At 42.1% G+C, this 70,702-nt stretch overlaps 5 protein-coding genes across 9 annotated transcripts; 1 reads left to right on the top strand and 4 right to left on the bottom strand.

Moving 5' to 3' along the window:
- Window positions 1-781: 781 nt before the first annotated feature.
- Window positions 782-3,203, bottom strand: LOC104927094 (homeobox protein Hox-D4b). Its single transcript, XM_010741097.3, has 2 exons — window positions 2,395-3,203; window positions 782-1,870 (listed from the first exon to the last, which is right to left on the bottom strand). The coding sequence occupies exons 1-2, from the start codon at window positions 2,852-2,854 to the stop codon at window positions 1,575-1,577; spliced, it is 756 nt and encodes a 251-aa protein (XP_010739399.2). The 5' UTR covers window positions 2,855-3,203; the 3' UTR covers window positions 782-1,574.
- Window positions 3,204-21,651: 18,448 nt separating this feature from the next.
- On the bottom strand, window positions 21,652-25,387 carry LOC104927093 (homeobox protein Hox-D9b). The gene is made up of 2 exons (XM_010741096.3): window positions 23,348-25,387; window positions 21,652-21,924 (listed from the first exon to the last, which is right to left on the bottom strand). The coding sequence occupies exons 1-2, from the start codon at window positions 24,039-24,041 to the stop codon at window positions 21,680-21,682; spliced, it is 939 nt and encodes a 312-aa protein (XP_010739398.2). The 5' UTR covers window positions 24,042-25,387; the 3' UTR covers window positions 21,652-21,679.
- A 2,487-nt stretch (window positions 25,388-27,874) lies between these two features.
- LOC104927104 (homeobox protein Hox-D11b) lies at window positions 27,875-36,427 on the bottom strand (the record flags this gene model as incomplete). Its single annotated transcript, XM_019268538.2, has 4 exons — window positions 27,875-28,964; window positions 29,888-30,026; window positions 30,419-31,000; window positions 36,274-36,427. Coding segments are annotated over 4 exons (969 nt in total), but the record flags the coding sequence as incomplete, so codon positions are not given.
- Window positions 36,428-38,528: 2,101 nt separating this feature from the next.
- Window positions 38,529-47,188, top strand: lnpk (lunapark, ER junction formation factor). Of its 3 annotated transcripts, none has more exons than XM_010741092.3 (16): window positions 38,529-38,683; window positions 40,792-40,856; window positions 41,546-41,587; window positions 41,688-41,738; window positions 41,830-41,966; window positions 42,057-42,115; window positions 42,269-42,309; window positions 42,391-42,474; window positions 42,565-42,616; window positions 42,698-42,811; window positions 43,464-43,574; window positions 43,660-43,765; window positions 43,857-43,927; window positions 43,998-44,168; window positions 44,630-44,722; window positions 45,487-47,188. In XM_010741092.3, the coding sequence occupies exons 2-16, from the start codon at window positions 40,830-40,832 to the stop codon at window positions 45,702-45,704; spliced, it is 1,377 nt and encodes a 458-aa protein (XP_010739394.3). In that variant the 5' UTR covers window positions 38,529-38,683; window positions 40,792-40,829; the 3' UTR covers window positions 45,705-47,188. The 3 variants fall into 3 exon arrangements, with proteins under 3 accessions (XP_010739394.3, XP_010739396.3, XP_027131919.1); XM_010741094.3 differs by having other exon boundaries at window positions 43,482-43,574; XM_027276118.1 differs by lacking the exon at window positions 44,630-44,722.
- Window positions 47,189-48,369: 1,181 nt separating this feature from the next.
- On the bottom strand, window positions 48,370-57,657 carry chrna1 (cholinergic receptor, nicotinic, alpha 1 (muscle)). 3 transcript variants are annotated; one of them, XM_010741112.3, is made up of 10 exons: window positions 57,497-57,655; window positions 53,098-53,240; window positions 51,232-51,276; window positions 50,890-50,999; window positions 50,612-50,807; window positions 50,292-50,529; window positions 49,590-49,813; window positions 49,396-49,510; window positions 49,199-49,323; window positions 48,987-49,115 (listed from the first exon to the last, which is right to left on the bottom strand). In XM_010741112.3, the coding sequence occupies exons 1-10, from the start codon at window positions 57,549-57,551 to the stop codon at window positions 48,987-48,989; spliced, it is 1,380 nt and encodes a 459-aa protein (XP_010739414.2). In that variant the 5' UTR covers window positions 57,552-57,655. The 3 variants fall into 3 exon arrangements, with proteins under 3 accessions (XP_027131915.1, XP_027131916.1, XP_010739414.2); XM_027276114.1 differs by having other exon boundaries at window positions 48,370-49,115; window positions 49,199-49,510; window positions 57,497-57,657; XM_027276115.1 differs by lacking the exon at window positions 57,497-57,655 and adding an exon at window positions 53,336-53,369 and having other exon boundaries at window positions 48,370-49,115; window positions 49,199-49,510.
- Window positions 57,658-70,702: the final 13,045 nt, after the last annotated feature.

Raw genomic sequence — 70,702 nt, forward strand, 5'->3', positions numbered from 1 at the left:
TTCCCTCACATCCCCACCACAAACACACAAATACACACACGGAAAGACACACGCACACACACACACACAGGGTGTCCCTGCATGCGCTGTGCGTAAACAATGCGTAAAACTCCACACGGCTCTCTGTTTTTCTTTTAGCCACATACCCGATGTGTAACCCAAACCTTATATCTGCCGTGTGTGCGCAGGAAATATCAAACTAACTGTCCCATCTGAGCTCTGCCTCGAACACCGAGTCTTTCGGGCTCTTTGTCTCGGAGTAAGACGGCAGCAGACTGTCACCGGCCGTGATTAAACGTCCGGGATGATCGTTCATGCGGCGGAATAATTTTAAATCCTCCCACGGGGAGAACATTTTGGAAGAAGCTGCTGAGTTGAGACATCACGGAGGGAGATTTGTCTTGGCTCGGCTCGAGAGCTTTGACGCTCCGTTAAATTGGACAAAGATCCGCTCTGTTATTAGATAACACGTTGGAGAAACGTTGTTTCTACGTTTGATTTATTGACTGAGAGAGGAGCGCGAAGTGATTCTCTTTGTTTGAGCCAAATCTGATAATTATGAATTCATCTTTCATCCATAAAGCATGTTCAGAGGCATTTCCCTCACCACCAACAACAAAAAGACATCTATCCTCCGTGTGTGTGTGTGTGTGTGTGTGTGTGTGAGAGAGACAGAGATGGGAAAACATTTCTTTAATTTTTTTTATTTTATCAAAACATTTGAACGTATAAAAGAGTTTTTCTCTTTTTGTTCCACATACAAAAGAAAAAGTCGCTACAAAGAATAAAATATGCTTCTAGATAATACAAATAAAAATAAGTACTGGCTATAATAACAACAACAACAATAATAATAATAAGAGATCAATAGCATATTAAACTGGAGAACTTTGAGGATGCAAAAGCTGAGAATCTTTTCTGTGCTGAAGGAAACAAACAAACCCTGTAACCCTGAGAACATCTGTCCGCGCCGTGCGTCACAAACCTCTTTACTGGAAACTTTGGAGATTAAAAAAATTATCTGCGCGATATGGCTACTCATCCTACAACATCTGCATGTTTTTATTTTTCATTTTCTGGGGGGATCTATGTACAAAATAATAATAAAAAACCGTCGTGCAGCTGAGCCGCGCTGCTTCTCTTCTTCTGTTTCTGCGTCTTTAAGCGCCAGTTTGTGGAAAACAACATTTTGGTAATGTGCATATTCATAAGTTATTTAATCTTTTTTTATTTTTTTTATTTAGGTAGCTATTTAAAAAAAGAACCCTGTATTATTTCTTCATGTTTTTACCCTGTAGAAATCAAACCCTGTTTTCTCCACACACAAACAAAGACACTCTCTCTCTCTCCTCGCGATGCGTAAAAGTTTGACGAGGCGCGTAAAAATCTGAACCTAAATTCCCAAATATGAGATCTGGAACCTCCGAGTTCACACGAGGACTCGGGAACATTCATTAATTCATTAAATATCACAACAACAACAAAATCAGGAACAACGACCAGACTTCAAAATAAAAGCTGGAAGAAGCCTCGTGGATTTGGAGAGTGAAGGTGCTGACACGGCTGCTGCCTGCTCACACGGTGATCACCGTCTTCACGTTGCTGTCGCCGTTGTTGTTGTTGTCCTTCTTGTTTTTGCTCCTTCCTTTGGTGTTCGGCAGCTTGTTGTCTTTCTTCCAGCGCATGCGCCGGTTCTGGAACCACACCTTCACCTGCCGCTCGGTGAGACAGAGCGCGTGGGCCACCTCGACGCGTCGGCGGCGCGTGAGGTAACGGCTGAAGTGGAACTCCTTCTCGAGCTCCAGAACCTGCTGGCGCGTGTAGGCCGTCCGTAGACGCTTTGGTTCCGGACCCACGTGGTTCGGATTAACTGTAGGACACAAAGAAAGGGACGGAGAGTTAAACAGAATGTTTGTTTTGAATTTTAATTAATTAAATTAACATTTGGAGACTTTTATAATTTTAATAAAATCAGATTAAAATAGTTTTAAATTGCAGTTATTATTATCAGGTGATTTTTAGTGTTTGTGGTCGCAGAAGTCCAAATCTGTATTTATTTATTTTTGCTCTTGACTTGCAGGTTTTTGTTCAGCCGCAGCATTACACACACACACACACACACACACACACACACACACACACACACACACACACACACACACACAGACGCGCTGTGGCAGGGCCATAAAACTTTATAGGGGTTGTAATTCTCCCTGACTCTCACTAAGATCATAAATAACTCGACAACACACACACACACACACACACACACACAAAACGGTGCTCACAAATGGACAAAAACACCAGAGAGAGAGAGAGTGAGAGAGAGAAGAAAGCAGAAACATAAAGATGGAAAAGCTTCACACACACACAGAAGATGAAACTCCATCTCACCATGCGCGATGTGCACCTTCTTCATCCACGGGTAGACAACAATAGGCGGCTTGTCCTTCCCCTGGCAGGCCGCTTTCCTCTGCACCTGAGCGGGCTTTGCACAGGTCATCCAGGCCTGGCACTGCAGGTCACCCACGCTGAACCTCTCCTTACCGGGCACATCTGTCTCTCTGTAGCCGGGGAAAGGCGCACCTTGGTGGGGCTGCTGCTGCTGCTGCTGCACTGCGCGGTGGTCCTCTCCATCCTCCCGGTGGTGCCCCTGCAAAGAGTGTTGATAGCCGGTTTGTTGTGGTGTGTATGGAGGCGGAGGGGGCTGCACGGGCTGATAGCCTCCTCCATAACTACCACTGTCCTGGGGGTTGTTGTAATACCCCCCTTGGTCACTAAAATTACTGTAATCTTCTTCACAAGGCGGGAACTGCGGCTCAGCATATTTACAGCTCACCACGTAGGACTCCATGATTGATTTATAGCGAGGCTGGTAGGAGAATACTAATTTTTCTTTCTCTCCCCTCTCTCTGTCTCTTTCTCCCCCTCTGGCATCAAGCCATCCTGCGGCTGTCAAATAGACGGACGGCCGCGCGGGCCACGTGACCCTGCGGCCAGCCAATGGGAGGCCTCACTTTTGGGGTTGTTTATGTCAGACGTAATGGGATAATTTGGTTGGGGGGAAAAAATGTTCATTATAGGGCTAATGAAGCTTTAGTGGCGGGGAGAAATGGTTTAGAATAGACGCTGAGAAAACATTTTAAATGATCATAAATAATGTTAATGATCTATCTATCTATCTATCTATCTATCTATCTATCTATCTATCTATCTATCTATCTATCTATCTAATGTCTTTATCCACCTCTCCCCACCCCCCTCCCGCGCACAGCTCCTATAGAAAACTGTAGATTTATGACTTTTGGCTGAATGACTTGAACCCCCACACAGATGGCCGGAGCTGAAAAATTAATCTGGCCCATATTGAGGCTCGGTCTCGGGCCATATTTGGCCTTGTGGCCGAGTCAAAGGATGGACAACAAAACACGGCTCGGTCAGAAAGGCCGAAAAAGAAAGAAAGCAGATAAAAGGCTCCCAGACAGTGACTAGTAGTTGGCTTTGTTAGGGGCCGGGGTCAGCCCGAGGTGTCCCGTTCACCACCACCACCGAGTCGGCTTTTTAAAGGAGGAGGAGAGGGTGGGGGTGGAGGGGTGTGCGCGCTTGTCCTAAAAAATGATGCTAAAGCAAGCTGCACGAGAGATAAATGCAGACAGGGCTGAGAAATGAAGGAGAAGCATGTGAGAATATGTTGACGTGACGCCCCCACACGGAGATAAAGTCGCATAATGAGCGTGCAGGAATAGATAAATGCATCCTGCAGGATTTCTTCTCTGCAGCCTCTTTGATTCACTATTACTCCTGTAATAACAGTCCAATAAAGAGCAGAGGGAGCAAATGTTTTCGCTTGGCTGAGGCATTAAAGCAGCTCCTGCTCATGCAGGGTGTAATGAGTTTGAAGATTTTGGCGTGGCTGACAGAGTGCGAGTGAACTCAGAGCTTAATCTATCTGATCTAATGAGTCATTTGTCCAGAATGGATCATAGTAAACGACTGAAAACGGCCGATAAGCTACCAGGTCTGTAATAAAGTGGCAAAATCTCACTTATCTACTCGATTCTAATGATTTCCTCTCGGTTTCATTTGGTACACTCAGAAAAACTGGTTCTTCATAAGGACCTTTTTATCCGTAAGCCTTTTTACTGCTGTTGAATGCAAAAAATAAATAAATAGTTCTTTAAATTAATTACATTAATCAGTTAATTCAAATTATATATTGTAACTTCAGTGAACTCTGGGACAAATAATGTTTACAGTCAAACTCTTTGTTTTTAAGGGTGGTTCTCTGGAGAACCTTTTATCTTTGAGAAACCTTTTTTTCTGTTTATGGTTCTTTAGGGGACTGGATGCAAAAAATCCAATGTTGCATTGAAAATTAAATGCATAAATATATTGATTCATCAGTCAACTCTGGGATAGATATTACTGACACTGAATTCTGGGAAGAACTTGAATAAATGGTTCTTTAAAGAACCAAACCATAAAAGGTTCCTTACAGAACGGAAAAGGTTCCCCTATGGCATCAGCATGAAGAACCACCTTAGGTTCAAACTTATTATTTTTAAGGGTGGTTCTTGATTACTGCTCTGGAGAACCTTTTATTCTTAAGAACCATTTTTGCTGTTTTGGGTTCTTTGGGGAAAAAAAAAGAGTTCTTTACCCAGTGTTGCAGTGAAAATATTTTTTTTTATTGCACCTTGAAGAACCACTTTAGGTTCAAACTCTTTTTTTTTTTTTTGAAGAGTGGTTCCTAACTGCTCTGGAGTTCTCTGGAGAACCTTTTTTTTAATCTTTAAGAACCCTGTTTTTGCTGTTTTGCGTTCGTTGGGGAACTGGATGCAAAAAGAGTTCTTTACCCAGTGTTGCAGTGAAAATGAAATACATAAATCAATGAATTCAAATTATTTTTATTGCACCTTGAAGAACCACTTTAGGTTCTAACTCCTTATAACTGCTCTGGAGTTCTCTGGAGAACCTTTTTTTTTATCTTTAAGAACCCTGTTTTTGCTGTTTTGGGTTCTTTAAGTCGCAGCACTTTCGGTGCTTTGAAGAACCTTTTTATGTTTAACAATCTTTTTTCCTTTTAAAATGTTCTTCCTTATACTGAATACTGGTTCTTTAAGGCGGCCTTGCAGCATCTTGTTCTTTGAAGAACCAATAGCTAAAAGGTTCCTCGCAGAACTGGAAAAAAAAGTTCTCCTATGGCATCACCAACTTGAACTTTTATTTTTAGTGTGTAACATAGCAAAGCACTTAAAGGGTCAGTGAGTAGGATTTAATTTAGTTTAGCTGTGCAGTTGCAGACTGCAACCCCCTACACTCTACACTCTACAACCTCCTACACGGTGGCCAGGTCTCATTTTAGAACCAAAGACATAAATATTCTTATTTTCAGATGAGTCTACACAAATGAAAACAGAGTTATGAATCTTATATTATATATATTTCATGTATTCCCACACACTGGACCACAAAATGTTATTTTACACCGTTATATTCTTTAAAAAAAAAAGCAACTTCTTAGTGTTTTTTTTCCCCCACAGGAGGATTTACAGCAACTTTATTTAAAACTTAAATTTAACATCATATTTCTAGGTGAACAAATGATTTAAAACATTTCTTCAAAGTCTGAAAGCAGAACAAGCTCCGTGTTTGAACCACATTTTAACCCAGCTGAGCAGACCGTAATGTTTCCTCTGTTTTCTCATGATAACGAGTTCATTTAATTCGTTTTCTCGAGTTATTGAAGTCATGTTGAAATAACAAATGTTGCTATCCCGAGATGACTTTATCGAGATAATGCCATAATTAATTAAAGATCTTCAGAAAACAACAGAAGAATATTAAATCAGTGCAACTGCAACCGTGTCCAGCTCCTGCTTTTATCGTCTCAGGATCTCCAATTAATTATGGCATTATCTCGGAAACGACAATGTTTAGTTACGCTGAGATCTTGAGAAAATTATCTCGGTATGACAACATTTATTATTTCAACATGACTGATCAGGTCTGGATCCCTCAAAGAACTTCCCGCAGAGGAAAGTGTGTGAACGAGAGTAAGATCACAAAATCAAAGCGCTGTTGACAGTCTTCGCTTTTTCATTCCCTCTCCTGGATTTTGATAGATGGTTAGTCATCGCCCATAGACTCCCCCAGAACCCAATCTGTGACTGCGGCAGCTCCACACACATTCGGTTCTACAGGGTATATACAGGCGAAGGTTCACTTTGCTTCACGGCTGGCTGCTGATGACTCCTTCTTTGCTGTTGACAGTGATTTACACTCACGCGTTCTCCTTCTGCTGCGTCTCAAAGTACAGTAAAAGGCTGTAGTGTTTTTAAAGAGATGTGCATGATACTTTTGTTGAACATATCTGTGATTTATTGACACTATTAAGGCCACTTTGACATCAATAACTCATCAAGGAACACAGCATTAATTCTAATGAGCAACAGCAGGCTTCGGGCTTGGAATCAGTTCTTCCTCTGGGGCTAAAAGTTTGTCACAGTGGCTCCCGGTGTAACAGGTGAAGGAGTTTCTGATGCAGCAGCAGGAGGTTTGTACTCTCTGCACAGTAGGAGCATTTCTAATGACGTGACCTTGATGCTGCTCTCTGCAGGGCTGGAAACTCATGCACAGTCATGCAGCTCCCCGAAGGCCTCGTTGTGGCTCAACAAACCTTTTTTTTGTATATTTAACATTCTAACACCCAAATTACAATCTGGTTTGCAGCAGTTTGCTGAATGCACACCCTGTTCTCCACCTCTCTCAGGATAATGACGGCTGGTCACCTGCCAAAGCAGCCGGTAAACAAGCAAAGCAGCTTGTTTACAAGCCAGCAGCCGCAGTGCAAACGTGAGCAGCATGGTCGAGGCGAGGCCGGCACTGCTGAACTTGGCCCCAGACGTCAGATTGGAGCGAGATTACAAAGTTGGAGTTAGAGTTTGATGGCATTGGAGCTCTGTTAAATCATTTTATCCCACTCTGCTGGTGTTTTCCCATCCCCACACTGCTCTTCAATCACGCATTATTAAGATTATTGCTGACATTTACTGCAGGGATACTACAGGAGGTGTTTAGAGTGTGTGTGTGTGTTGCCTGGGGTCATTTTCCTGCATGGCTCTGGCTCTGGCTCTGGCATGAGCTCATTTCTGCTGTTTGCCTTCCCTGAATTCCCATGGCTGCTTGAATGAGGGGCAACGAAACCAAAAAAAAAAAGAAAAAAAAAAAAGCAGCTTGCATGTTTTTTTGTGTTTTTTTTCACGGGAAACACAAAAGAGTCGACTCAGACTTTGAATAATGAAACACCTTTCTGCAGATCTATTCACTTTGGGACGATTAATCCAAAGACTTTGACCTAAAACTTTCATTTTTCACCTAAACTCTGCAGCTCAAAGGGCCGTTTGAGACCTGGAATCATTAGCTTGCAGCTTTTCAAAGAGGACCTGAACCAGATTTGAACCAGAGGCAACAACAACAACAACAACAGGACTGATGTTTCTCTTTTTGAAAGAGCATTCTTCTTTTAAGAATGTAGCCTAGCTGCCGTCAGGTCGCAGGAGGGTCAATCAGAAGCGTTGACCGCTGGTTCACCGTTTCATTAGTCCTTAGCGCTGGACAGGGCCACGCAGGGGCTCGAGCATGCGGGGTGGAGGGTGGAGGGTGGAGGGGGGGTGACCATGCATGCAGAGTTCACGCGGCCTGCGGGAGTCGCGGGGCCATTGTTTGGCTGGAGATGGATTATTGTTGTGCAAAGGCTGCTCTGGAATTAAAGAGTTAACGTGAGAAAGTCCAGAGATCGAATATAGATCAGATTTTTTTTTTTAAATTGGCTCAGCAGTAATGGATTTCTCTTCATGCTCCTGCAGCTGTTTGATCATCCTTCATGTCCCTTTTCAGTTATTGGTAGAGTATCGATTATGGTCAGGACTGATCACCTCTCTGCTCACACACTGAATCTTTCATTTTATATTAATTTGAAGCTTCTTTTTTTTTCATACAGCCTCTTCTCATGCAGAGCTCAGCTCTGTCGTATAAAGCCATTCAGATGTGGCTTTTCTTTCGGAGGTCGTTTCACTTTTTCATCTTAGACAGGCTGACCGCCGGCTCACCCCTCCGCCCCCGGCCCTCTGCCGGGTCAAAGCCGAGCTGAGAGCAGCTTTAACCCGGTTTAGACATTAACTGAACTGCGACCTCCAACCCTGAATGCATGAGAAACCCCGCGCACCGTCTCGGGACTGACCAGCACCGAGAAAGCAAAAAAATCAGACTGTAAATTTAAATTGAACACAAACACAGTTAGTGTGTAGAGTTATTGCGCATGTGTGCGGCACTGCAGTCTGCGGGAATCACCGCCAAAACACCGCAAACCGTGGGCTGAAATAAAGATTCAAACTAAAATAAAATAAATAAGAAGTTAATAATTATTCAGGCTGTGATTTTATTTTATTTATTGAGCAACTTTCCAAAATATTTTAAAAAGAATGAATTGAGGTGAAAGAGTTTCTTTCTGTGAGTCTGCAGCTGCAGAATATGAAGTTTGAAATGAAGAATGAAATATAATTCAACATCTCCCTCCGCCGCTCTGCAGAACGTTTACATTAAATAGTCCCTGCTCCGGTGTGACGGTGATGTGGCTGCGGTGGTTTCACAGATTAATGTCGCTGCTGTTCGCGTGTTTTGGTGGTTCGGGGACCCGCTGAGCCTCTAATCCAAATGTTCCCCCTGTCATAAACTGCTGGTGTACAGTTCTCTACCGCCGCTACTGTTTATGGCCCTGCAGAGGAGTGTGTGTGTGTGTGTGTGTGTGTGTGTGTGTGTGTGTGTGTTTGTGCCTGACAGAATTTTAAATGCAACTTTGGGTAATAAAAAAGTTCTTAATATAAACGATCACATCACTAATCGCTCTGTATAAAAAAGTACTTGTAGAATTTGAACCTTTATAATTAGAATTATAATAAATAAATAATATTTAAAGAGTGTGTGCTTCAGGTTCATGAAGAAAAAGTTCCTTTGTTATCAGAACCAGGTTACGTGGCTGCAGACGGAGACTTGAACTGAACATTTAATGCCGAATGAAAAGGTTATTAAATATGAAAAAGTGAGATAGTTCTTTGGTTCTTATGGATAAAAAAAATACTTCAAAGCTCAAGAACCTTAAACACAGACAGACAGGCAGGTTATATTTCTGAAGTTAAAGGCTGAGATTCATTCATTTATTATTTACTGAGCAACTTTCTAAAATATTTTCGACTCCAAATTAAAAAATAATTCAAATTAAAACAGAAAATCTGAAGAAATGTAACAAATGTTCGATGATTGACGTGATTTTAAAGAGAGTTTATGACGTCAAAACCTTAAGACCTGATAATCCTTAAACATATGGAGTGAGAGCACACACACACACACACACACACACACACACACACACACACACACACACGCTATGAAACATGTTCCGTTCGCTCAAAGATCCAAACAGAAACATGTCGAACTGATATTTGATCTGTGACAGCAAAGCTCAGCCTGTGATCCTGAACAGAACTCCTTAGAAGAAGAAAAAAAAGAAGAAGGCCTTGAAAGTCCTTGAATATTTTTGTTTAAACACGAGTAAGTTTGGATATTTTTCAAGCTGAAAATATGGAAACAATCCCGGATGAGTTTGATTTAAAATCTGCAGACCAAAACAAAAATCAGGTCACACAGCCTTGAATTTCAACCAATTCAAGGCCTTGAAAGTCATTGAATTTGTTCGTTAATTAGATTATATTTCACTGACTACAGGTGGATCTCTGCTGGACAGAAAGGCCCCCAGAACCACAGCTTTAACACCCCCACCCCTCCACACACACACACACACCTCAGCCGCTCTACCTGCCACTCATAACTTCATATCTGTGCCAAATATGAACGCGCACTTACTTCTTCTTCTTCTGTCTGATCTCGCGGTAAAACACGAAAGTAGCCTCGCGGTAGAATCCGAGCTGATTATTGATATTAGAAATCAGGACAGCTCTCCGGTGTGTTGCTCTCGTGCAGCCGCACAAAGAGCATTCTGTTGATTTCGGACAAATATCTGCCACCGATCCCATCTGGCCGCCTGTCGGCTATTCTCTCTGAGTTATATTTTGGGGCTTGTCAAAGCGCCGGCAATAAAACACACTTTATTACCGTCACGTGCTCAGTTCCTCTTTTTTTTTTTTTTTTCTTCTCACTGCTCCCCACGCGGGTTCATAAATTATTAGACCTGCTGCAACCCACAGACACTTTATTCGATAATGGCGCCAAAGGAAGAAAAGCGTTCATCTGTGAGCTGCTGCAGATTAAAACAAAGAATATATTTCAGATTTTTAAACTTTTTAATTAAAAAACATGACAAAAAGATTTTTCTTTGACTTTTAATGGAATTATTTGTGTTTTTATTTATGAAGCACAGCACACAGTCATTAGAGGAAGTGTGCTGGCGCGTAAATCCGTGCGTAAAACCGTCGTTCAGCGTGCGTAAAACTTATATTTCGTGCGTAAAAACACATAATCTACATGCCCGTCGCCCTGTTGTGGATGAATGTGTGTCTCTGTGTGTCTGAGTGTCTGTGTGTGTGTGTGTGTGTGTGTGTTTTCATTGCAGTTCCTTTCCTCCAAAACAAGCAGAGACTAAAAAAAAAACGCCACTCTGCATTTCTCCGGATGTTTCTGGAATGCTGTTTGGAACATTTGTTTCCTGCTTTGATTTCCGTAAATGGGGAGCAATAAAACCATAAAAGTGTCTCTGTGAAAACAGAGTGTGTGTGTGGCTGAGTGTGTGTGTGTGTGTGTGTGTGTGTGTGTGTGTGTGTGTGTGTGTGTGTGTGTGTGTGTGTGTGTGTGTATGTGAGAGAGAGCTCTGCGGCTGCTGAGGACATTCAAGTGTCCAAACAGTGAATTAAACCAAAACATTAACCCGTTTAAATCTAAAAATCTTTAGAAATGCGTCATCGGCGATGATTTTAATAATAATGAGGACAAACAGTTCGAGGTGGGACACTTTCATTCAGCCATCTGTCTCATTTTAAAATATATTTTGTCTTTTTGAGCGTTTTTCTTTTTTTATTTCTTGTTTTCTGTGCGCGCGCAGCAGCTGATTGGCTCATGAATAACGCGCAGGATGAGACCGGATGGAGCTTCACGTTCTTCTTCATCCCCTCTTTAAATTCCCAAAGTGTCACCGCGGGTTTTATTATTTTTTTTTGGACCCACTTGACTCCGTGATTTATCGCGCCTGGTGTTGGCGCGCGGCCTGATAACGCCTCGCAGCTGCTGTGACGTCACATCACAGACAGGAGCGCGTGAAGCCGCCATGTTCGCGCGGTGGTGCATTCAAGGTAACCGTGGAGAGGAGGGAATTCTCACGACCTCTAAGTGTGTGTGTGTGTAAAGATCTGCTCAGGTCTGTTTACTGATGCTGAGTCTGTAGCGCCATCTAGTGTTCAACACACAACAGCAGCGCCAGATGTGGCGGCTTGTGTGGAGGTGATGCAGGATGCACGTGAGTCTGAGGAGCACATTTGATTTAGAAGTTTCAGTTTGTCCCTCAATGTTCAGAGCCGGCTCTCGGCTTTTGGTGGCCCTAAACAAGATTCTGTTTGTGAGTCTGTAATTTAATGGACAGATGTGTCATGTCCAGCTGTTGGTAGTGTTGTAGAGGAGGTCCTCTCTGAAGAGCTGGAGGTCTTCAGGAGGTTTGTGAAGGTAGAGAGGGACGCCCCTGATCTGTAGGAACTGGTAGGATGTTCCACCAACGGGGAACAACAAGTTTGGATCGTCCTGAGCGTACAGGTGGCAGAGCCAGGTGCAGGTAACATGTGTCTGTGTGAGGACCTTCAGGTATCTGAGACATGTTGAAGACCAGGATCACTCTGACTGTTTGCACCACCCTGTGGCTCATTGTAGCGACTGCACTCTTGGCATTTAAAAAGGAAATTTAAATATTCATCAATATTTTAACCAGTTTAGTTTCTGAGCCACAAAATCCACATCATGCTCACGTGAGCATATAAGATCTGATCCGTTCTGTTTGTCATAATCAATGTATTCAGATTTCTTTGTTGTGTTACCTGTCATACGATCACAGCTTCCCGTCAGATGAACTGCTCCGACCGTGGACTTCTGAAACACAGACACATAAATACATTTTAGTCTGACGTGAGGGTGAAAGCTGAACTCATCCCAACCAATAAGAATTCAGATTTAGTCTAACATTCTGCAGCCCGGCTGTTAAAATCTTTCAAATCTGCTTATTTTGTTACATCTATCTCTCGTGCAACGTACAACAGAGTCAGATCTTTGACGTGTAATCAGTGAAATATGAAATATGAAAGACTCTGTCACACTATCGGCTATCGGTCAGTAAAGAAATAAGTGTCAGGACGAACCTGCAGGTTGTTTTTGGTCCATGCAGGGACAGACAGAGAGACAGACTGTCTGTCTCAGGCTTTAATTTAATGTTTGTCTCACTCTCTGCGTCACTGTCTTCCCTATCGCCTTTTGTCTCTTTTGTTTCCCTCTCACACACACACATTGACACATAAACGTGCACACACACACACACACACACACACACACAGATCTGCTGCATTGCAGTAGGTTGTAAATACTGAGTGCCAGCTGAGCTTGACTGAGCAGCTCCTCCAGTGAAATACTGTCTTTGTTTCCTCTCTATCTGCTCTCACACCACGCCTTCTGTCCTCACCACACAAATGTAAGAATCAGAAAAGGGGAGAGATATACTGTCTGTGTGTGTCTGTGTGTGTGTGTGTGTGTGTCTGCGTCTTTGTCTGTCTGACACTCGTAAAAAAACACGTCAATGAAAACAAAAAAACACGGAGGAGAGGATTCCTTCTGTCTCAATCTGTCCAGATGTCCGAGAGCGTTTTATGGACGAGGCCCCCGAAAGATGATCAGACAAAGAGGAGAGAGATAAAATGTGAGAGGAGGACGGCGTCCAATCATCTGACCGTGTGTGAGAGAGGAAACCTCTTTTAAATTCCCATTTTTTAAAAATCTTTTCCTGAAGTTTCCCTTTTTGTTTCCCCTCTGAAGGACTCACACGGAGCCACTCTGTGATCAAACATAATCAGACAAACTAACGAGCACGCTGAGGGCAGAAACCGTCCACATAATCAGAAATATGCCCGGCCTCATTGTGTGATGCTGTTTAAGCCTCATAACTCATAACAGGAGTAGTTTCCTGTTTTTATAGATATGCAGCGTGTGAATGAAATGTTGCTGCTGAATGTTTAGGTATTAAAAATTCAGATATTCTGCAGCTGCTTCACGAGTTCAACTTATCTATTATGCAACATGCAATTAAATCCCATTGATCCATGGACATTAATAACAACACACACACACACACACACACACACACACACACACACAGCTCTGTGTTTGTACCTGATGCTCTTCAGTCTGCAGGATTTCTTTCTCCTCTGCAGCATCCTGAGATCAACAAACAGAAACATGAAGTCAGACAAACAGACAAGTTTAAAAAAAACAAACATGCATCTTTAATTTATCTGCACGCTCAAACATTACAACAACATTTAACGAACGAGTCAAACAAACCTGGAGTTTCTTGTTTCCTGGTGTGAATATTTCAGAAAAATAAACAGAGGAAAAAACCGTCCATGGAGGCGCGCGGGTACCGACGAGCTGCTCTGGGTCTCTACGAGAGCGCGCGAGGAGAGGCTGCCGGTGAGAGGAGGGGGCGGCTCTGCGCGCGCACACATGACCGTGTAGAGCCGGCCAATGACAGGCCAGCTTTCTGTCGTAAAAAACGTTTTTATGACCCGAGTGTGTGTGTGTGAGTGTGTGTAAATCACGCAGACAGAAAAGGGAATTTGTGGCAGCTGCACTCAAGAGAAAGCTGCATTTCCAAATAAACAAACACTCACACACACACACACACACACACACACACACACACACACACGCATATACTGAAACACACACACACACACACACACATTTCTTCTTCTTTTTTGCCGTTCTGCAGTTTCTGTTTTATTTTGAGTTGGAAATGTGTTTGAGGCCTACAAATTAAATATCGTGTCACTTGATATATTTTAATAATAATAACAATAATACATTTTTGTTCAGTGGCATCTTTCATGGCACACGAGGTCGACGCACAAGATAAAAAACAATGTCTGAAAAAGATAAAATAATAAAATACATTTTATTGACCCACACGAGGGAAATTCACTTTTTACAGCAGCTCACGGGACAAAAGGTGGATCAGAAAAATACTCCTAAAAATAAAAGATATGCTAGAAATAGAAAAAAAACAAAACAACAAAGAGTTACATAAACGATTGATGATCACTTCACAGAAATAAGTTCACATGTTACTGAACACACATGATGTGTAGCAATAAAATTTGTTCATAAACGAAAGTGTTTAAATTAGTGTTTATCAGGAAATATTGGCATGAAAAGAGGTGTGCAAAGAATACAGCAGCAATGTGTTATTATAGTATAACAGCACAGCACAAATAAATAAAATAACAGCACAGCACAAATAAATAAAATAACAGCACAGCACAAATAAATAAAATAACAGGACAGTGCAAATAAATTAATATAACAGCACAGTGTACATAAATAAATATAACAGCAGAGTGTACATACATAAATATAACAGCACAGCGTACATAAGTAAATATAACAGCAGAGCATACATAAGTAAATATAACAGCAGAGTGTACATAAATAAATATAACAGCACAGCGTACATAAGTAAATATAACAGCAGAGCATACATAAGTAAATATAACAGCAGAGTGTACATAAATAAATATAACAGCAGAGTGTACATAAATAAATATAACAGCACAATGTACATAAATAAATATAACAGCACAATGTACATAAATAAATATAACAGCAGAGCGTACATAAGTAAATATAACAGCACAGCGTACATAAATAAGTATAACTGTACAGTGTAAAATATCAGTGAGGCGTAAATGAGTTTCTTCACGGAGTTTAAAACTCGAAGAACACTTGAATTTATTGTTACTAATACGTTTGGGTTTGTGGGCTCCGTCCATTTTTTATAGTGTAAAGGAAAACCAAAACATTACTGCAACACTAACTTTCAGACTTTACAGCAGTTTTAATTAACGCCTCATAAAATAAGCTTTTAGCAGACTCACTGTTTAAATGATCACGTGTGACTATAAAACATAAATAATACAAATAAACAGATTTCTGTGACATGCATGGATTGTATATTTTAGTAAGTAAAATACAAAAGAATTGAAAGTGTTGTATGGATCATAAACGAGGACAATAGATAGATAGAATTAAAGTTGTTTGAAAATATTATAATAGATAAACTAGTATTTTATATAAATACAAAAACACAGTATTCTCACTGATATTTATTTAAACCTGCAATAACTACAAAACATGTTGACCACTTGAGGGCAGCAGAAACCAGATGTAAACATTCAATCACCTTTTATTTGTGTTAACAACACTTCCTTATTTACACACTGAGCAACATTATTGTTCATTTACAGTCGTGTTTGAGTCGTCTGATGAATTTAAGTCCAGTTTTGTCTCTTTTAGCTCCATTTTTGGTCCCCACCAAGCCCTGAGGGGAATATCTTTTACTTCAGCTGCTGAATGCTGCTCTCTGTTCACCAGCTCGTCCAGAACTGAGTCTGTCTGTTATTATTTTTCTTTTATAGCTGCTTTAAACTGCATTTAAGAACCAGCTGAACCGACAGTCCATTGCAACAAAATCCTGCTTTTGTTTGAGGATAGGTGGAAGTATGAACTGCAAAATAACTCTAGATTTTTACAGTAGTTTTCTGTTTTACATACAAAACTGTAAAAATAATAAAGATATTAACTGTTTCTTTTAAGTTTCATGCCAATAATGACAAATTACAGTTACAGTTTCTTATTTTTGTACAACAAATTACAGTCAAATAACAGCGTTTCTCTGTAAAACGATTGTCACTTCATCGAAGGTGTTCGGTTGTAAGTATTCAGAGAAAATCTGTAAAATAACAGTGCTTCTCTGTAAAAGTGTTACAGTTTTTGACATTTATTTGACGTGTGATATTTTACTTTAATTTACCGGTCATTTGACCTTTTTTTTAAAAGCGTTTTTTCTGTGGAGAGGTGGCTTTCTCCTGATAATCCCATCATATATGTAGCTCAATATTTTCCAAAACATGAGCTGAATATCCATTTTCATGACCTCGACTTCAAACTGTGGTTTTAAGCAATAAATACAAATGGTGCATGGTGCATGTGTGATGTTTATGTCGTAGTCCTTTAATAATAAAAGCTGTTATTATTATTATTCAGATACATAAAGCTGCCGCCTTTGGTCTTCATGCCACAGAGGTTAAATCTTCCTTCATCTTCCAGTGCTAAAAATATGAATGTTGTCTGTCTCACCTTTTTAGCTCAAGGTCTTAATAGTAATTTTGATTTAATCTAAATTTAAATTAATTGTACAAATCTTCCGAGTCTATCAGAGCATGCTCAGAGAATCAGTCGTCTTGACCATTGTCCAATTAAAGTAATCTTTCATTTTCAGGTTATTTTATACTTTAAACTTGTGTGTGTGTGTTTCAGTCTTCCTTCTTCAAATGAACGTAGAGCTGCCGTAAAACAATCATGACAATGGCTGCCGTCTTTTTTTAGGTGTTTGAATCCCGTCTGTGCACTTCTACCACTTTAGTTTAAGAAAAACACAGAAATATAAAACATCTTGTATTCTGTATCCTTCATTTGTCGCCTTAAATACAGATATACAAAGATTGTTACAACAAAAACAAAAACAATCTACTCATTCTGTTCATAATGGGTATTATCCACCCACCTCATGTACATAAACCTGCAAGTGTTCCTGTTTCTTATATAGATCTACATATTTATATATAAATATATGTTTGTATCTGTACTGTATGTGTTCACATACATGACCAATAAAACTGATTCTGATTCTGAATATCGTTCAAATAACAACCTGAAATAAATCCTAACTTTCGCATCAGTGAACGTGAGTTTTAATCACAAGTCATTTTTTTTTACAGTGTAGTCTTAATACAGGTTCTTCAGGTTCTACTGAGATTTGACACCTTTAAATTTAAGCTCCTCTTCCTGTTTACATCAAACTCAAAGTCAACGCTTCCTCCCTCCGATTTTCTGTCTTTCAGCGTTTGTTTCGGCTTCTTGTTGTAAATATTTTATTTCCATTTCAAATAAAAACTCTGCGGCTCCGTTTCCGTGTTTATATGTGTTGATTTTAAATGATCCACATCTCTGCCGGAGCTCCACACACCAAACATACAACATAAAATAATAATATCTGCACATTTACTGCGAGTCTTTGCACATTATGTGACAAAAACTTGCACATTTCTGCACAAACTGTACGGCTCTTTTCATTTTGAAACATATTGTGTGTGTGTGTGTGTGTGTGTGTGTGTGTGTGTGTATATATATATTATATATATTATACATTATTTATATTATTTAATTTTTACTTACTGTTTGTTTGTTTTCAGGACAGAATCCTGATTCTGTTTCTGATGAACATAAACATGATGTCAAAGCCGACGTTTGTATCAAATCAAAGCCAAACAAACATGCAGAAACATTTGAAATGTAAAAATAATAATAAAATCTGTATAAATATAAAATATAAATGTTTTATTCTCTGACCCGCCTGATGCAGAGACCTTTTCTTCATGAGTGTCACAGCTCGGCTTTAGTTTCACTGCAGCTCGACGCTGCCGCCCAGCGGACAGAGGCGGTAACTGCCCCTGCAGACAGCGTGCTGGTTCTTTAAAAGAAACACAATAAAATAAACTTTGAGGGAACAAACCGAGCTCAGATTTTCACTGATAAAACAGATGATTTGTTGCAGCCTTGCTCCTGATCAGGCTGCAGATTTACAGGCCTTAAAAACAAGCAGCAATCCTCTTTGCTCTCAATAATCGGACTCACCTCTCCTCGTGGAGCCTCTCGCGGCCCCGCTGTGATTTCATCTCCAGCTTATTTTTGTTTTGGGAACAACATTTAATCTGCAGCAGATAATTTGAACATTACTCGACGTCCAATTTAATTTCTGCATCGCAGTAAGTGTTCCCCTCTGCTCGGTTTATTTATGAACCTCTTGGTTTGGTTTGTTGGGTTTTTAAAATATATTTTATCATTTAGAAATGAAGCTTTCTTCACTCTCATTAATTTATTCTTAATCCCGTGAGTCAGTATTTGGGAATAACTCACCGCGTGCGTAAAAGCGCGCTGATGTTTTGATTTATAAAAATAAAACCAGACCTTTTTCTTCTTCTTCTTCTTCAGGGCAGAAAATCAGAACAGAGTCATTTAACCCGGATCAGTCTGGCCTCGTGTTGCTGCTTTGAAGCTCTTAAATTGAAGAAAATCCGGATTTGAAACACTCACAAACGCAATTCACGCACAGACGCTTTTGTCTGGTGAGAGTTCCTGTGTTTTGTGGTCTCGTGGTCTGTCGTGGGCTCATCTGCAGACAATGACTTTAACATTTAGAAGGACAGTTGAGGCTCCAAGGCAGGAAAGGGTGTCCAATAAAACCATATAGTCACGATGACTGTCTGGGCTAAATGACTTTACAGCCCCTCTCTGTCTCTTTCAGTGTGTGTGTGTGTGTGTGTGTGTGTGTGTGTGGAGGGAAAGTCACGTTTATTCTCCAAATGCATGCTGTTGCTTTATGACCCTGCAGTAGGATGAGCGGATTATATGGCCGCAATAAACGAGGGAAGCTACGAGGCGCTGCGCTGACTTTGACAAAACAAGGAGGCCCAAATGTGTCTCTGCGGACCCGAACCAGCCCCGCACACCTGAGACACACCTGAGAGCAGCCCGACACCTTGACGTTGGAGTGATATAATCCGGATTAAAACCACGAAAACAAATTTATTATTACAATTATTAGAGATCATTTTAATGTCGCACTGCAGTGCTTTGTGCGTGTTTCTTTATTTCACACAAACGATACTAATCCCACTACATTAAAATTATATATATATATATTATATATAGTTTGGCGTTATTTGATTGTCAAATAATTCATTTAAACGTTATAAAACCGAATTTATGCGACCAATACACAACTACTACAAGTGTAAAGATTTAAAAAATAAAAGCCTAAAACGACGTCCCAATCACAAACAAACCGATTAAACCTTTAAATAAAGTGGTTCTTCACGATGCTTTTTTCATTTTTTTTTCTCGGTTCTGCTCCCCGAATGTGTGTAAATACTTTTTATTTATTTATTTAAGGTGGAAAAATCTAAATTTCTTTATATTATATTATATTATATTATATTTCATTTAAATGCAATTATGGATCAATCATTTTAAAATGTAATTTATTAAAGTAAATGTTCTGACACATCTTGTGTTTCTGTGAGCTGCTGTAACAATTAGTCTTATCTCATCTTATATAAAGTTGATGTGTTATTATAATATTCACCTTTACAATTAGAAATGTCACCACAACAATCATTTGCACACACACACACACACACACACACACACGTTAGTCAAGCTGTAGCCATGATGTGTCTTAAAACTCTTTGTTGTTGTTGTTGTTGTTGTTTTATTAAAATCAGGTCACAGAGTTTCTCATCACCAGGTGTGTGTAGACCTGCTCTGTGTCAAAGTGTCCTGAGCCTGTTTGTGTATTTATTATAATAAATAACCTTAAAAATCATTCAACATTTTTTTAAAAAAAGTGCCTTTTGCAGCTTTAACAGCAGGAAATGAATCTTCAGGATGAAAAACAGGAAATAAAAACGACAGAGAAGCTCAGAATTAATTAACACAGGAAATAAAAACGACAGAGAAGCTCAGAATTAATTAACAATAATGTAATCCATCTTTTATTTCATTCATTTAAAAAAATCCCCAAACGAGCGAGCAGCATCTTCAGCTTTCACCTAAACGAGCAGACGAAGGCCTTGTTCCATCACACCATCATGACTCCAGCACAGAGACGTGTGTGTGTGTGTGTGTGTGTGTGTGTGTGTGTGTGTGTGTGTGTGTGTCTTTTTTAACATTCCTCTGACGTGAAGGTTGTGTTGTGCGTTTGTGTTTTATTCTTGGAGGTAACCATCAGACTGCTGTCATACCATAGCTTAGCCATGACTGGTGTGTGTGTGTGTGTGTGTGTGTGTGTGTGTGTGTGTGTGTGTGTGTGTGTGTGTGTATCTGCACATTAGACCCACAGTAACAACAGTTATACACAGTAACAACAACGACGACGATGAACAACAAATGCCCGTCAGGCTGCATGCACAGTTTATAAAAAGTCCCTTCATGAACATCGACACTGTTTCAGGAGAGGATCGAACCCAGAGTGTTCTCCACCTCTGTGTTTGTGGAGGATTTAGTGGCATCCGTCGCTGATTGCAACCCCCTCGTTTTCACCCCATCCCTCTTAAATTAGCTGCAAAACCTACAAAAAAAACAAAAAACAAACCCCATTTGGAGCCAGTTTAGTTTGTCCGCTCTGGGCTCCTGTAGAAACCTGGTGGACTCTGTGGAAGAGGACCAGCTTCACATAGACTGGACTTCAGATTTCTGCATTTCAAACCATCAAATTCAACATAACAGACGAGTTATTAGTACGCAAAACTGCTCATGTCGATGTAAAAGTCTCATTTTAAGGAAACAGAAACATAAAAAATTCATATTTTCAAGTGATTAAATGTGAATTCAAACATATTACTGAACATTTCTGTCCTCTGAAGTTTACATACTGGACTTTTTAATAAGTTGCTTCTGTTCAAATCTAACCTGATAATCTATAACACATATTTCAGCATGTCATGACCCACATATATAATATTTTTTAATCCGTAACTTCTCACAGGTCCTCTGAGGTCGTTTAAACAAAGTATTGTAACATCCACCCTCATCAATAACTCTTTTCTGTCTGTGTGATGAAACATATTTCACAAATAAAAACAGAGATTCACATTTAGGCACATGTGATGATCCACATACATGTTACATGTTAGAAAAACAACAGCTCTCAGCTTTGGTGTCTTTCAGCGCTTGTTTCGGCTCAAAGTATTTTAGTGGGATTTCTCAGCTGATCGTCTCGGCAGCGTGTTGTTGTATTTTTTATTGTTTTTTTATGAGGACAACAGTTTTTTTAAGCATTAAATCATAAAACACAAATTGCATTTTGGCGGCGAGAGCGCAGACGATTTATGTGAAGTCGAGTATGTGTCAAGTAGTTTCAGTTTTGGACGTGTGAGATATACAACCTTATCAAAAACAGATGTGTCTTAAAATGAGCAAAGTCTTTGATATTATCTGCTGCGCTTTGTTTTGTTTTCTTTCATTCAATTTATGGATCTCCCCCGTGAAATGTTCCCATTCGATTCTCAGCTTTTATTTACAACCGTCGCAGGTTACAGGTCGACTGTCTTCATTTGGCAACATGCAGCTGGAAGAGTTCTGCAGCAGAGTTCAGGGGAGTGAACGTGATGCTCCGGCACGTCCTGCAGACTTCCAGAGCAGCAGTCCGTTGCTTAGTGACAGCTGATCAGCAGCACTACAACCTCACACCTCCTCCCAAACTTCACCCCCACCCCTCCAACGTGAGAAGAAGAAAAGTCCATCATTCATTCACATTCCTCCTCTCCCGGGTCATCAGCTTCTTCATCTTCATGCGTCTGTTCTGGAACCAGATCTTGACCTGTCTCTCTGTCAGATTTAAGAGTCCCGCCACCTCCAGGCGCCGGTCTCTGGTCAGGTACATGTTGTAGAGGAACTCCTTCTCCAGCTCCAGGGTTTGGTGTTTGGTGTACGGGCACCTTTTCTTCCTGGTGGACTTGGCGTGGATCCAACTGGCTGAGGGGTTTTCTGCAGGAGGAAAGAGGGAGGAGAGGGTGGCAGAGATTTTTAGTTTAAGCACACTCACACCACTTCCTGTCCTCTGTGTGTGTGTGTGTGTGTGTGTGTGTGTGTGTGTGTGTGCGCTGTGGGGAGTTCAAAGACTGACATAAAAATCAAAGAAAATATTCTCAGGAAGGTTTTATGAGCCTGCGACTTTTGGCTCATTAGAAAAAGAAACAGCAGCACAAGTTGGAGACTCGGATCCATAAATAAAAAAAGAGGCTGATCGACTCTTTCTCTCTCTCTCTCTCTTTTTTTTTTTACAAACTATTTTTCTCCTTTTTGCTAAAAGCCAAAACAGTTCCTGAGTTTTATTGGCATTAGGCTTGTTTATGAACTCATTTTACACTTCTCTCATTTCAATAATTTAACATAATGTGACACCGTGTGGAATTATGTCTGTGGTTTGCGATGTAGCTGTAGACCTTTAAAAAGATGAAAATGTTTTTTTGGGGAGGACAGAGAGAGCTCGTAAATACAGCCCAGCGTCCCCCAATAAAAAAGCTTAAATCTCTGCCTGAGTGAGAGGCGGCGGCGGCGTTGACCAAGAGCCAGACTCATTTTTTTTAGAAATATTAAACTGCAGTTGGACAGAGAGAGAGAGAGAGAGAGAGATCTGAACCTTTGACTGAGATGAAAAATGTTTTATTGGCTACTTTAAAAGAAAGTATCCAGAGAGTGAAATCACAGTCAGACAGCTCAGAGAGAGAGAGAGCAACAAGTATTTTGGCTTTGGTGATCACACACACACACACACACACACACACACACACACACACACACACACACACACACACACACACCATCAATCACAGCTGTTTGGAATGTTTGAATCTGTGACACAGAAAAAAGTTTTTTAACAATGAAGAAATCACCAAAATTTATGAAGTGAAAACTAATTATTAATTATTAACAGGATTAGTTGTCTTTTAATTTGTAATTTTTTTTTAAAAAGCACTTTTTTGGTGGAACTATTTAATTGTAAAGTATGTTTGTGCACGCACAGTAAACAGATTTATGATTTATGATTTATGGAGCTGTTTTTTAAAACTATTTTTTGGTCAAATAATCCTGAAGAAAATGTTCGTTCATTTCCCTCCTGACCAGAGAGATGCACACACACACACACACACACACACACTCTACCTGTGTCGTGACAAATTGTTGAATAACAGCAATAGCACCTTAATTATTTTAATGGACAATAAAGTTTTATATTTTACCGTTTACAAGACATTTATAGGGCTATAAAAGTCACACACACTTACTTACTTATAGGCCTTTTCTCCCTCTGTCACACACACACACACACACACACACACACACACACACACACACCTGTGTATGCACAAGCTAATAAACATTCCTGAGTTTGGTTTGTCTTCTTTACCCGGGTCCAGCTGCTGCTGCTGTGGTTTTCTCTCCTCGTCTTCTTTTTTGGGCTCCGCTTTCCTCCCCAGCTCCTCCACGGTGCCAAGCCGCTCCAGGACCACCTCGGTCGGGCTGGCGAAGCTGGAATCCACGGGGCTGTCGTGTGACGGAGGAGGGGAATTCTCGGGTTTAACCGCCTCAAACCTCGCGCTCGGATTGGAGAGGTCACCCTGAGCGGGGAGACACCCCGCGGGAAAGCCGGCGGACGCATGTGACAGAGAGGTCTCCGAGGTGGGAGTCGCCCCCTCCCAGCAGCGGACGAATCTACTCTCGGTGGCGGCCGAAGACGCGAGGTGCTCGGTGTGCGTCTGCGTCTGCGGGCCGTAGTACGGGTGGTGGTGGCTCAGGAGGTGGTGTGGGTGAAAAAGGCCGGGGATGGAGGCGCCTGGGGTGGACTGTAGCTGCGGAGAGGAGGATGAAGAGGACGTGGAGGTGTTTGTCCACGGAGAGAAGCCGTTTAAACTCGTTTGTTTGTTGGAAAAATGTGAAAAATCCGGAATGTGTGAGCCGGGGGTCCCCTCCTCTTCCTCCGCGCCACGGGCTGGCTTTGCGCAGCCGGCCGTCGAACCCTGCAAGCCTCCCGGGATGAAATGTGCACCGTACGGCTCCTCGGTCTGGAGCCCCATCATGGAATAATAATTCGTTAGCGACATGTTTATTTTATTATTTCAATAAAAAGACACTTAAGTGCGACTGTAAAACGTTAGATGGGCTGGTATAGTGGCTTACATCCTCCCCTAAAATGGTAGTAATTTTTTTTTCCTGCCCTTACCTTCTTCTCGGCTGCCCATTGGTTACACCGAGGATCACATGGTTGGACTGTATTTACCCAGTAATAGGGAATAAATCAAAGAATTCTTTGTGCTCAGAAATGTGATAGTAGGCCGACTATCCTGCTGCCAGGCGGGCCTGGATGTAGCACATCGCTTTTTAAAAGTCTGCACTTGAAACATGCTTTTACAAGCTGAATAAAGAGGAGCGGGGAGTCCTTTTACAAGCCTGTGTGAAGTGTGTGTGTGTGTGTGTGTGTGTGTGTGTGTGTGTGTGTGTGTGTGTGTGTGTGTGTTGCCAGAGGAGAGATGGGCTTTGGCTCTTTGTCTTTGGACAAGTGATTTTTGAGCTTTTCAGGGAACATTTTGTGCGTTTTATTGAGAAAACTCTCCACTCGTGAGCGCCCAAAAAATACAAAAATATTGTGTTCAGCTGGATTTGTGTGAGTGGACTCAGGTCTTTGTTTTTATTTTGTTACACACTCTGTAGCCAATTTATTAACCAAGCATGGAAAGAGGGTTTAACATGTAAAATCCGCGTAATTACGCACGGATCCGTGCGTAATTACGCGGATTTTACATTTTTAAACCCTCTTTGCATGTTCTGATGTTGAGATCTGCTCTGTCCAATTAAAAAACAGTTCTGGTGAGTGTGGACTTAAGGATTAATTATCTAAATGAACATTTTAAATCCTAATTTGGTTGGATAAGTTTAAAAAAAAAAGGCGAATCCATTTGTCTAAATTCAGAATATCACAAATATTTGTTAATTAATTCAAAGACTTCCATCAGCCGTCATCGTGTCGATGTTGTGAACGTGAAATCTCATTGGCCAGAGGAGAGGATGACGTGCAGCATAGGGGGCGTGGCTTAAAGCCCGTGTTCTAACATAGACCTTGATCGCTGCTTTTTTTTTTTGTTTTGTTGTGGGTTTTCCTGCGCACCCTTAGCGCCACCTGCTGGCCACAAACTTATATATAGTATATATAGCATATAGTGCATTTTATCATGAGCTGTAATAAATCCATCAATAAAAATAGACACACCTGAGCTCTGCAGGCACCTCATCTTTCTTTCTTTCTTTTATTATTATTATTATTTGATTATTGGCGATCAGCTTATCACAGTTATCAATACAAGGTATAGAGTTATTTTTATGGAGAACAACAAACCAGAAAAACAACTTCTCCCAAAACTAATGAGGGAGAGAGGAGAAAAATAAAGAAATAAAATGAAAATAAATAATAACAATGATATATAAATAATTTTAATAAAGTAAGAAAATAAGAATACATATGAGAAAATGTATTGAATGGTGAGGAAGAAGGAAATAAATTAATAACAGACTAAAATAAATAATATAACATATAAAGGGAGGTAGAGGAGAAAGAATATTACTAATATTAAGGACAATAATAAGTAAATAAAGGATGCTCAGTGTCTACAATATGAAATTAAATAATAAAAACACTAATAAGTAAATAGATAAATAAAAATTGGATGCGTCAAATCAGTTCCGTGAGGATCCAGAGAGGACTGTGAAGTTTCTCCAAACTCATGAATCAGCACTTCTACTTTGATTCAGCTGGAGCCCGGAGGGTTCAGGACAGATGGAGTGTTGCTGCGGAGGTGGGTGGGGTGGTCAAGCTCAACCTGCACATGTAACTATAAAGAAACTGACATTCCTCATCATGTGTCACTAAACTGGTGAAAATCTGCATTATTGTTGCTGTTATGAGCTCTGCTTGAACATTTACAGCCGCTTATTAAACATTTATAACAGATATATAAACACTTGAAGTGTTTATTAATGTTTCATATTTGCCCGCAGTGCTCTAAACTTTTCCAATGTGCTGTTTATGGAAGAGGCCTGCAGAATCTTCTTCCAGCCACATTCTCATGTTTCACAAAGCGTTTATTAAATATTTACATGCTGCTCTTAAAGACTTCTTTCTGTTTATTGCAAATACAACAGCTGCTAATTACTGCTGCTGTCACCGACGTTACCACTGCTGCAAATCTTCATACAGCAGCTACAAATACTGCAACGTACTATTACTGCTGAAATATTTGTGACACATTTTAACAATAAACCAACCGAGTGAACTTACAGAAAGTTATAAAGTAATGCCGGAAAAGAAACATATTTAATAACAGCCAATAAAAAGTATCATTATTATTACTATAAGCAGAGTCATGTTCCTTTTTGTGGATCTTAAATTAAAGATATATTTAATTATAAAGTTGATTTGTGGCTGCTGCGTTATGGAGTTAAACAGCAAAGAGCCCATGATTTACGGGAGTGTTTTTGAATATTTGAAGTATTTCTGATCAAATAAACTTCAAACAGTAATCACATGAAGAATAACTCGTGTTTTTTCTCCTCTCGTGACAACCGTTTCTGCAAATACTGCAGCTGAGTTACTGCCGAGTACTGCAGTACACTCTGCTGCAGCTCTTACAGATACTCGAGCTCTCGTAGCAGGACTCTCCTCCTGGACTCAGGTGTCCACTTTGTTGCACATGCGAACACACCGACCTCTGGACCGTGTGTCTTTATTGTCCTGTACTCATCTGTATCACACCTGATTTACAACAACTGTCAATTATATGTTTACATATGTCAACTACTTTTAGCCCTAATACTTTAACTACTCCTGCTATTACTGTTTGCACTGCAGTAACTACAGCAACAGTAAAAGGCCGTAAAACATGAAATATAACAAAATAAATGTGTTTTTATTGTACACACTAAAACACAAAGCCTTTATTTATATACATGCATTTTGAGTAGTAGTATTTTATATGAGAGACTGCTAATTTTACAGGAAAACAGCCTTCATACTGTGTTTTCATTTTGGATATGGAATAAAACAGCAACCATGAAATCTACAGTACTAAATGTCTTATTACCGTAATATTAGGAAAAAGTTATTACAGTTTTTTAACATCTTTTTACCTTAAAACAACATCTTCTTTCTTTCTTTATTTTTTTTTACAGTGTACTTGTTTTGTTATGAAATTAAAGCGGCTCAGCCTTCAAAATAAAAGCATATAAATAAATCAGTTTAAAATGTTCCTGTGTGTTGGTCTCAGCTCAGTCTTGTGGTCAACTTTATTGTAGGTCGTCAGGTTAAATGCCTTTAGTTCCAACCAGAAACACAATCTCTCCTTTCATCTCCTGCTTTTTATGTCACACACACACACACACACACACACACACACACACACACACACACACACACACACACACTGAGACAAAGAGACAGCAGACTGTCTGTATTGCCCCAATAAAAGCCTTTAGGTTGAGGAAACGGTGTTTGTGGCGGTGTGCTGTGTGTTGCGGTTCAAGGTTCATCTGCAGCCTTGGACTCACTCTGTGCTTCTGCTGTCTGGACCCGTGTTGTTGTTCAAAGTCTGGGTCAGAACTCCAGATTGAAGTGAAGCCAGGCGAGCTGTGGTTCGTTCTCTTTCATAGTTTGTCTCCTCGTCTCTTACAAACGTTACACTTCATGGCCTTTGTTAGTGAAACCTGAGGCTGATCTTTAGTCAGGGTGGCTGTTTACAATTCAGGCATCATCCATCTGAAATGTGAGCCTATTAAAATGTGCTGCTGGGTATATTTTTGTGATCGCACATGACGTTCATTTCATTTTATTACTACATGAAAACACCCTGAGACGATGCTTCAACAAAGCAACGTTTTATTTCTGCAGTTTGTGTGAATATTTTTATATTTTCTAAACATGTGGAAACATAATTTCACATTCAGATTAAACATAAAGGTTTACAGGTGACATATAAATACATTTCAAATATGAAAATGTATAATTCATCAAATCTAAGGAATAAATTCCATCCGAACAAACCACAAACACCTCGTCTTGCAGAGATATCGTTTAAGGTTGATACATATTTTAATATCAAAGTGATTTGAAGTACAATACATGAAAATATTCAAATCCAAATTGAGGATTATTGCAATGAATTCAAAGACACAGAAGCAGAAGATAGTCGTGAAATAACAGACTCATTAATAAAGGCATGTCATCAAATATTTAAATACATGAATACAGTTTTAATATGTATTATTTTTTATGATACAGATATAAAAAGTCAGAAATATCAGAATAACTCAAGTCGATTGTCTTTAAATGATGATATTTATGTGCTAACTAGACGGTTACAGTCGATCTTATGAGGCGTAAATATATTATATTATTATTAAGATGCATCAATTATAAACAAATTCACATGAACCACGATTTAAAATTCAGCAAATCAGCTCTGTCCGTTATAAAAGACACACACACACACACACACACACACACACACACACACCATTAGATTGTCATGTCAACAGTTCATGTTTCCCTGGATTCATTAGTTTTGTTCGTCAGATGAAAAGGTCGACGTCCGTCCTCATTTCTTGGTTTTTATGGGACGTGAAGGCCCGAGGCCGAGCGGCCGGTTTGTTTCTTCACAGCAGGCCTCATGACTTCAGCTTCTCTGGATGTTTTCCTGATGACAGGCTGAATATTAAACAGAGATGTCGCTGTTGTTTTGAATTGTTGAACACAGCGGGGGCCCGGACATGAGCCTTGGGGCCTCTCCTTCAGGCCTGCAGGGACACGGAGCTGAGATGTGATTTCTGTCGGTTTGTTTGCTCCTCGGTGGCTTCCTGAGAGTTCTGGACTGGACTCGTCCGTGCATCAGAACAGGTGGTATCTGGTGTAGTACTGCACTCTCTCTTTTCTCAGCTTCTTCTCTTTCATCCGTCTGTTCTGGAACCAGATTTTCACCTGTCTGCATCCACAAACAAGCAAACACAAACAAGTCTTTTTATTTTTGGATTTCTTTGTGCCGTTAGATGAATGTGAGAAGAGAAACATCACCCAACAATCATTTCCATTAGTCAATTCATCTGCCTGCTTAATCAATTAATTAATTAACAAACACGCAGCCTTAAAAATATTCTGCACAAGCGTACAACTCTTTTCATCTTACAACATTTTGCACATAATTCACTGTTCCTCTTTTTATTCATACTCATACACAGATTAAGAGACGATACACTTCATCTATCAGGAGGTACAAATATTTAATACAACAGTGTATTTATATCGTTTATATCAGGCATGTCCACAGTCGTTTTTATATTATCTGATTTATGTGACTGAAAGATTTGTCTTTTTTTGTTCGACATAACGAAGCATCTGAACCTTTAAGGGCAGAACTGCTGCTGTCTGTAAATATAGTTCACACACTGACTGTTATTATTACTCATAATGTTTAAAATGATTCATACAGTTTATTCTTCTGACTCCAGATGTTTGTTTTGTTGGTTTAGATTTGGTGACATTAGCATTTTTAAAAAAAATCATAATTGTGACAATGAAAATAAACAGAATCTGTATTAAACTTGTATGTTTGATTTATATTTTTTAATACTTGATATTTAATGTTTGTTTTGCAGCAATAACAGATGAATTCCTTCTAAGTCTACTTTAATAATAAACCTCTTTCTGCTTCTGAAACAGGCCCGAGCTGTCACATCAAAATAAAAACTATTCAAATTTTCTGCAGATCAACAAAATATTGACTCTGACTCTCTGATCATCATGCACATGTTTAAATATTCATGCTGATCATGCAGCAGTGTGTGAACTATTTAATCAGCTCTTTAATGTTGAACTTTAATATTTCATCTGTTTTGCAGAGACACTCACCGGTCTGTGAGGAGCAGCAGGCGGGACAGCTGCATGCGTCGCTCCTTGTTGATGTAAATGTTGAAGAGGAACTCTCTCTCCAGCTCCCTGATCTGCTGCTTGGAGTAAGGACAGCGCTTCTTCCTCCGCACGCAGGGCTCTGCGGGACAGAGAATAAAGGAATATTAGTAATCATTCAAAAAGACGCAGATCCAGACGGATATGATTTTAATTGAAGGTGAGTGTAACCGAGACATCATCTAATTAAAGCACTGTGAGCTTTAGAACAACCACAGGAGAATTATTAATGTGGAAAGTTTCAAAATAAAACATTTTTGTTTTGTTTCTATGCTTTATTTTGAAAAAAGAAAAGACAGAGAAGCAGATTAAATATAATAATTAAATAAAGATTGAAGTGTTTGGATCAGTTTGATCTGGAGATACAGACTGTGTGTTCAGTTTATGTTTTATTTTGGTGGAGCTTTAAATGTTATATATTATTATGTATTAAATATGATTTTTATTATTAGAAATTAAACTGAAATAACATACTTGGCTTGCTCCCGGTGTGCCTGTAGTCTCCTCCACAGCCGCTGGATAACGGCGCGTCCTCCTCGTCCTCCTTCCCGGCCTGCGGTGAGTCTGACCCCGCCCTCACCTCGCTGCTCTCCCCGCTATGACAGCTCGTCCACTCGGCTCGATTCGCCGCTCTGTCCCGCTGTGTGATCTCCACCACTTCTCCTCCACCACCTCCACCTCCTTCTTCTTGTGCATACTCGATGAACTGGTCGAAAACCGGCGGCAGGATTCTGCTCCGGCCTGCGGGGAAGAGGAGCCGCGAGCCCGGCTTGAACGCCGCGTATCTGTCGGGGAAGCTCCGCGGGTCTCCGTGCACACGTGGAGCGGGGGCTCCGTACAGAAAGCAGTCCTTACCGGTGCTGCTGAATATGGACTCGGACTGGGAGCCACGGTACTCGTGGTATGACTGTGGAGAGGCGATGGCCCGGTTCGCCTGGTAGAGGGTCCATTTCCACGGAGGAGGAGGAGGGCACTGCTGCCGGGGCTCGTAGCAGCTGTAGTCCGACAGTCTCCTGGCTGAGGCCGCGCTGTAGTCCAGCAGAGGAGAGATGGAGCCTGACGGGGACGGATAGGTGCAGCTCGGTGGTAAATACATGTTCAGATTCAAACAGTTAGGTCTGCATCCTGACCTGAGCCCCTAAACCTCCAGCAGAAGAAGACCCGTGAGGTCTCCTCATCACCCCCAGACCTCAGAGAAGCTTCTCTCTCTGCAAAGTGAAGGAAACACTTTGACCTTGAGCCTGCGTCTGCTGAGTGCAATCAACTTAACCTGCAGCACAGGCTGGGCTGCAGTCAGGCCCTGTCAGATCCGAGCTGGGCCAGCCCTAAACACACACACACACACACACACACACACACACACACACACTCAAAACACTCCCAATAGTACTGTAGTTCAGCCTTTATGGCATTCATTATAAACATTCAATTCCCAGAAGGTGAAACTGAAGTTTAAACCTCACAGTGAGCGTGATGTCCCTGATAAAAATGTGTGTGTGTGTGTGTGTGTGTGTGTGTGTGTGTGTGTGTGTGTGTGTGTGTGTGTGTGTGTGCAGCTCATAAGACTTGTTGTACTTGTACTGTAAAACCACAGCAGCAGATGTTTAAAGCACGTTTCTCGGGAGTCTTCATGGGAGAGAGAAGGAGCACAAACAAGGCGTGCAGGAGGGTTAGGCTTAGTTTTTACGAGGATGGCTTCATGGTTAAAAACTTTAAATCTGTTTTGTCCTAATTAAGCCCAATTAACGAAGGAATGTCTCAGCAGTTGAGCTGAGATGGAGACTGGAAGCAGCGTGGTGTCTAGTTGTTTACTTGCTGAAATATTGACTCATGTTATGATTTAAGGCAGCAAACGACCCCGAGTTTAATTAATCGAATGCGCTCATGTATTCTGCAAATACTTTGGTGACCCTCAGATCAGCGTGCAGGGTCAGATTTGTGTAAAACATGAAGGGAAAATGATTCTTATTGTGATTTTTCGCTGTGTTTTGTGACATTCCAGACCAAAAACTGCAGAATTTTTATCTTCAGTATTGTGAAATATTCAAAGTTGCTCTCTTAGTTTATTGTTAATCTTCCACTGAATGTGGTGCAGTAGCAGCATCCTCAGGTTACCTCTCAGTCATGTATGTACAGTATATATATCCGGTGTGGGGACCTTGTGGTTTAAAGGGGACTTCCCCATCCATTGCTGAGCAAACAGTCACATGTCTTATCAAAGGACATTTCCTCTTTCATGAGGACATCTCGCTGGAACACATCAGCTTTGTTCTGATCTGAGGCTCGGCCTTTGTTTCTGAATATCGACGTGAAATTCGATGTTTCACTCAGGTTCGTTAGTTAAACTTTGTGTTTTTGTCCCGTCTGTCCTCCAGCATCTGTTCCACAAGGTCATGTTTGCAGGATTGTAACTGCTGATTGCTGTTTGCTGGGTTCGAGCACATGCAGCCTCTGAGATTTACAAAGATTGCTAAGTAGTGAACCAGTAACTGTCATTAGCTCAGTGAGCTGTGCAGCTAACCGAACTCTTGCCCGGGAGCCAAACCTGGCAGGAAAACCACCTCAGTAGGCTGCCAGACTGGCCAGCGCTGGTTTGAGAGCTTACACTAACCCTATGGTTCATCGTGCTATCTGCGATGCATAGCGGTGGGGGTTTAACGCACACAGGTCGCTCAGTATCTACCTGTTTTTACAGGAAACACGTACAAATAAGGAAGTAAACAGCAGCTCTGCTTCTTGTTTCATACACTGTGATGTTCTGTGTTTGTGCCCAGTAAAGTAATGTAAACCATTTCACAGTAGTATACTGTGTACGCAGTCAAAAACTACAGTAATTACTGTAGAAAATTACAGTAACCAATGACGTACTGTAGAGTTACCTGTCAACAGCTGCCATTTAGTTACAGTGATTGCATTTACAGTAAGTTACTTGTCAGCAGCTGCCATTTAGTTACAGTGATTGCATTTACAGTAAGTTCCTTGTCAGCAGCTGCCATTTAGTTACAGTGATTGCATTTACGGTAAGTTACTTGTCAACAGCTGCCAGTTAGTTACAGTGACTGCATTTACAGTAAGTTACTTGTCAACAGCTGCCATTTAGTTAAAGTGATTGCATTTACAGTAAGTTACTTGTCAACAGCTGCCATTTAGTTACAGTGATTGTATTTACGGTAAGTTACTTGTCAACAGCTGCCATTTAGTTACAGTGATTGCATTTACAGTAAGTTACTTGTCAACAGCTGCCATTTAGTTACAGTGATTGCATTTACAGTAAGTTACTTGTCAACAGCTGCCATTTAGTTACAGTGATTGCATTTACAGTAAGTTACTTGTCAACAGCTGCCATTTAGTTACAGTGATTGCATTTACAGTAAGTTACTTGTCAACAGCTGCCATTTAGTTACAGTGATTGCATTTACAGTAAGTTACTTGTCAACAGCTGCCATTTAGTTACAGTGATTGCATTTACAGTAAGTTACTTGTCAACAGCTGCCATTTAGTTACAGTGATTGCATTTACAGTAAGTTACTTGTCAACAGCTGCCATTTAGTTACAGTGATTGCATTTACAGTAAGTTACTTGTCAACAGCTGCCATTTAGTTACAGTGATTGCATTTACAGTAAGTTACTTGTCAACAGCTGCCATTTAGTTACAGTGATTGCATTTACAGTAAGTTACTTGTCAACAGCTGCCATTTAGTTACAGTGATTGCATTTACAGTAAGTTACTTGTCAACAGCTGCCATTTAGTTACAGTGATTGCATTTACAGTAAGTTACTTGTCAACAGCTGCCATTTAGTTACAGTGATTGCATTTACAGTAAGTTACTTGTCAACAGCTGCCATTTAGTTACAGTGATTGCATTTACAGTAAGTTACTTGTCAACAGCTGCCATTTAGTTACAGTGATTGCATTTACAGTAAGTTACTTGTCAGCAGCTGCCAGTTAGTTACAGTGATTGCATTTACAGTAAGTTACTTGTCAGCAGCTGCCATTTAGTTACAGTGATTGCATTTACAGTAAGTTACTTGTCAGCAGCTGCCATTTAGTTACAGTGATTGCATTTACGGTAAGTTACTTGTCAACAGCTGCCAGTTAGTTACAGTGATTGCATTTACAGTAAGTTACTTGTCAACAGCTGCCAGTTAGTTACAGTGAATTACACAGTAACCAGTTTACAGTGTAGGAACTTGAACCCTTTTCAACACGTGTTCTCATGTAAAGACCAAAATATGTCTGAGGAACTTTACTGCAATTTAATATTTTATTAACAAATAAGATATGAAGTTATAATCCAGGGTAAATTCAGAGCTACAACAACCTGCAAACAAAGTCGACCAAATAAAATCACAGTGATGAGTATGAAGTGTAACGTGGTGCTGGAGGGGAGCTGGGTGTCCTGTGGGGCAGAGACAACAGGCAGGGAGGGAAAGCCACCTTTCAGCAGGAGAGGCCTCCTGTACGGAAATCTAAATCATGACCCGAAGTGGCTTCTCACTGTAACAGAACCAGTGCACACATCCTTTATCATGAAACATAATGCTTATTGTCAGCATGTATGTTAGTTCTGCACGATCCGGTGTAAGTAGCTGATGTTCTGAGGACATTTTGACATGTCACAGTGGGGGAAGCACAGGTGTAAATAATAAAATGGTGGCTGAATTTCATCCAGCTGCTTCAGTTTCAGGATCCTGCTCGTGTTCGTGTCACTTAAGAACGGAGCCGTCGTTAACACCTGAACACCGGCGTTTCTCCTGCCAGGAAAAGTCTGCTGGTTGTTGGTTTGTTGGCGCCTCAGCAGGTGCCTGGTGGGCGAGACATCTTTGGACATTGTTATGAATATGTTTCTCTCACTGCACACATGTTCACGGCTGCCTCTCACACCAACACAGTGACTTCTTCAGATCCTGTCAGGCTCTCGGTGGGTTTGATTCTCTGACTTATAACTCAGAGAAACACGGAGCCGTCTGCAGCCAGCGTGAACTCAACGAACAAACCAGATGTAGACCCAAAATGTGCGTTGTGTGGTTATATTTAGGTCTTCACATATCATGGGCAGATGGAAGTGTTTAAAGGAGCTGCAGCAGAAAGCCCTGCAGGCCTGAGTGCCGTACGGGGATTTCCCCATTTATTGCATAATAAATATTTATGTCAAATTACTTTGACTTTGGCCATCTAATGCTCAGCACCAGGATATATCCTGATTTAATACATCACCGTATACTCATGCAATGATGGGAGCACATCACTGTTGTTTAATGTTGAACACCTCAGAGCGCACACGTGATGCATGAAAAATACAAAGTAATGAACTAATATTCAATATTCTGACGTTTGCTCTGTGCTTCTGTGTTTACGGCAGCTGTGAAGGGCCAAGTTTGAAGTCACATCACGTGAGCTCTTTGCTGCACTGCTATTGGATTTCAAGTGTTGGGGCTAAATCGATATGATGTGTTAAATGTTTTCACTGCAGGCTGATCTGAAGTATTAATAATCAGGAAAGAACGAGCTCTGTGGAGGGAACATATAAGAGATCATATGAATAAAATAAATAATAATAAATAAAAAGGCCTGAAGCATCCTGAGCAGGAAACAGGCCAAAATGACACGTTATTATTATTATTATTATTAATATAAATAGAAGTTTGAAAGAGAGCATTGGTGTTATTTAAGTCCTGAAATTCATCGTTTCCATTTCAAATATTAAAAGCCATATTATTTATTTATTAACATGCATTAACCTCCGTCACTGCGTGCTACCGTGCAGATAAATACTCTAATAAATACGTACATATAATGAACGACACTGCAATAAATCATTTTATTTATGTGATCAGGAAAAGGCCTCAACATGGAAACTGTTTATTCCTTGTTACATTTTATATATTATTTTTTTTTTCTTCTTTTAATTCTTGTTTGTAATTTAACAATAATTAAAACAATTTTAATAGTTTTTAATCCACATTTTTTTTATTGGTTCATTCAAAGTGAATAAATCCTTTTCTGGGTTATGAGACATTTTGTGCGTTAAAATAGTGTGTGGTACAGCAGCAGCAGCAGTGGTAGTAGTAGTAGTAGTAGTAGAAGAAGTAGTAGTAGTAGTAGTAGTAGTAGTAGTAGTATACATTTAGTGAATCACAGGTCAGACAGAATTATTTGAATCAGCTGAATTAAAAGTTTACGCGCGTCGACACGAGGCACATTTGTCGGTGGAAGTTTGGCTGAAAGAAGAAGAAACAAACTAAAGAGAGCAAATGAAGACAAGAAGAGAAACTTAAAAAAGATCACATGTATTTTAAAAACACTGAGCACAATCACGGAGGCTTACCGTGTCCGCAGGATAAAAAAGGCCGCACAGACTGCGAGCGGATCCGGCTTCGGGCGCCGTGCGTCGGCGTGGCCGTGCAGGTGTCCACACTGACTGCCAAGTCCAATAAACTGCTCCAAGACCTCAAACTAAAGTGTCTTTGAACCGTGTGCCGTCCACCCGAAATGTAAAGTCAATAAAAAGAGACACAGACAGCAAATGGAGGCTCGCAGGAGGCCTTTCATCCCAGTGTGCCACAGCGGCTCTCAGCATAGAAATGCATGTTAGAAAAAGTCAGATACCATTTTCACTTTTCATCTGATTGATTTTCTGAGAGTTTTACCGGATCAGCTTTTTGCTTTTTGCCACAAAATCAGCCTAAAATATTTTTGCACGTGTAAAATGCGAATAATCAAAAATAAAATCTGAAGTTATGTGATGAAGGCAAAAATATGAAATGAAGTTAATAAAGATGAAAACACACAAACAGTCTGAAAACAGGAGAAATTTAAGTGTCAGACGCTGCGCGTTCACAAGACGGTGACGACTTTCCATTTGTCCCACTACACACTGTGTGTGTGTGTGTGTGTGTGTGTGTGTGTGTGTGTTTTTTATTGTTTAATTTATTAAGGGTTAATGAAACGGGAATAACATCAGCATCAGGATTATTCATCAGCTTTAATACACATCAACAGCATATCTGGTGTGTGTGTGTGTGTGTGTGTGTGTGTGTGTGTGTGTGTGTGTGTGTGTGTGTGTGAGAGAGAGAGAGAGAGAGGGAGAAAGAGGGGGAATGAGAGAGAGAGAGTTTTATTAGGCCCATAACTCTTGAGACTCCAGAGGAAGCTGTAAGCATTAAAGCTGAAGGCCAAATCTCTGCACACTGCAGCCTAATCTGAAACAGCTCAGCTGGGAGTGAGGAGGAGGCTGCTGATTATCACAGCTGTGTGAGTGTGTGTGTGTGTGTGTGTGTGTGTGTGTGTGTGTGTGTGTGTGTGTGTGTGTGTGTGGCATTGAGCCCTCGTGATTAATGCAAACTATGAAATGATATTTCAAGTGTTGATCTCAGCTTCTACCTGCAGGCAGCATCCTGTCTCAGAAATCTGCAGATCGCCTCAGCAGCTGTTCTTACCCGCAGAGAGGAAGAGTCAGGAACTGTACAGCTGTTCAGCTGGAAATGAAATTATTACAGCGCAGATCATTTGGAGGTATTAAAATAATAATAATAATAATAATAAGACTGCATGATGGAGAGATCTGCGTTAATTGTTTTAATTGTTTAATTAAAGATGTGATAACAGCGGAGTGGAAATATAACTCAGCTTCCTTCACACTCGGGCCTGCATGAAATAATAACAGTGTGACATCTAGCGGCGGAAACGTGAGTTACAAATGTTTACGTTGGTGCATTTTATTGTGAAAGTCATAAAGTCCAATAAATGTATTACTTAGGAGTGTGTGGCGGAAATATGACACCGTCAGCTGATAAACATGATTTTATTTTCTTTATTTCACTTATTAGATAGATAGATTACCTAACAAAGACTATATAAAAAATATAAAGTGACCGTAGAAATAAAAATGTTTGACAGATGAATGAAAGGTGAGGCAGCAAGGAGAGGTGATATAAAAATAAATAATAAATAATAACAAATACTAAATAATAAAATGAATTAGATTAGATTAGATCAGATTAGATTTACTTTATTCATCCCACGACGGGGAAATCTACTTAAGGAAAGTGAAGCATACACTACAGAATCGAAATATTATAACTACAATAAACACGAAAAACAACCAACCTTCAACAGAAAGTACTGGAGGATAACAGTGGCATGATATAAAAAAGAGTATGTAATGTAAAGTGACCATCATGTAAGAAATATTAACAAGAGTAGTGACCATGATATAAATAATATGATAAAAAGTATAAATATAAATAATAACTGCAAGGTATAAATGAATCAACATAGAAACAGAACAGGAGACTCCAACATGATCAGCTGGTATATATATATATATATATATATAATATATATATATATAATATAAATATATATATATATATAATATATATATAATATATATAGATAGTATAATATATACAAAATCATAAAATATATACTGTAGAAATAAAAATAAAAATGATTTATAAAAATATAATAATATTTACAATTAATGAATTAATTTAATTTAATAAAGTCGTTTTAAAAGCAGCATGGTTAAAAAACTACAAAAGACTACAACGCAAAGGACTCTGGGAAGCAAATCCCGGCTTACGTCACCTCCTCCTTGTTTGGCGTTTACGTCGGTTACGTCACAGCTGTCTCGCGCGGCGGCGGTTGGAGATGCTCGCGCTGGGCTAGTGTGTTTTCGCGCTAATTTGACGCGACAATGAGCGGCTAACGGAAACAATCAAACACCGACTGATGTAAGTAATTAATATTTAAGATCATTAACGACGTCATAACGGCCACCAGCGGCGCGTGCGCTTGTTTGTTTGTTTGCTCGGTGACGTCGCTGCTAGCCTGCTAACTGTTAGCTCGGTCCACGTCACTTTGATTCACGTTGATATTTACGTATTTTACGTATTTTACGTATTATACGTATGATTTATAAGCGTAGCGTTAGAGCTCTGCGGGACTTTCTGTGTCCGGCTGTGTCCGGTTCATGAGAAATAAGACGTGTTATGATGGAGCAGCTAACGTGAGCTCAGGCTAAGATACGCTTAAATCACTCAGTGTAAACTACGTAAACTGCGCAAACTGCGCGACCTTTCACGTACACACAGTTCAACATGTAGTGTGTGTTGTGACAGCAGCAGCCAGTCACGTGTTGTAAAAACTCCTGAGTCATGCTCACACAGGTCACGTCACGTCAACCTTCATCATTTCATTTATTCATTTGATTCATTCAATGGGACCGTGTGCAGTATTCAACATACATGATTACAGCTGCAGCTCACAGCTGCTCTTCATCTGCACACACAGTTAAAACACAAACAGCACATAACACACACACACAGTGTCAGAGCTGAGAGTCCTTTAGAGTTCATGTGGTTTGAAATGTAACGATGCATCGTGACACGATTAAAAATCGGTACAAATACGTGACAGAAAAAATGAATCGCGATTCTTGGCGAATGCGAGAGAAGTAGGATATGTTGTTTTTCTTACGTTATCTTAAAAGTCACTGGTTGGTGATTCATTTGTTCAACGTCAGACAAGTCACGTGACTCACGTCACTACGTAGGTACGGAGCACAGAGCGAGGGGAGACATGGCGACGGTAGAAAACATCTTTGAAACAGAGGACGCAGCGAGCAGCTTGAAATCAGCTGTGTGGAGCATTTTGGATTCCCTGTATACACAAATACAACCGTGAGAAACGGACAAAACCAAAACAGCATGGAAATATAGAGAGACATGCAGCGGCAACACGAGCAACATGCAGCAACATGCAGCAACATGCAGCAACATGCAGCAGCAACACGAGCAACATGCAGCGGCAACATGCAGCAACATGCAGCGGCAACACGAGCAACATGCAGCAGCAACACGAGCAACATGCAGCGGCAACATGCAGCAACATGCAGCAGCAACACGAGCAACACGCAGCGGCAACACGCAGCAGCAACACGCAGCAGCAACACGAGCAACACGCAGCGGCAACACGCAGCGGCAACACGAGCAACATGCAGCAGCATATCAGCCGCCAAAGTAACGTTACGGCACCTTGTGACATCACAGCAGTTTGAGATTATTCTAAAGAAAGGAGATATCTGTCGTGTTTTGCGCTTTTTATAAGAGAACACAAACTGTTTGAGAGTTTCTGTAAAGAAAGATTTTTTTCCTTCAAATAAAAAGATAATTTGATTTGGTCAAATTGTCTGTAGCTCATTTTGGTTAAAAAAAATCGTATCGTGAAGAAAAAGTCGTGACTCGAATCGAGTCGTGAGTTGAGCGTATCGTTACAGCCCTAGTGCTGATGGAGCTGCAGCTCTTTATATCGTCAGGTGGAAGTTTATCAGGTGTTCACCTGAGAAGGCTGATCGCCCAAATGCAGAGCGACGAAATGTTACGGTCCAATCTGTACAGAGGATATTCTGGAGGGTCTAACCGAGCACAGTCCTGGAAACTGGCTTTTTGTTTGTATATGGATTCAAGACATCATCTGGTTGTTTCTCCGATAATACAATAGGAATCATAGCGTGCATAAATATCTTGGCTGCGCTTTCTAATGTGTCTAAAATTTTCTAAGTTGGACTTTAAATGTCGTTTCATCCAGAGACAGAGTCACACTGCCGAGGTGCCCTCCAGCAAGGCACCGGTCACATATGTGCTGTGTCACAGGCGAGCTTCAGCCTCACAGTGTGATGTCTGTCGGTGCTTTAAGCTTCTTACATAAGCAGATTTTCTCAGTAAAGCCACAACAGCAGCAGCCATTGTGTCCGTTTGTTCTGTCGTTAGCTCATTGAATCCTGAGATAACGTGAGTTTGTGTCTGCTGTGTTTACCTGACACGTGTTTAACGTCCCACAGTGAATCAAACAGGAGGACGCCTGCTGCAGGTCGCAGACATGGGGGCCCTGATATCGCGGTGGAAGGTGAGTGGATTAGAAACGATCAGATGTTATGAAGGTTTCATAACGTCTGGATCAAACTCCTCGAGCGGAGAGAGCTGCGATCACAGGTCGCCTTTCATCACAGGGCTGACAGAAATCAATCAGACTGACCCTCCTGAAGTTTCAGTGACTGATTATTAAAGTGACAGGACGACGTTTTTAACATTAGTGAATGATTTCACAGTGAAACAAAAAGTTCTTTCTGAACGTGTTAGCAGCAGTTTCTGGATTTGATTAATTTATCATGTGATGACAGCAGCACGCTGAACTCTGCACCCGAGCCTGAACGATGTGAAGAGTTTCATTCATTCATGTGTTGACATGCTGGACGTACAGATGTATTTCTATGTATTTACATAAAGCTGTTTGTCTGTGTGACACCTGATGATGAGATGTTTGATCGGTTTCTCCCCTGAAGCTTTGAGCTCCAAATGAAAACAATAATATCTGCATAAAGATGTTTATTGAAGCTTGAATTTGGAGAGTTGTGTTTGTCTGTGTTATTTGTTGTTTGTCTTCACCTGAGGACTCGGTCTACAAACATAAAGACAACGTTTGCACAGCGTTGTTGGAAAATAAAATAGTTTCTTCACCTTCTACCCGTTTTTAATCAGCTGGAGCGCGCTGATGAAGCTGTTCTCATCATTCTCTGATCTTTCTCCTCAATCCAGGCGAAGCCGACCACAGTAGAGCAGCTGGAGAAAATCGACAAGGTAACGCAGGACGCACAAAGAAGAGCATCAGTTAAAGTTGAACTCTAGTCTGAGCCTCTGTCTGTTTGAATAACCTTTGACCTCCACGTTTCCCCTGCAGGAGATTAAAGAGCTGGAGGAGTTCAGAGCCAAAAATCAACGTCTGCAGAAGGTGAAGTGGACGAAACATGCGTGCCACGCAGTCGTAGTGTTGAGCCGTGCTCTCTGTTTCCTCATCCATGTGTTTGTGCGTCTCTCTGCAGCTGTGGGTCGGACGCTTGCTGCTCTACTCGTCGGTGCTGTACCTGCTGACGTCTCTGATCGTGTACTGCCTCTACCTGCCTGAACAATGGCTGCACAGGATAGCCATGGCCCTTCCTTTCTTCGTATACCCCGTGCTGTGAGTCTGATTTTAAACATGACACAGCAGAAAAGTGTTTGTTCCTTTAAAGCTGACAGGTCAGCTTCTCTTTTTCTTTCCTGTCTTCAGAGTTTGGTTCATCAGGAAGTTGTTGGTCTTTCTTTTTTCCAAACGCACTGAAAGAAACAGTAAGTAACGTGTTATTATTATTATTGTCGTAGGTTCTTATAGTTAAACTGCCGTCTGATTCCTGCCTGCACCATCAATATGAGACATTTTAAACTGCATCACACATCCGCCACATCCAAATATGTTTGACGTTTTATTTTCTTCATTTTTAGATGATAAACTTGAAGATTTAAAAGCTTCCAAGAAAAAGATTGTAAGTGTCTCGAATCTTCACAGTTCACTTTGAATCCTCGCGTCAGTCGAACACGGAGAAACGTTTGTTTTGTGTTTGCAGCTGGAGGAAGTGATGGAGACAGAGACTTACAAGAACGCCAAACTCATCCTGGAACGCTTCGATCCTGAAGCTAAGAAGAAAGCTGTGAGTGTCTGTGTGTGTCTGTGTGTTAGTCTTATCTGTCATTGCATCGTTGTTTTCTTTGACTTTTGTTGGTTTGCCGTCTCGTTGCAGGAGCTGGAGTCGACCCCGGTGCGTCCTCAGATGACTCCCAGACCAGGACAAGGTACGACACACATCAATACACAGACATGTAACGCTTGTTGAGTCTGAAAAGTGACGAGCTCTGTGTGGATTTGTCTTGCAGAGATTCGACAGAGAGGAGTGCCGATGAAACCGATGCCGATGGGCACCCCAGCTGCAATGGCAATGACTCCTGTTGGAGCACGGCCTCCACTGGGACCGGGGGGCACACCAGTGGGTAAGAGGGTACACCGAGATACTTAACAATAAGTTTGTGAGTACTGCGAGAGCTCGTCAGTCTGTCCACACAGCAAGAGCTCGTCAGTCTGTCCACACAGTTAGAGCTCGTCAGTCTGTCCACACAGTTAGAGCTCGTCGGTCTGTCCACACAGTTAGAGCTCGTCGGTCTGTCCACACAGTGAGAGCTCGTCAGTCTGTCCACTGCTAGAGCTCGTCAGTCTGTCCACACAGTGAGAGCTCGTCAGTCTGTCCACACAGTCAGAGCTCGTCAGTCTGTCCACACAGTTAGAGCTCGTCAGTCTGTCCACACAGTTAGAGCTCATCAGTCTGTCCACACAGTTAGAGCTTGTCAGTCTGTCCACACAGTGAGAGCTCATCAGTCTGTCCACACAGTTAGAGCTCATCAGTCTGTCCACACAGTGAGAGCTCGTCAGTCTGTCCACACATTTAGAGCTCGTCAGTCTGTCCGCACAGTTAGAGCTCGTCAGTCTGTCCACACAGTTAGAGCTCGTCAGTCTGTCCACACAGACTCTCAGGTGTCCTGGTCACGGGGGCGGAGTCAAAGTCACTTGGAGCGAACAGCTCGTCCAGTTGTCTTTGACTTTTTAGACGTCTGTCTGTGTCTTCATCCCGTGTTGCTCTCCCGACAGAACCTGTCTCCCTCTCAGCTCCAGGAGGACCACCGGAGAGATCTGCTCTGTCTGCCTCTGTCCTCCATGGGCCAGTACCCAGGACCCCCTGCTCCCCTATTCCAGGTGTAGGTAGGTGAAGCCTCTGAGTGCAAAGTTAAAAAGAGAGTGAGTGTGTGTGTGTGTTAATTATCATGTGTGTGGACTGTCTTTGCAGGTATGCACCCACCAGGTCCTCCATTAGAAAGACCCATCCTACCCAAAGACAGAGGAGTTATGGACCGAGTGATTGAGTACCTGGTCGGGGATGGACCACAGAACAGGTGTGACGTCCTCCGACCTGCATCCAGATCAACCTGCAGCACCATCAGGACAGCAGCAGTTTAACCTGACCTCATCTGTCTCTCTCCTCAGATACGCTCTGATCTGCCAGCAGTGTTTTTCTCATAACGGCATGGCTCTGAAAGAAGAGTTCGAATATCTCGGTAAGATTATGAACTTACTGTTCATGAAATGACGCAGTCTCTCCCTCTAACTCTTCTTTCACCTCTCCAGCGTTCCGGTGTGCCTATTGCTACTTCATGAATCCGGCCAGGAAGACCCGCCCTCAGGCTCCCAGGCTTCCAGAGTTCAGTTACGAGAGGAGGCTGAGAGCAGAATCCCGCTCCCCTGGACCGACGCCTCGCTCTGGGGCAGACAGAGAGGAGAGTGCACCCCCTTCTGGAGGTATTGAAAAACACAGATACACAGACGAACAAGACCGACCAGCATCAGGTCTCCAGTGGAACAGAAGCACTGCTAGAAATCAGTAGACTTGAGGCCTACACACACTCACTCCATTCTGTGCATCTTCATATTACTCACTCCATGTCCTAACCAGTCGTGTTGAATGCTTCTTAGTCCAGTGCTCCTGTTGACCTCGTTTGTTTGATTCCTTGACAAACGTTAATGAACTTTGATGCTTGTTTGTTGGAGTTTGTGAGACACCACCACCACCTTCAAATACCTCCATCCTCTTTGCCACAGGAAGCAGCAGAGGGTGGAGGTGAAGGTTAAAGTCTCACCCCACAGATTGATTTTAAAAAGAGCTCATTTTAAAACTAAACCGCCTGCCTCCATCACATTGTTCATTCATGAAGTTCACTAACCGTGACCAGTTGGGTTTAACAGTGTGATCTTGCCTCTAGCCACCATGGCTCCGGCTCCGTGGAATTTGGTCCACAGTTTCCAGATCCAGCAGAGTCCAAAGAACCCTCAGAACCGACCTCTGCAGAGTCCAGGTCCCCCCCTCCCCCTTTACTCCTCTTCCCTGCACTGTCTGATCCGGCTTCATTTGAACTGATCTGATCTGGTCAATCCTCCACGCTGTAGAATCCATAACACGTTAGAACGCAGACCAACGCCAATCATCCAATCAATACCTCTAATCACACTAACGGTTCAGCGGACGTCACACCAGACCTGGGTCAGATCATGTTTACAGAAACATTTGATCAAATGTTTGGAGGTTTGGATTAATCCTGACTAACACTAATCATTAAAAATCCTCGTTTACCCAGATCTGGAGTGTCCAAAATATTTAAACAAACTTCCTAATTAATTTCTAATCCATTGATTTGTTCTCCAGTCTTTTTACTTGATGTCTAACATTGTCTTAACTTGAACATTAAAGGTCCAGTGTGTTTACAGAAGATAATAAATCTACACACTGGTCCTTTAAACCTCTAGACCCCAGAGCAGCCGTTTAAAATCATTCTCAGTCAATCAAAACACAGATGAAAGTCCTGATCTTTGTGTTGCAGATGGTTTGAGTTGTCATCAATAACCAGAACCAGAAATATTCATGATTACGTTAAAACATTATGAGTTCATCGTCAGTAAACAGAGGGACTCAGCCGGCTCTCAGTGCCCAGACAGAGGCTGTTTCCTGGGGGGAGAGTTCACAGAAGAGTCGGCAACATTGGAGAAATGTTCCGGGGTCTAGAGGGTTAAAAACAGACAGAGTGACAAGATGTTTAAACTCACTGACACGTCTTCTCCTCAGATGAGAAGGACTTGGCTGAAGACGAAGGACTCACCAATGATGTAGAAGGTGAGAGCCAATCAGAGGAGCAGCCACAGCAGCAGCAGGTGGAGGAGGAAGAAGGAGGAGGAGGAGGAGGAGGAGGAGAAGAAGAAGTGGTTCAGAAGGAGGAGGAGGAAGAGATGGAGACGGAGCCGAGTCACAGCGCCCCCTGTGAGACTGAACCTCAGCCGTCGTAGTCTCTCAGAGTCCAGAAGAGGACGGAGGACGTCTGATCGCTCCGTCCTAATGAAAAAAAGGTGTCGGCCATGATAGACGGGTGGTGTTTTAAAGCAATATGTGTGGACGAGGACGGTCACCTCCAACCAGAAACTCCACCATGTTTCTGTCTCTCGCCATCGTGCAGAGACGATAATGCAGACGCGTGTTCTTCATGAGATCTAAATTTAGTGTCAAACTGTCCAATAATATTGTCTTAGTAACGCCAACATATCATGGCCTCTCAGACGTTTGATGGAGGAAGGTGGAGGACTGTAGCTTCTTGATAGAATTAGTCGGCTGCTGCTGCTCATTTCTCAGTATTTATGATTTACACGATAAGATTCTTTTTAGGTTTGAAGTTAAAGACTTGATGAGTTTAGATTTTAGGCGCTGGTTTGTCCTCGAGTGCAGAAACTGAAACATCCGTATAGACACGTCGAGTATCTGAAGACAAACCAGCCGTGGACTGTCATCAGCTGTTTACAGAATATGTTAAGTTAATCCCACGTAAACACTCTTCGAACATTTCGCACTGACGCTTTTATCCTGCTGACGTTTTTATGTGTTTTAATGTTTTATGAGCTCGTCACAGAGCGCACAGACGAGATAACGGAGCTGATGTTCTGAAGACCACTCATGCCTTGTTTCTTCTTTGTTGGTGAGATTAGACACAGCTGAAGTGTGTGTGTGTGTGTGTGTGTTTATAATAATGACTTTGTGTTTCAGTTTATTTCCTATAACTCGTCAGCTTCAGTGCAGCTTTAGTGCTAACAATGAACGAACTGAAAACTGCCGACTCGTCTCAATCAGCTCGTTGCCAATCAGCCGGCTCACCCGTTTGCCAAATCTCCGTCTGTCTCCTGACTCCATTTGCACTAAGTTTGTATTTATTCGGCCACGTTGTGTTTGAGTCTTCGGTTGACAGCTGTTTGAAACAACAGGCCTGATTCATTGAAGTGTTTGTCCGTTCGTTTGAAGACGTCCCAGCCGGTACCCGGTGCCATCGTAAAGCCCGCTTTGGTTGATGCTGAGTTTACAGTGTAGCCTGACGTATGTTCTGTTATTAAATGATGAGTGTCTATGCAAATGAAAGTGTCACCGCGTTGAATCCTGTTTAACATTTTGTTTCTGTGTGACTTTAGTTTTTAACCTCACGACGACCTTCAGATGATTCAAGCTGTCCGTAAAGTTTTGGGCTCGCCTTCTGAATATTTATTGAATGTTGAGACTCCGGCATGAATTTAAAGTTGCTCCACTCTCTCCTGAACGCAGCTTTGACATTTTGACTCTGTCCACCAGGCAGCAGCATTGCATCATGGTACCTGTACCAAGCTTTGTATCGCCCCCGGTGACACGTTGATCCTCTTTGTACTTTGCTACATTTATCCGTTACACTTTTGCCTTTGCTGGTTGTCATCAAGTGTGTGCATGGCACGCCTAATAAAGTTTTTCAACAAAGGAACGCCCTGCTGCTTTACCTGATGATTTGTCCTCGTTACGTGTCGTAATGTTTAGCATGATGTTAATCGACCTTCAGGCTTTTATTTGTATCTACTTTTTTATGTTTTGTTACAGTTCTGGCTTAAATCTGCTGTTTCTAAAAGTCTTTAGATTTTATTTGATTTCTGAAAATCATCTTGCGACCCTCCTCTTGCTGCCTCGTGACCGCCCGGAGGGTCCAGACCCCCACTTTGGGAACCAGTGACTTACCTTTAACTACCTGTGAGGCCAGAAACAACGAGGAACTGATTTAGATACTAACACCATGATACGACAGAGGAAGAGAAATGATTAATGACTTTTATTTTTCACTCTCACATCTACACAACTGCAAATATATATAAAAAAAACTCCCACAATAAATGATCCGCTCAACATGACAGCAGAACTTTATCGCATCATTAAACCAAACAAAAGGAATCACAGCTGCAAAATAAATCAAGTTGCCTCAACACAGGCAGCAACGCCGCAACCTGTGACGATGTTTCAAAAGTAAGTTTCATGGAATCTTTCCACGTGTTTGTCTGATCAACTTTACTCCCACTGCATTTATTCAAATCATCATTTTCACTGATTCTGGTGAAACTGGATCATATTTTATGGAGGAAATGTTTTCTGGTTTTCCCTCTGATGTCCTCCGGCTGCTCCGCCTCAACTCTCTGTGATTTACAGAGTTTATGATGGACAGTGAAGTAAACTGCTGACAGCTGTAGCTGCTGTTAGATCAGTTCGTCAGCTTGGCGGTGAGCTCAGAGCGACGGGTACCCGTCGCTCTGAGCTCACCGCCAAGCTGACGAACTGAGTGTTTGTACCAACAGGCGTTATGGACGACCAGGAAGAAGAAGAGGAGGTAACCAGGCTCAGCAGCTTCTATGGACATGATGGCAGAGGAGCAGAGAGTGAAGAGGACGCTGACGGAGGAAGCTAAGAAGAGAAAAGGAGAGAGTGAGCGAGCAAGAAGCCGCCGGACAAGAGTAAATGTGGGACTGACTTTTAGTGGTTGGTGAGAGCTTGGTGAAATAAAAGGCTGAAAGACAGACGCCGAGCTGGGCTGATGCTGCTGGACTAGTCAGTGATAGTAGTAGTAATAGTTTTTGATCAGAAGTAAAGTAATCAGAACAAATACTCGAGTACAGCTGAAACTTATATGCAGCGTTGTTTTAAGAGGAATTTCGATGTAACAAAGCAAACTTTACCACTGACTCATGAATATTTGCACAGTTCACGATCTTGACCCATAAATATACAAATGAGAAGTTCACAAGTCGAATGAGCGTCAGACAAAACAAACAATAAAACTTCCAGGCAGGAAAATATCTTGTCTGCACTCAAAGACCGTCACTGTGTCGTCAACCAGTTTGTAGTAAGTCTGTCGTCCTTCCTGTAACCTGTCAGGTTTCTACAGACATTCTCAAACCTCAAATCAAGCTGCCAAAAAAAGACAAAAAATTATTACTCTCATGTTGTTCACATAAGAGTAATTCACCAGAGTGAATTGCAGCATGTAGAAAAACAACTAAAACAATAAAAATCTTCAAGTATGACCCCTCTAGATCATGAGACTCATGCCTTTAAGATGCCTGGATTTGCCTTTTAACTGCAGTCTCCTTAAAAAAAACACAAACTTCAAAACTGTGTCTGTTTGTGGGAGAAAGACAGCGAACGCATCGTGAACCAGTCCAACGATCATCAACTCTTTTTCCCGATGCATCTCTAAAGTGTCACGTCTATCCCGATATGCTCCTGTGTCGCGGGGGCCTCTACAGCATGTTGAGCTCGATGAGTCTCCCGGCAAAGACGGCGACCGTCCCGATGATGCACACGGCCATGAACACGCAGAGCAGGATGTGGTCCAAAACCATGGCAACGAACTTCCACTCCTCCGCCGCCTGGATGGGGACGAGATGAGGAGAAGGGATTAGTAAGTGATCTGTTCGCCATGATGAAGTGGGTTTATCCATTGTTGTCTTACATTGTTCGATTCCTCGTCTGATTTCATGGTCTCAGCGATGTACTTCACCCCTTCGATTGCACTGCGGACATCAGGGTTTTTGGTGATGGGAGACTGGTAGGTGACGCTGGTGGGGGTGGGGTTACCTGCAGAGGAGAGGTTGTAGTTGTTGGGGATGCACAGAGGGAAACTGTCAAACTGTTCAGCTGTAGTCTTACCTGAGATGTCAGAGATGTCCATGTCAGTCGGGAACAACCTCTTTTGTCGGATCTCCTGACTGGGACGCTTCATCGTTGAGAAGAACATCATGTTGGGAATGGTTTCGATGAAGACCTGAGTGACAGACGGACGCAGGTATTGATTACATCCCTTCTTTATCAGAGAAAACGATCGCAGGTGATAAAAACCGAACCTTGCGGATCCACGGGGGCATGGTGTGCGTGCTGGGCGAGCGGTGATGTGTGTTGATGACGATGACGGTGATGATGATGGAGGCGATGACAAACACCATCGTGAACAGCATGTATTTCCCTATGAGGGGGACAGCGCTGGAGGTGGAGGGGATCAGCTCCACGATAACCAGCAGGAAGACAGTCAGAGACAGCAGGACGGAGATGGAGAGGGTCATCTTCTCACCTGGAGTGATGGACACACACTAGTCAAGTTTCTGCCAACATATTATAAACTGGTGATGTTTGAGTGTTTTCTCTGTGAGCTTGTGTCATAGAATCACATCTGGAAATGGGAATAAGTTCATATAGTACGAGGAAATTACTGGAAAATTCCAATCTGTGAGTCAAACCTTCAATCCTGTTGGATTTAATGGTGTTTCCACATATGAAAGTTGCCCTAAAGGACTATGAAAATATGTTTTCCACATTCATAATACATGCCACATGTGTAACATTAAACAAAGTGGTGAAAATTGGGCATTAGTTTCAGATTTTGGGGGATTTTTCTGTGTCTGTCTGAATCTGGGTTCACTTTATTCCCTGAAATGTGTTGCAGTCTCTAGACTTCTTCCAGACGTTGTATTCTCTTTGAATGTTATCATCAGAGGGTTATATCTTTCTGTCCAAACACAAAGTTGTACGAACAAAACTTTTTTTTTTACCAGAGTCAGTAGGCAGGTAGAAGACCAACCCGGTGAGAAAAGAGAACAGCATGCAGGGAATGATGACGTTGACGATGAAGTAAAGAGGCAGCCGCAGCATCAGGAAATGGTAGGTGATGTCGAGGTATGGAGTGTCGGGGCAGCAGGTGTAGTAAACCCAGTGTTTCCAGCTCCTGTAGTCCTTTAACACCCATTCACCCGACTCCATGAAGTTACTGAGGTCAGGCCGATCACTGTCCTGGAAGAGCGTACAGAAAGGGGGATTTGGGATAAGGTCAGTATGTTTTAGGGTTCATACTCGTGTAATTCTACAAACTCACTGGGTGGATGGCGACCAGCAGTCCATCATACGTCCAGGTTCCCAGTTTCATGCTGCAGTTTTGCAGGTCGAACGGGAAATGCAGGACGATAATCTCACAGTAACTCTTAAAGATGGCCGGAGGGTTCCACGTTATCATCCCGTCGTTCTCCAGCAGGACTTTAGTTTCATGGATGATGGCGAAGTCACCGTCAGCGCTGCAGAGGAGAGGAGAGGAGGAATGAGAAGGAGCTTTGAAGATATTTAATAAAGCAAAGAGACGAAGAACGTGTGTTTTACTTGTTGTATAGAACCAGGTCAGGTTTCCAAATGTCGGTTGAAGGGACTCTGATCTTCCTGATGCCTCCGTAATCATCTGGATTCCATTTCAGGTTCACGTCCAACCATTTCTGAAGATCAGGGAAGACTAATTTATTAAGTTACACGAGCAGTTACTGTATGTTTGTTGGTAAAACATCGGCAGTCATGAGCAAAGCTATGCATTACTACTGTAACTTTAAATAACAGAGACAGTCTTTGTTATGTTTGATTCATTTATAATGTTGCATAGCCGCTGAAGTTCATTGTCAATCTTTGTTATTGGCTCTTCTGTACGACTCTAAAACAAACAAACACATTTACCTGTTTGAGACGGACGTTACTGGTCACAATCTGGTTCACTTCATCCTGAAAGACGCGGAAACAATGAATGAAACAATCAGAACCAGGTGTAAAGACCTAATATGTACGTGTTTCTGCTTCCTGTTGGGTGTGTCGATGGGCGTGGCCTCTGGTTTCCCCCCTCTCACCTGTCTAGACACCTGTTCCTCATCATCCAATCAACCTCTGCAGTACAAAAGGCTTCCTCAATCTCACAGTTCTTGTTCAGTAACTGCTTTGGCAGCACATGCTTTGGCCAAACTCAGAGCTATGTGAACTTCTCCAGAGTTCTCCAGGATCTCATGACCTCCACCTGCCGTGCTCAGCTCAGTTTCAGTTCTGAATGTTGCCAAACCACACTGGTGTTTGTGTTCTGGTCCTGCTAAATGTTCACCGCAACATATTCCTCATTAAAATATGAACAATCAATTAAACTTGAACGTGACTTTGGTTGAAAAAGTTTTCTACTGCAAAGACAGACGGAAGCTTGTGGGAAGAATATGGACACTGTGACCTGAGGCTGGAGGAAAAACATCTTTTCAAAGTCTTCCAGGGATTTTGATCCATGGCCATCATCTCTACAGAGCGAGGACACAGAAGGAGAACTTCGAACAGTAAGAGCAACTCATTTTAACCTGCTCCTGTCTTAATGGCCGCCGTGCCTGGTTCTGTCGTGGTGAACGTGGCCGCCGAGCCTGCACGGCCTTTTACCTTCAGGTCTCTGTCGCCTTATAGCGAGTGCTTGTTAACTGATGGACTCTTGTGAGTAGCGGCCTTGGTCTTTACAGTAAGCCTGAGTTGGACAAATCTCTGTATGTCTGCATTGGTTTGGCTGCCATGCTATCACATGCTGTTTCTACCTGCGAGCAGATGAGGCGGGAGGTGTTGTGTGTTATTTTCTTGGCATGAAATTTCATCCTTTCTGTTTTAACTGATTTTTTTTTTTTTAAACCAAGTAAAGATGCATGTTATTTTCTGCACTGTGTGTAACATAAGACGTGCTGCAGCATGCTTTCACTTCACTGGACTGTTGTGGTATTCAAAACAGTGACTGCCACAGTGTGTGTGTATGTAGAGCCATTTTTACAATCTGTCAAACATTTCGTCTGCTGCTGCGTCGACTGGAGAATGTGTTAAGCACATTGTGATGCTAAACAACTGTGGTCCTCCTTATTTGGAAACAGTGCAGTCTAAAGTCTAGTCGTGGTAGTATTTGTTTTAATGGTCGGGTTGCAAAATTCCAGGAATTTACAAAATAGAAAACTTTCCATGGGAATTTACTAAATTGTAGGTCGGCCCTTTAACAGGGAACTTAAATATAGTTGGGAAAATATATTTTAGCATCATCTTGACTAAAACAACCAGATTTCCTGCAGGTCCACTTGAATATCTGCTCTTCCTCAGTCACATGCACATAGCACACTGCTTACTGCAGGGCTACTGAGGCCACGCCCCCTCTACCTGCACAGGTGATCTCTGTACCTGGACCACACTTTAGAGCCCAGAGCACACAGAGACTGTTGAAGACACACATTTGAGTCTGTGGACTACATAATATTGTTCAATGAAATAATTCAAACTTGATAAAGTTCTACTTACAAATAAATCTGTTGGAATGTTTTTGTTTTATTTTGCATGTTTGGAGTTTCAGGTTTTGAATATTTCCAAATCATAACCTGCTGGTCATGTATTACTGTTGAGTGATAAATAGCTTGTAGAACTGTTGTGTGAAGGAATCATCACATTTAAGGTCGTGCTGTTATTCTGAATATCAGCACAGCTTCCATCAACTTTGCAGCCGTGCAGATATTCGGTACGACATATTGAATTTAATAATCAAACGCTTACCACACTGATCAGCTGTATTAGCTGCAGTCCCACAGTGACCTTGACAGCCTCACTGAAGTGGTTGACGGGACGAACCACCTTGTTGTAGCCAGTGAACAGGTCTTTGACCAGACGTGTCTCGTCCTCTGAGCAGAATATTGGACCTAGGACACACAGATATACACAAACATTCAGTCAGAGACTTTACTTGTGCTGTACACACACATTACACACACTCGTAATTTTATTTTGGCCTCACTTTGTCTGAGTACCGGCATACCCAGCTGACGCCCATGTCCCAACAAATGTTTTCACACAGGAACTGAAATCACAGCTGAAGCGAGTCAGAACTGTGATTCACACAGCAAACATCTCCCTGGCCTACAACCGGCAACCTGAAACCCTTCAACGTGACTGTGTGTGTGTGTGAAAGAGAGAAAGACGGGAAGATAGAGGACTTATCGGATGAGAGAGGGGCAGCAGGGACAGGCACATGCAGACAGATCAATAGCAGTCGAGTGCCTGGCGTGCCATGCTGGTGAAAAGCCTCCGTCCGCGATCGAGTCTGTTTCTGTCTAAGTCTGTGGAGCGAACCTAATCTGAGTGCTAAGAGGGTGTTTGGGAAAAGCAGCCCCGGTCAATCCACTTGACATTAAGTCTGGATCAGTTAGAGTTCAGCACAGTTAACCTGCGTTTAACACCTCTGCGTATAAAACGTGTGTCCAGCTCGCAGACTTACAGTCCATAAATGATGCTATGTCTAAAAATGTACCTCAGCTCACTCATTCATTATTTGCTGACTCATAGTGGGCCTGTGTTCCCTCTGCAGGCTGTTAGGAGGAACTGCATTCACGGCTCCAATCATACTTTATTCAAGCCTGCAAGCCAAATGAATGCACGATTTCCAACACAGGCCAAGTTTGTTGAGCTAAAATGCTGGATAGTTCTGATCAGATGCCAACAGACGAGGAAACAAGTCTGGGTTAAGCAGCGGACATCAGACCATCCAGATGAACAACACATATGTAACTCTCTGTGCTCGTGTATGCGTTCATCCTGGTGGTCGTGTAACCAAAGGGATTCTTGCAGTTTGTCCGTGTCTCTTTGTTTTTTAGTTTCAGAGGTGACCTAAATATTTGAACTGGCGGAGAACTCAGTCCTGGACTGTGGTTCTGCAGAGGTCTCATCTGTAGTGAACCTGACATGCTTTGATGAAAACTTCAGATTCGTACGGGGAGCACAGTATTTTGATTTGTTGGTTAGATTGATTCATAGATTGGTCTAAATTACTCAATGCAAGCGTCTTTTCCTGTATTATATCCCAGAATATTGGACTACATACACGCTGGTACTGATTTGTCTGCAATACTCCAACATCGGCTGACTAATATATCGGTCGGACCCGGTATGAACTTCACTTTTTGTTGTTCTGGCTTCATTTCCACCCACGCTCTGCGGAGCCGGCAGAGGAGGAACTGCCGAGATGGAGACGGCTAGAGAAGCTCGGAGAGACTACGTCCAGTTTAAAACTTTAATGCTTCGCACTACAAACAGGCTGTTGCATCACCTTTGTCCATGTAATCAAAGTTAGAACATGACACAGCAGATTAGCAAACTGCTGGTAGCCAGGTTGTGACCCAGGTTACATCCTTTGCATGTTATTTCTGGAATCTGCTGGCGACCCGCACTCAGCCTGAACCGAGCAGGCTGGGATCCTGTTTCATTTAGCTGGCAAGAGCAGAACACACACACACACACACACACACACACACACACACAGTTTGTATTGTTTTTGCACCCTTCACGACTTCTTTTGGGATCTTCCTCAGATGTGGAGGAGGACTGTCGTGTCGTGGTGCACGGCGCTGATGTTCTGTCAGCCTCAGTCTCAGTCTGTCTCTGGCCGCCTGCTCGCCGTCTGTTGTCCCACGAGCACGCTTTGATCTGGCCTCATACAAAAATAGAAGGGAGGCGGGACAGAGCAGCCACTTGGAGCTGTCAATCACCGCCTTGCTCTGCAACTCCAATTTCCGCACGACCCCGAAGTCAACGCTGCAAAATGAACCGGCCGAGGCTCTTTGCTGAAAACAAGTGGACGTGGAGATTATTTGGAGTTTCAGTCCATGAGGACGTGGACGTCTGCCAGCTAGTGACCAAATGTCACATGACAGCCTCATCCGTCTGCTCCCAGCCTCCAGAGAATGAGCCTGATGACTTATTGTCAGTAAATAAAAGAGTTCTTCCTCAGTTAAAGAGGACCGTATGATCGGTGTCAATAGATGAAACGTTTCTGTTGTTAATCGTGTAGCTGTGATTTATTAATGAGTCCTTTTTTTTTCTTCTTAAAGGTCCAGTATGCAGGATTTAGTGCCAACTAGTGGTGAAGTTGCAGATTGCAACCAAATGAATACTCTCCCACGCCTTGCTTTGTAGACATACAGGCCTCATTATAAGACAACAAAAACACAAAGATTCTTATTTTCAGGTGTTTATACACTAATGAAAACAAACCATTAAGTATTATTTTCCATTCCTGCTTATAGATCCTCCTAAATTTTACACACTGGACCTTTAAGACTGAAAATTGAATCACACATCACGTCTTTTCTCATCGGCTATTTGTGCTGTCTGTTTGTGAATCACTTGAAATGACATGGACTGTAGGACAGGTTGATTTTAAACAGCACAACATAATGAGGATGTTGATTATGAATAGGAAGACTTCCAGAGGGGAAACAAGCAGCCCTGACAAACAGGATTTGTTATGCTACCGAACTTTGTATTTAATATGACGTTATTTTGTTTAAAAAATCAAGTACTGGAATCCCTTGAAAATATGAAATGAACCACAAAACACAAAACTCTGTTCATCTCAACTCTTTGTCTTTCTTTAAACTCCTCGATGAGCTCGTTACTGCAAACTAAATATTGTAAATTTAATCCAGCATGGTTTGATTATTGGTGATTATTATTATTGACCTTTGACTTTTGCTCGGTTTTGTTCCCACTGCTGAGTCCTCCAAACCGTTCTGGTCTTTGTCGTTTGCTTCTGCAGATTAATGCCATACCAGATATGTTCTGATTCACTAAAGTCAGACACAATATGAGATCAAGAAATCTCCATTTTCGTTAGCTTGTTATCTTGACTTTTGCGATCAATAATTATTCTCATTATCAATCGAGATGCTGCCAGAACCGTGTTACTTCACAGCAGGTATGAGTAGATCAGGTCGATGTCTTCTTGCGTTCCCCTGCTTAAACTCCAGGAAGAACTGGAGAACATTTTTATCCTGAAGAACCTTTTACTGAGCTGTTTAAAGGAGCAGTGTGCAGCATTCAGAGGCATGTCGTGGTGTATTTGCTGACTCATCCTTGAAGTTTTCAAAGCGGAGTTTGTAAAATACACGAGTACTTCATGTGTGCTGGATTCATTTGCAGAACTTCGTGCTCCAAACATTTGTTTAAGAAAATCATTGATGACGTACAAATGTGTAAAGTGCGACACATTTGTGGAATTCAGGGTGCGCCTCTGTTGTCGGACTGTCCGGTACTTGAAGTTTAATCCTTCCCAAGAGGCAGCATGTGTTCTGGTCCAAGTGTCCTTGAACACAGACCCTAACCCCCCCTCATACCTCCTCACTGACGAGTATAAATCTTTCCTGAAGTGGACATCAGCTACAGTCAATGACTCAAATATGAATGCGGCGAGGAATGCCAACAATGCAGAGCTGCCCTTTTTTTAGGTTACCTGAAGGACAAACGTCAACGCTGACAGAATCTCAGATATTTTATACGATCATAAAGTATAAGAATCCTGATTGAAATGATTTCATATTGTTTAGACTGTGTAGATATCGCTGGCGTCAACGTGATGAAGCCAAGTCTTTAATTCAGTGGATCAGACGGAACCGGATCAATAAACTGTTTGACAATGAATGTTCTATATCACAGTTTATACATTAATAATATGAAATCAAACCCAATGATGAAGCATTTTCTTCACATTGTTTACCCAGTGTGCATTGCTTTTTTTGGTTCCCGTGCCATGTGTCTGGAAGGTGTCTCCTGTTTCTGAGCTCGGCCACCTGACAAGAGTCCAGTCTCTGGAGAGATCTGAACTTTCTCCACAGAGAATATGAATTTAGTAACATGCAGAGTACTCGATATACTTTCATAGAAACAGCTTCAGATGAAGCTTCATGTCTCGTGTTTCCATAAACACACGTACATTAAGAGCAGCTAAAAGCTGGACTGGCAGTTGGTGAGATCTCATTTCGTTTCTTTCTTCTGAGAGTTTAAACCCAGATTTAGTTTTATCGGTGTCTACTAACCGACTCACAGCCCAAACACACACACACACACACACACACACACACACACACACACACACACATGCACACACTCACTCAGGAAGACTTACCAGCAAATACACTGAGAATCCATGCCAGCAAGATGTGGACCTTCCAAAAGTTCATGACTCCAGCAGACGTTTACCAAATCTGCAGCATCCGTTTATTAATAAGCAGTTAGCAGGTTAGCAAGCTACCTGAAGAAGCAGACGTGAGTGTGTGTGTGAGAGATGCAGTAAAGTACTGGGAAGGTGAACTGGCCAGTAAGTGAACTCTGAGCTCTGGTTTCCCCCCCAGTCAGTCAGTCAGTCCGTCCACCTCCTCCCCCGCCCAACAACATCCCAACCTCTCAGCACACTTCAAGGCACGGGAGACAGCTGGGTGTGTGTGTGTGTGTGTGTGTGTGTGTGTGCGTGCGCATGTGTTGCATATACACAAATCAACACAGTCATCATCATCATCAGTCTTTTTTTCTTCTCACGGTGATGACTCCAGGATAACATCTTATATCAGCGATATGGAGAAGCAGAGGGCAGTGGGTGGCACAAAGACAGAGAGACAGACAGACAGACAGACAGACAGAGAGACAGTGTAGTGGACAGACACAGAGACAGGAAGGCAGACAGGAGGACAGCTGAGAGCTGTCACTGATAGAATGAGAAGCATGTCCACACATGCTCTTACCGGCACACACACTGTACCCAGCACCCTGCCAGCGCACATGCTGTGACAGGAAGTGTGTGTGTGTCTCGGACTGAACAACTGACCAGTTCTACATCTTATGAAGACAACAAAGGTTTAAGGTTTCACTGCGTAGTTTCATGTTTAACTTGGCGTCCCAATAAAGTCGAGAAACACGTCTCCACATCACGCTTGGCTTCTCGTGTGTAACGTCAGATCGAGAGTTTTAGAAAATTTTGTTTAACATTGTCTGAATAAAAACAATAAAAAGTTCATGTTGGACATCCTGTCTGAACTTGTCATGTTTCCCTTTCCGTCCACTAGATGGCAGTAAACGGTTGAGGGAGGCTCAGAAGCTCACAGAGCAGAGATTCTACCATGGATGGGGCCCGTGGGTCGATTTTCGATGTCTGATTTAATAGAGTGAAACCCATTTGATCCAGCCTTTATGAAGCCTCGAAGATAGAAACTACACACGGTTAGCAGTTTATATATCCTGATATTTCAGCTGCAGTCAAGGCAGCTCGCCTCCTTCTGCAGATGGACAATATTTTCTAACATTTCTGCACGTTTGTGCACAAGAATCCTGCAGGACACATCTGTAGCATTGTGCAAGAGAAGAACTGTGTAAGCATGTTGTTTATTAAGTAAGTTACTGTGAATTTCAGGTAAAATGGGCAACCCAGAGTCAGTCATCACAGTTGCACACAGTAACGGGTATTTCAATGATGATACGGTACAACCTTGTTTTCTTAACGCTTTAACTTCGGGAGTGTTCATGACTGATGGTTTCTCTTGAGACGGGGTTGAGTCTGGGGCAGTTGAACTTTCACCTCTCACCCAAAGGGCTTCTTCGGTTCTGAAGTTGCCCCAGTTTCAACCGCTTCTCAAAGAAAGATGACCCGGGCGACTGAGAACCTTCACAGACTTCATAACTGATGAACCGAGTGTTGAACTTTGCCTTCAGTTGACATTAAACTTGAAATACTGTGTCCTGACTGAGAGGCTCAGACTCAGAGTTATCCACGTCTTCCCCGTGTGTCATCTGCTCTTTAGCAGAGAAGATTCAAAGATTACTGGAAGCTGATATTTAATGATGTCATTAGTTTATTGCAAGTCACTCGTATGAACACAAACCTGAATCGACTGCCATCACCACTAGATGGCAGTGCAAGACTGAGAAACCACAGCAAAGGCACCGGGCTTGATGACAGACAGTATGGCCTCCACTCGGCAGGTTGTGTAATTATAGTTTTGTGTGTGTGTGTGTGTGTGTGTGTGTCTGGCACTCTCAGGTACACTTCTCTCTGAGCGTCTGTACATTTTCCTTCCCGCCTCTCTGTTTCTGTTCAGAGGCTCACACTCAGGCTGTCAATCTTCCTCTGTGATGCCGTTCAAACTTTTAATTTTCAAATTATATTCGAATAAGCAACAGATGTTTGTGAACACGCTGTTTCAGATGAACCGCTGAACAAGTAGGTGAGGGGAAAAAACTTCTATAGCAAATTCTTAATGATTGCATTTAAAGCAACATTTCATAGAAAGTGATTTAGCGCCTCCAGTTTCAGAGTGTAATCCCACAACAACATCACCCAGGTCCCCAGCAGCAGCTGATATCACTGACTAGTCCAGCAGCAGTCAGCCCAGCTCGGCGTCTGTCTTTCAGCCTTTTATTTCACCAAGCTCTCACCAACCACTAAAAGTCAGTCCCAGTCCCAGGACCTTGGACTCTAGCTTGCCTAGTTTTCCAGGGAGTGTTTAGGCCACAGGTGTATCCTCAGGCTGCTCGTTGTCGACTGATATTTCATATTCGGTAACAACAATTCATGCATCTAGAAATAGTTCAGACATACTGTATCGTCTGCATTTATCCTCAACTACTAATCCTATTTGCAGATGAACAGATGTGATTTAATATGTGGCTGGGGGCTCTTTCAAACGTATTGAATTAGGGAATCAGACATAGACGCTGCGCTCTAATTGGCCGACACGATAAGATTGTAAGTTGGTGGAGAAAGACGTTGCAACTTTTACTTTTAAACAGACGTACACCAAAGTATCTGTGTGAAAGCTTGTTCGTTTGTTACTTTGTGCTCAAATCTTCCAACGCATGCTCATATATTTAGAAATAAAAAATGAATCAGGAGCCCAGAGGATTAAAAACATATTTGTTTTTTCTTGTTCAAGTCATTGTTTTAAATGCTAGCGCAGAGAGGATGAAGGCAGCACTTGACAATATGACAATATAAGCCTCCTCTAGTCTGAACCGACATTTATCCTTTGTAAATACAGATAACTGTCAAAGAAAAGTAAATGAGGGGTTTTCACACGGTGCTTGTTTGTGTCAAACTCTTAACAAAGAGTGTGATGTCTCTAATGTGATTATCATAATCAAGACTACTCATTAAAGTGCCCATGTAATTAAAAATGATGAAGTGTCTTTGTCCCATCTGTCCAACAGTGACACAAAGTCATGTTTTCAGTATTTTCAGGCATTCTTCCGCACGTTTAGGGACTTTACTGATTGTAAAATCGACAAGTAACGAACTGCTGAACTGCCGTAAACTCAGTTAGCTGTGTAGCTAATTGAACTGACTCAGCTTTGGGGTACCAGGAGCCAAACCCGGTAAGAAAACCACCTCGGTGGGCTGCTGTGTTCACTGTCAAAGTGGCCACCATCGGTCTTAAATGTTGTGTAACGCCAATCGATGTCTGTGAAGGAAACAAATGATGCTCTGCTTTGGAACTGGAAAGAGGGTTGAACTTGGCTTTTCTAAACAGTTCTTGCTTCTTGTCTTGGTTGTGGTTGTTTCTATGTTTTGACTTTGAATCTGTTCTCTGGTTAACTGTTCCTAGAAATCATATTTACACACAAAGCTATAATTCGGACCAATTTAGGGACTGGAAAGAGCCCAAGCACAAAGTGGTTTGTTGTGCAGAGATTTGTGTGAATTGTTTCATTTAGAGATGGGTTGATGTTCCCACAGTCGCTGAGTGGACCCAGACTGGAACACTGGAGAGGAGGAGGAGGATGTAATATTTCACCCGTGGAGGATGCTCAGAGATAAAACTCAGATTCAAAGGAGCAGATCCACCAGCTGGTTGAAAGATGTGCTGTGTGAAGAGCTCACATTCATCCCAGTGGTTTGAAATGCTTTAACATGTGTTTGAATGAACATGCTCACAGTTTGAGATGCTTGATGATAATTCAAAGGGGCCATATAGGTCAGGAATTGATTATCACATGAATATGGACAGTTAATAACAAACAGAAAAGGACAGATTGTAGATTTTAATCCAGAACAAGCCTCCAGGGCGAGCCAGAGACTTTCCAAATAAAATCTATTTCAAGGGGTTTTGTTGAAGACATTTACTGCGAGACACCATCAGGAGAATTGAAAATGTCTTTAGTCCAAAAAGAAAAAATCGATTTCATCCTGTTACGTTGTTTGAAAATAGGGCTACCCCAAGAGCATAGTTATTTACAGAGATGTGGATGTCTTTGTGAGTATTGGATGTAATATAGTCAAGTATCGTGCAATAGAGACTACAGATGATTTTACACACTCATCATCAGATGAAATGTTCTGTGTTCCAGCCAATGGCGAAGTCAAGTCACACCAAGCAGTGTCTGCAGGAGAAATCTAAGGCAATGTCTCGCTGGTTCGTTGTTGTTGTTGTTGTGTAGTTAAACTGTAGTTGACTGCGGCGCGGTTTGAAAGGAAGAGGAACTGAATTTGTTGCATCTTTCCCGTCCTCCTTTGTGACTCTTGTGGTGACGATCCTCTGAAGTAACAGAAAGCCTGACCCATTCTTCCGATTTAATAGAAAGAAGGGAATTCAAAAGACAAATGTCCCCTTGAACGCGCCCCAGGTGAGAGACGATTACTAAGTAAGTCCCCAAATGATCAGAGTCCTAGTATATTTTAATTAGCCTGGATTCTTGGTTGAGATACTATATTTACTTGCATTGGGTCCCTGTAAGACGAGCGCACCGATGTGTTTTTAATTTACCTACATTCACCGTTTGGTCCCTGATGGACCAAAAGGTAATAGGACTAAGTCCCAGGAAGCACAGCACACATTTACCTGCTTTGGTGCTAACAACATATTTGTTAAGATTCAAAGAGCCTGATTGGAAAGGAAGCGGCGCATGTAAACGAAAGCCACATGAACTGACAGGTGTTATCTGGATGGATTTGTTTGTGGCCAGTGGGGAGGGCAGGAATGAATCACATTTTAGTCCATGAGGAGTCTGATTGACCTGCACTCTGCTGGTTTACACCAATGTTAACATCAAGAGCTGAGGGCGATTATAGAGACCACAGAACCATCTATTTAGGCCGGACATCGACTCATAACGATTTGTGGAAGATCAATCGGCGCACCCTTAATTTAAGGCCAATCTCTCATCTTTTCAGCTCAAAAGCCTTAATTTAAGGCCAATCTCTCATCTTTTCAGCTCAAAAGGCCTGACTACCTGCTGAAGAAAGGCAGTTTCCGTTAGTCTGGTTCTCCCTCTGATGTCCTCCGGCTGCTCCGCCTCAACTCTCTGTGATTTACAGAGTTTATGATGGACAGTGAAGTAAACTGTAGCTGCTGTTAGCTCAGTTTGTTAGCTGTGAGCTCAGAGCACACAGGGAGTGTTAGTGTTTGTACCACAGGCGTTTTGGACCACCGGGAAGAAGAAGAGGAGGTTTCCAGGCCCAGCAGTCAGCAGCTTCTATGGTCATAATGGCAGAGGAGAAGAGAGTGAAGAGGACGCTGACGGAGGAAGCTAAGAAGAGAAAAGGAGAGAGTGAGCGATTTGGTTTTACTCTGAAACTGGCGGCGCTAAATCACTAAAATACCAATTTCTATGTAATTTGGCAGTGTACTGAAAATCGACATATATATTAGCTCAAACTAATTCAGCTCAAATGATGTTTTTATCTTTCTTTCTCTCTCACACACACACGCACACACACACACACACATTAAGTGTAATCCATGAAGTACACAATCAGACCACACCGGGCATTTCACTCCCATAAACTCACACACACGGGGTCAGTGTGTGTGCCCTGTGTATAATGGGGTCGTGACCCCTCCAGTCACTGTGGAGATCTCATCACTGGGCTCTGAGCTAAATACACCTGACAGTGTGTGTGTGTTTGTTTGTGTGTGTGTGTGTGTGTGTGTGTGTGAGAGCTCTATCTTCACATTGCAATTTGCAGTAATCGGACACGGCGTTTCACACACACACCCCTACACAAATTCAAACACACTCACACAGAGGAGTTAAGAAAATGATCACACACACGCACACACACACACACACACACACACAGTATGGTATGGTTCATGTACCAGCAATCCTCTGGGGATGAGGTATCCTGTGATTATCAGTGCTGTGTGAGGCGTGTGATTCGATAGAGGAAGGCGAATCAATCTTTACCGTCCTCTAAGAGAAGATCACACACCTGGAAACAGCCAAAATGGTAAAAATGGAAAACAAATGGCAGTAAAAGACTTTGAACATCTTAAGAGCTGAAATCTGTGGTTGGTTTTCATGAATATATTGTTTATTTTTTATTTATTGTTGTTAAATATTAATAACATAACCTGCATGGCTGCTCCGCCTCAACTCTCTGTGATTTACAGAGTTTATGATGGACAGTGAAGTAAGCTGCTGACAGCTGTAGCTGCTGTTAGCTATCTTTGCCTTCTGTCTGTATGTATCTCCATCCTCTCTCTGTCTATCTCGTTTTTCTGTGCCGGCCTTGGCGTGACCTGTTTTGGCAGAGGCGTTAACATGCTGTCAAAGGAGAGGTGGGAGGCGCAGAGGACGAAAAGGGAGACGTACTGTACTCATGCTATAAGTGAGTCACTGTATTCTGAAATTACTTAAACAGCAGCAGCAGCAATCATTCTTCACATTTTAAAAAAGCACTTCAGCGCCAGGAGCTGAGGAATGACTAAAACCCCCCCTCTGCCATCTGGACGCACGGCTCAGCTCAGTAAAGCTCAACCAATTATAGGTGAATTCATTGGGACAAAATTCAAATTCTTTATGAAAAGAAATCTTATTTTAAATTCCTCGGCAGGAAATAAAGTAAACACGTTCATAAATCAAACAACTAGCAGAGCATAAAGCCTATACACGCTTCGAGGCTGATTATAGGAACATCAGATCCTTTAAACTGATGTGACTGACGAGGGAACAACTTCTAAAACCTCCAACATCCCCAAAACAATCTGACTTTTACTGCTGCGACAAATGGGATCGGTTGATCGTCCATCTGATTGGTTGTTCCCAACCTGATGACTGATATTTCATATATTCAATGACAATAAACTGTACAATCAAACCACATTAACTGCAGGCTGTGGTCACCTCTCGACTTGATTACTGTACCGTCCTCCTGACGTTCTTGAACGTCCTCATACAGACGTGTGTTACCTCCTCCAATGAACGACCAATCAGGTGCCTATCCTATCCTTGCATAGATGATAAACCCTTGACACAACGTTACACAGATGCACGTCAGCGGTTGTTGTAACATAATCCTAACAAACAATCGAGACTTTGAAAAGAATTTAGATTTCTTGACCTTAAGATGGCGTCACAACTTCTAGTTGGGGTCAGGACCCCAGGTTGGGGATAACAGAGATATCGGAGGGCAGTGTGTGGTGCATGGATTCATAAATACATGTTGGTCTGACTTGTAGCAGCACTTCTACTTCAGAATATCTCAAAGAGCTCTTATTTATGTTCCACCCGGATGAAAAGGGACAGGAGTGACAGGAAAACAAAAGATGGCTGCAGAAAGATTTGAGTAGTCGACAGACAGAGGCAGTCAGAGGAAGGACAGAAAGTCTGAAGAGAGTTGTTGTAGAAATCCTCTTGATGTTTGATATGGATGTATCGTGATGTTCCACATTGTAAAATCTCACCTAGACACAAAATCTCTGCGGGGCTTCACATGTCTGCTCTCCTCTGTCGGTCTGTGTTGATCTATTTTCGTTCCTCCCGCCCGTCTTCTTGTCTGTCGGTCTGTTGTGTCTGGAAGGTGAGCTTTTTTTTCCACAGTCAGAAATCTCAGCATGTGGTCGCAGTGTCACCAGATTTATGGGCGTCGATCAATCGGTTGTTGTGAAAATCTAATGCAGGTTAACCATGAATCAAACCAATAACTTACAGCAGTCAACTGTACTGAAGGTGAATCTTTTTTATAGAACTCACCCGTTGAAATGATATTAAGGCTTAAAGTTATGCAGGATTAAGAGCGTGGACACTTTGACTGACAGGTAAATACAGATGGCTTGTTCGAAAAACCAGGTGTCATTCAGCCTGCCTTAGGTCCGCTGATGATCCACGCTGATATTTAGATTAACCAAGAGGGAGAAGAAGCAGAACATCCAACATGGCGGTGGCCAACGCTGCATATTTTTGGTTTCACAGCGGCGCTTCGGAAACCTGTGGGTGACGTCCCTCATGCTCTGTCCGTTCTTTATACTGACTCTTATTTCACTGGTTTATACGTGAGACAAAGCAGCTGGCAGCGTCTAGGAATAATCATGTGTAGTATATGTTGTTGAAGTGCAGATCAGATCTGGTCAAAGTCTTTAGATGTCCGTGGCCATGCAGTTTGGTTATCTTGGTTCCCGCCAACAAACCGTCATCTTGTTTCCTTCCTGAGAGCGCTGGAGGCCAACAACCGTGATGCGTGCCCTCAGCCAGTCTCTTGGCCAACACAGGCGGCGTAGGACATGTGCATGTCAGTTTGGCAAAAACAGGCCTTCATCTTCTGTAAACAGCTGGAAGCTGCAGGGCTAAATACTGCGTAACCTTGAGGAGTTTGATGCCAGTGTTATGTATGTCTTCACCCCCGCAGTGAGCATAATTTAACCGATTCCCCCGGAGCACATTAGCAATGCGCGGCGGGTCAGTTCGTTTGACCCGAGCCGTCAGACTAGCAGCATGTGGCAAAGAACCAGAGGAGAAAACTCTGAGAGCGAAGACAACAAACGGGCAGACAGGAGTGATCTTTTCATCTGAGCAGAGAAAAACTGAAAGAGCAAGGGAGAGAACAGAAACCGCAAGAACAAAAAGCATCTGAAGGGAAAAGACGAGGAGAAAGATGAGAACGGAAACAAAGAAATAAAGAAAGAGGTGAAGGTACGAAGGAGTGAAGAGAGAAAAAAGGGGAAAAGAGAGACGGATGACAACTGACAAAGAGAATGAGGAATAAAAACCAATCGGACGGAGGCAGAAACACAGCAGAAGACAAATTTCATCTCGGCTTCAAAGGGTGGAAAAAAAATCAGAATCAGAGAGAGAGAAAAACCAAAAAAGGACAAGGAAGAAACAGGAAAACAACAAACTCGTATTCTGCAAAAGAGGTGGAGGCCGGAGAAAAGAGACTAACAGAGAGGGGACAAAATAATTCAAACAGTTGATCACGTTTATTTCCAAATTCCTGAAAGATTTCTACCATCATGTCCAAAGATGCTGCTGACTGCTGGGCCTGAAAACCTCTTCTTCCTCTTCTTCTTATTAACACTGCTGCTCTGATCTAACAAACTGAGACTAACAGAGAGGAAGAAATCAGATAAATGTTCCAAACGCTTGATTAAAAACCTGCATTATCTTCTGTGGTCTTGTCAAAATGATGAAACAAATCCAGCTTACCCACCAAGATGACGCTCAGTCGTGAGCACGATCGTGTTTATTTCCAAATTCCTGAAAGATTTGATTTGAAAGGAACCATTTTTGATTCACAGCTGCGTCGAGCTGACACTTCCTTTTTGTTGTGGTGAAGAAAGCAATCAAGCACCAATCACGGTTACAACAGACTTACCCAAGTCGACCCTTGTAGTGTGCCTTACTGTAATGCTCGCTCCATCTGTTGACGTCGAACGATGTCCTGGCAGTAATAGCGTTCGCCCTCTGAAGCTCGCTGAAGCAATCCCCCAGAAAATCCCCATTTTTGTCACGGACTGTTAAAATACCTCCCCAGCAGCTACTCCCTGCCACAGCATGAGCAACTTGACATGACTGGAACATAACCGTGTTATTACTGGGACGCTGGAATAATTACCAAAAAGCAAGGAGAGAAACGTGTGTGGCATGTTTCTGATGCCTGTAAACTCAGGGCGGGTTTCGAGGATCAGCAAAGACACAGGAACACAGTGTTAACACAGGGAGGGTGGATAGATAATCACTTCCAACATGATTATCCAAAGACGGTGAAGAAAACTATAATTCTCTGCCATCAAAACGTCATGAGGCTTTTAAGCCATTGTTAGAAAGTCTGTTAATGCTACTTTTGCAGTACCACTGTATCTGCTGCACTTCTCTCATTGTCTCTTCTCTCTGACAGCGAGATGACACAAATACAGTCTGTGCCCACAAAGCCTCACTACTTCTTCTTCTTCTTGTCTCATCTCATCCACTTCTTTCTGACAAACTAATTTCATCATCAATTAAACAGAAATATAAAGCAACACTGTGCAGAAATTTGTATTTTTTGTGTTTTTTGTTGTCTCCAGTTTCAGAGTTTAATCCCACTGTGGTAAAGAAGCCCAGCTCTGTCTTTCAGCCTTTTATTTCACCAAGCTCTCACCAACCACTAAAAGTCAGTCCCACATTTACTCTTCTCCTCTGCCATTATGTCCATAGATGCTGCTGACCGCTGGGCCTGAGAACCTCTTCTTCTTCTTATTATTATTATTATTATTATTATTCCCGGTGGTCTAAAACGCCTGTGGTACAAACACTAATACTCCCCCCGGTGCTCTGAGCTCATAGTTCGAGCAGCCCGGCTAACAGACTGAGCTAACAGCAGCTACAGCTGTCAGCAGTTTACTTCACTGTCCATCATAAACTCTGTAAATCACAGAGAGTTGAGGCGGAGCAGCCGGAGGACATCAGAGGGAAAACCAGAAAACATTTCCTCCATAAAATATGATCCAGTTTCACCAGAATCAGTGAAATAGTTGCTGCTGTGTGACTTAGTGCCGTGAAGCGTTACGTACTTCTCATAATTACATACTGTGAGAACAGACGTACGAATGTTCAGCTGATCACAGGTCAGTGCAGCATCACGATATTGTATCAAAGGAAGAAATTTACAGCATCTATCTCGGCATGCATCAAGCTGTTATAATCTTCCTGATCTCATTTTTGCTCTTCCTGCAGGTTCGTGTTTGAGTCTTTTTTTCATTTCTGTCTTGTTGGTATAGAAACAATGTGTGCTGGCTCTTTTAAAGTCGGGGTTGTTCCCCTTGGCTGACCTTTCCATGCAAAGGATTTGATCCTGTCAAATAATGTCAGACCTCTAATAGCCTTCACCTTCCAGGGGCTGAGTAAAACTCTTTGAGTGGCATTTAGCCTCTCGGAGACAGTCGGAACAGAGTTTAATAAGGAATAAACATGTTTTCTTAAAGCCTCTTACGGAGGTGGAACGACTATATGTTTTAAACAAGTGTCTCATTAGGGTGGAGAGAATATGAAACGCTTTTAAAGGTGGGATAAGTCTGTGGCTGGTTGAAAGCATCAAGAATTAAAGTTGTCTCATGATGGACGGGCTTCACTCTATAAATATGGCACAGGTATTTATAGAATGAGCAACAATTATTCAGTGAAGCTGTGTACATGCCTTTTTATTTCAGTGATGAGTAAACATTCACTCCTCATTTAAAAATATCTAATTATACACCAGGAGCTGTACGTAGGACTGTCAGTGCTGTGTTTTCTTCTCTTCATCATTATCACTGTGACTGGCATCTCTCTTCAATTGAAACATTATAATCACTTTCTTGCATTTTCTTCCTGGAAACAAAAAAAATAATCCTCGCTGACGTGGCGGCATACACCCTGGACAAGTCGGCAGTCGACACAACATACATTCACACTCACATAGATTAGATTTGGTAACAGTTTGACAAACTGCCGTGAGACAAGGCTGCACATTCACACCTTTAGAGTCACCTGCAATTAACCTGCATGTCTTTGGACTGTGGGAGGAAGCCCGAGAACCCGAGAGAGAGTTTATCGTCTCCGTCTGCAGCTTCGAGTCGTCTTCCATACAGCAATGATCTTTATTTAGTAGGTTAGTAGGATTATCCTGGTAGGTTCACACCAGGATAGTCTGGGGGTGCTCCCTTCGATTACTGAAAAGTTTCGCTGGGCCTGAAAACCTCGTCTTCTTCCCGCTGGTCCAAAACGCCTGGGGCCCTAACGAACCGGACTATCCAAGGCACGCTCTTGTCCAAACACAGCCCTGCAAAACCGAGATGGCAACATCCATAATGCTGAAATCAAAGCTTGGGGATGTTACATTGGGTTTAGACAGGTTTTCATCTCTTCCTGTCTGTTGTGTTATCTCTCCTTTACCCATCTTTTTAGTCATCTCATCTTTTACTGCCATGTTACTCTCTTCTCTTTTTTCCTCTCACATTATCTGTTTGCATACCTTCCTCCCTCTCTCTGTCTGTCTCCCGTCCTCCCTCGGTCTAATCTAGCTGTCAGTCATCTTGTCATGCTGGTTCCAAAGTCTCATTTCCTGGGCAGGAATACATTAGCAGAGGGCTGCTCTGCTATTACCTGCTGAATTACCAGGCTGTCCCTGACAATTAGTTGGAAGACGAGAGGACAGCGGGCTTCGGTGGACACGGCCATCTTGACAACTGGCGCCCAGCCAAGACTCTCACACAAAGGCTTTTCCACGGACGTGTCTCCTTTCCCTCCCTCGAGAATTATCAGGGAAGTTTTATGTCTTGATCGTGACCTGTGACGTTCAAGAAGAAAATATTTTATTGCCTGGAAAGTTTTCCTTTGAGCCACACAGGCAGCTGCACGGGCTCACAGATAGCAACGTCAGCCGGTCGATTGTCAATCAGTGCGTTCATCCAGCGCTTTGGTTCAGGAGAGCTTCACACTCGCTGAGCAGAATGCAGTGAGATTCATTCACAGTCCTTCCCGGTGATATCAATGACCACCAGGGTTCAGCTGTCAGTTAGTAAGACTTAACAACTTCACTCAAATCAATCTTTCCAATGCAGGCTCAGATTGTTGTAATCTGATTACATCAGTTGCACACCAACTTTTGATTTCCGTTCAATTGCAGTCTTCTGCCATCGTCGCCTCTGAGCTTTGTGTTGATTGCTGTTTTTCTGAGCGTCTAAGGTTTTGCTTTAACATTTCTTCATGTTGTGTTTTGACATTTTATGTTAAATAAAATAAAAAAATAATTGATTTCATTTGCATCCTGGAACGAGCAAACAAAAGTTCATGAAAATCACTAAGCTTGGCTGAAGCTTGGCGGTCTTTTATCCTGCAGAGGTTGATTGGATGTTTGGGAACAGGTGGTGAGGTGATCACCTGTTGATTAACACAATGATTCCTGGCGTTCATTGTCAAGCAGAAACACATTTCGTCTCTGTACTTTATCGGCGCATACGCCAGCGGTCGCCGTTGGATCGAGCCTGTCCAGCCTCTTCATCTGTCCTCAGTCCAAACAAGAGTGAATGAGGTGCGGCTGAAAGCTGCGATTCAGTTTTCCACATTCAGCATTCATCTGCGCAGACGTACGTAAGACGGGGAATCCAAA

Source organism: Larimichthys crocea, unplaced genomic scaffold (assembly GCF_000972845.2).
Source record: "Larimichthys crocea isolate SSNF unplaced genomic scaffold, L_crocea_2.0 scaffold307, whole genome shotgun sequence".
NCBI classification, from domain to species: domain Eukaryota; kingdom Metazoa; phylum Chordata; class Actinopteri; family Sciaenidae; genus Larimichthys; species Larimichthys crocea.

Excerpts from the sequence above, each read along its gene's own strand:
- LOC104927094 (XM_010741097.3), bottom strand. The coding sequence starts at position 2,854 with ATGGAGTCCTACGTGGTGAGCTGTAAATATGCTGAGCCGCAGTTCCCG. Across the intron at positions 1,871-2,394 it reads GAAGGTGCACATCGCGCATG|TTAATCCGAACCACGTGGGT; the intron begins GTGAGATGGAGT and ends TGTGTCCTACAG.
- LOC104927093 (XM_010741096.3), bottom strand. The coding sequence starts at position 24,041 with ATGTCGCTAACGAATTATTATTCCATGATGGGGCTCCAGACCGAGGAG. Across the intron at positions 21,925-23,347 it reads GCAGCAGCAGCTGGACCCGG|AAAACCCCTCAGCCAGTTGG; the intron begins GTAAAGAAGACA and ends TTCCTCCTGCAG.
- lnpk (XM_010741092.3), top strand. The coding sequence starts at position 40,830 with ATGGGGGCCCTGATATCGCGGTGGAAG. Across the intron at positions 43,766-43,856 it reads GGGGATGGACCACAGAACAG|ATACGCTCTGATCTGCCAGC; the intron begins GTGTGACGTCCT and ends CTCTCTCCTCAG. Across the intron at positions 44,169-44,629 it reads GAGTGCACCCCCTTCTGGAG|CCACCATGGCTCCGGCTCCG; the intron begins GTATTGAAAAAC and ends TCTTGCCTCTAG.
- chrna1 (XM_027276114.1), bottom strand. The coding sequence starts at position 57,551 with ATGAACTTTTGGAAGGTCCACATCTTGCTGGCATGGATTCTCAGTGTA. Across the intron at positions 53,241-57,496 it reads GATTCTCAGTGTATTTGCTG|GTCCAATATTCTGCTCAGAG; the intron begins GTAAGTCTTCCT and ends TGTGTGTCCTAG. Across the intron at positions 51,000-51,231 it reads GTAACGTCCGTCTCAAACAG|AAATGGTTGGACGTGAACCT; the intron begins GTAAATGTGTTT and ends CCTGATCTTCAG.